At 45.5% G+C, this 70,476-nt stretch overlaps 4 protein-coding genes across 5 annotated transcripts in view; all 4 read right to left on the reverse strand.

Annotated features, from left to right (window-relative positions):
* LOC149301771 (ADAMTS-like protein 4) overlaps positions 1-4,394 on the reverse strand; it is a 51,573-nt gene extending 47,179 nt beyond the window's left edge. The window contains exon 1 of the mRNA XM_089482799.1: positions 4,260-4,394. The gene's annotated coding sequence lies outside the window, so the exon portion shown is untranslated. The remainder of the gene's footprint in view (positions 1-4,259) is intronic.
* A 6,878-nt stretch (positions 4,395-11,272) lies between these two features.
* ECM1 (extracellular matrix protein 1) lies at positions 11,273-21,802 on the reverse strand. Its single transcript, XM_089483287.1, has 7 exons — positions 21,607-21,802; positions 17,532-17,651; positions 16,482-16,831; positions 15,002-15,415; positions 14,212-14,432; positions 13,395-13,482; positions 11,273-13,123 (listed from the first exon to the last, which is right to left on the reverse strand). Exons 1-7 carry the CDS (start codon positions 21,686-21,688, stop codon positions 12,926-12,928), a joined length of 1,473 nt encoding a protein of 490 aa, XP_089339413.1. The 5' UTR covers positions 21,689-21,802; the 3' UTR covers positions 11,273-12,925.
* A 146-nt stretch (positions 21,803-21,948) lies between these two features.
* On the reverse strand, positions 21,949-52,117 carry LOC149301773 (threonine--tRNA ligase 1, cytoplasmic-like). Its single transcript, XM_089483286.1, has 18 exons — positions 51,840-52,117; positions 49,891-50,081; positions 49,257-49,380; positions 48,448-48,572; positions 46,165-46,282; positions 42,383-42,447; positions 41,833-41,911; positions 40,782-41,027; positions 40,019-40,185; positions 38,778-38,940; positions 37,952-38,089; positions 36,597-36,674; positions 34,463-34,563; positions 32,880-32,984; positions 32,643-32,715; positions 32,090-32,204; positions 31,304-31,456; positions 21,949-22,206 (listed from the first exon to the last, which is right to left on the reverse strand). Exons 1-17 carry the CDS (start codon positions 51,900-51,902, stop codon positions 31,308-31,310), a joined length of 2,100 nt encoding a protein of 699 aa, XP_089339412.1. The 5' UTR covers positions 51,903-52,117; the 3' UTR covers positions 21,949-22,206; positions 31,304-31,307.
* Positions 52,118-59,625: 7,508 nt separating this feature from the next.
* RPRD2 (regulation of nuclear pre-mRNA domain containing 2) overlaps positions 59,626-70,476 on the reverse strand; it is a 20,340-nt gene continuing 9,489 nt past the window's right edge. The window contains exons 2-11 of one of the 2 annotated variants that reach the window (XM_089482764.1): positions 69,851-69,980; positions 69,405-69,505; positions 68,471-68,548; positions 66,857-66,909; positions 66,126-66,252; positions 65,638-65,813; positions 64,779-65,067; positions 63,840-64,127; positions 63,061-63,267; positions 59,626-62,465 (exon numbers count right to left, since the gene is read on the reverse strand). In XM_089482764.1, coding sequence (XP_089338890.1) covers positions 59,719-62,465; positions 63,061-63,267; positions 63,840-64,127; positions 64,779-65,067; positions 65,638-65,813; positions 66,126-66,252; positions 66,857-66,909; positions 68,471-68,548; positions 69,405-69,505; positions 69,851-69,980 — 4,196 coding nt within the window. In that variant the 3' untranslated portion in view covers positions 59,626-59,718. The remainder of the gene's footprint in view (positions 62,466-63,060; positions 63,268-63,839; positions 64,128-64,778; positions 65,068-65,637; positions 65,814-66,125; positions 66,253-66,856; positions 66,910-68,470; positions 68,549-69,404; positions 69,506-69,850; positions 69,981-70,476) is intronic. The other variant, XM_089482765.1, reaches the window with a different exon arrangement.

A 70,476-nucleotide genomic window follows, 5' to 3' on the forward strand; every position in this document is an offset into this window, starting at 1 on the left:
CCCTTCACCATTATGGTCACTCTCCTCCGGACACGCACTCCCCGAAAAAGTAATGTTTCCATTTAAATATTATGTAGTGCCTGGGATTTTGATAAGATAAATGGCCAGGAGGCATCTGGAAAAGACAATCCATCTTCTCTTTCTATTATGGCCAGAATAAGGGAGTTAGAAGGGTTCAAGGGCCACATAAACAGCATTGAGGGGCCGCATGTGGCCCACCATGACCCTCGCTGCAAAGAAGATCGAAGCACCCCTTGCCAAGGCAAAGGACGTGTTTTTAAATGTTGTTTTAAAAGCATCCCTAAGTCTTAACAAAACCCACCCCACCGATTAATCCCTCTCTGCACCACAATTAAATATTTGGGTTGAGTGGAGTTGGTTTTTGGAAGCAGAAGCCGGTGGTTATGGGCAAAGAGAAGGGGGCCGTTTTGGGTGCCGTCTGTTCCTGATACGTGGCTGGAAATGAAAATTCTGAGTTTCCGGATTATCTGTGGTGTGGGTCAGATTTTGGAAATTGTTGGTTGGAGAAAAACCCCTGAACCACCATGGCTTCAATGGTTAAGTCCACAGTTGGAGGCTTGGAGGAAACAGGTGGCTGGAGAGCAGAGCTGGGAGGACCTTCCTTTTGGGAGACTCCCAACATTTCAGAGATGAAAACTGGGATGCTTGTGGCCACAAAACATCAGAGTACGGTCCTTTTTTTTTGGGGGGGGGGGATATTAATGGGAAAGACCCTGCAAGCTAGTAAAGGCTGGGTCAGTTTGCTTTTGCCAAAGCCGACTGGGAAAAGATAGGTTCCAACCTCTCCTCCTGCTGCTGACTTAATGGAAGGCAAACTACTTTTCTTTTCTTTGTCATAGTTCTACTTTTCGTTTTCTTAATACAGTCAGCCCTCCATATCCACATTCAAGCATCCATGGCTTGAAAATATTCATATATATATATATATAATTCCAAATAGCAAACCTTGATTTTGCTATTTTGTATAAGGGACACCATTTTCCTAACCATGGTATTTAATGGGACTTGGGCATCCATGGATTTTGGTATTGACGGTGGGTCCTGGGACCAAACCCCAGCAGATAGCAAGGGACCACTGTATATTAAAACAACATGCACAATATATAGACATAACTTATTACATACACAACACATATTTACATCATCCGCAAAACCTAAATACAACAGACATACAAGCATTTAACTTCCAGCCTCGCAGGACCTGTTTGGAGGGCCATATCCCAGGAGCGTTTTAGGTGTGTATTCCTACACGGTCGAGGAATTAATTCATTAATTTTGCCCTCCTTTCCTACCTACCAAGTTAATTTGAGTGTAAACTATTTTTGCACTTTGAACTCGGTTTGCAGGGGCTGAAGTAAGCTGAACGTAAAGGAGGAAAAGTGGGAGGAAAAGGGAGAAACCAGGACATTTTAAAAGCAGCTGAGAAAGTGGGATGGAGAGGGTTAATGGGGATTGTCCCTACAAATTGGGGGGTGGCTGGAGGGGATAAGGCGATTATCCCAAATTTTTGGCAGGCAGGCATTGCAATTCCTCAACTTTCCACAAACTATAGGAGAGAGAGAAGTAAAGGAAGGAAGGAAGACAGACTGGAGCAACAACAAGGAGAAAATGAACCCGCCGATAATAACATTAGCTGGAATCCTGTTATCAGCTGCTTAGATAAATATACTTAACTCATGTAAGTAACAGAGCCAGCTTGGTGGTTTGAGCGTCAGACTACGACTCTGGGTTCAAATCCCCCCTTGGCTACGAAACCCACTGCCAAGGGGACCTTGGGCAAGTCACATTCTCTCAGCCTCAGGACAATGCAAAAGCCATTCTGAACAAATTCTGCCAAGAAGAAGACCCTAGGAAACCTGTTTCCCCAGGCTAAGCAAGGTGACACTTATGTGTTTGGCCATAATCCCCAGTTACTGGTCCATGCCAATCCCCAAGCATTGGCTGGTGTGGGCTGGGATGATAGGAGATGTATTTTCATTATAACCACTTCTTCTTACACCAATTTAACACTGGTTCCCAGTCCTCCTCCCATTTTCCTAATGAATCGTCAGTCTATCCATATCCATAATCTTTTTTGTAAGCCATTCATCAATTGTCGGTCACTCACAATCCTTCCATTTTTGTGTGAACACCATTCCTGCAGCCGTTGCTAAACACAACATACATTTGCAGTTTTAAAAAGCGTTAAATGGGTCCAGGTTAAGGCGATCGGGTCAGATAAGTCGGAAACCAATTTTAGGCACACAACGAGAACAACAGTTGTAAAGAAATTTAAAATGCAATGCATGCCAACTCTGCTTGGAGAATCCTGACCCAGATGAAGAACTCCCTTCTCTCCTGAAATCCACTTTCTCGCATTCACACACTGAACCACACATATATAGATCTGTGACTCATTCTCTCCCTATTTCCTTTGCAAAGGGGCAGGAAACCAAAAGGCACTAATATTAGACCCAAAGTACGCAGAATATTTCGATGGGTGGGTGACTCAACGCCACCAGGATAACCGTCCCTTGGTTTTATCAGTCCGTTTTATCAGCCTTTGCTTCCTTGCAACCCTGATCTGGCTAAATCTCGGAGGGATTCAGCAACAGAAAACTTAAAGACTACCTTCTCCGAAAATACAGCGTGTCCTTGTTATACTATTCCAAGACCTCCGTGGATAACACATCCCTGTCCCGAAATCTGATCATCCAACCTTTTTGCCTTTGTCCCGATCAGTTTCCACCTCAGTTAAAAGTTTCCCCCAGTAAAATTTAAAAAGCTGTTTGTTTTGCAAGGCTGGAAAACATCTTACAATGGAAGAAAAATAAGAATTTGATAACTTAAACAAACCCAGCATAGCGACATTATAACATTCGCAATAAAACTCTGCGTGCTTTGATCTCCTGCTCTTTGCTAATGCATCCATTTTGCAAAGTGACATTGCAAGGAGTTGCTTCTATTCCAAGCGGTGTCTTTGTATCTATTGATCCTTTAGGACTAAAGCCAGGATATATAGCTGGGAAACACACACATGTATATACACAAACAGAGGATTTGTATGGTGGAAAGCGATAAAAGGACTGTTTAATGTAACATCAAGTTTCCCAAAGCTGTGTATTACCAGGGAGGCCTGGAAAAAAAGAGTCCTTGTGTTATGGTCGCTAGTTTTATTTCCTTTAAAATGTTTGCATTATGAATCGTTCTCACTACATTTTCCTTTAGTGTGTTTAGTGTGTCACTGTTGTAAACTGTATGGGGTCCCATGTAGGACCCTAGTTTAGTGTGTTGCATTTTCTTTTAGTGTGCTTAGTGTGTTACTCTGTTGTCAAATGTCTGGGTTCCCATCTGAGTCCCAAGTTTAATGTGTTGCATTTAGTGTGTAGCATTTAGTGCGTATAGTGTGTTACTGTGCTATAAACTGTCTAGGGTCCCATCTGACACCCAAGTTTAGTTTGCTGCATTTCGTGTGTGTGTTGCATTTTATTTCAGTGTGTTACTGTGTTGTAAACTGTGGTCCCATCTGAGACCCAAGTTTGGTGTGTTGCATTCAGTGTGCTGCAAATTTCTTTTAGTGCTTATAGTACGTTACTGTACTGTAAACCATCTCGGGTCCCATCTGAGAGCCAGGTTCAGTGTGTTGCATTTAGTGTGTTTAGTGTGTTACTGTGCAGTAAACTCTCTCGAGTCCCATCTGAGACCCAAGTTTAGTATGTTGCATTTCCTTTTAGTGTGTTTAGTGTGTTTACTGTGCTATAAACTGTCTGAGGTCCCATTTGGGATCCAAGTTCAGTGTATTACATTTAGTGTGCTGCATTTCCTTTTAGTGTGTTCAGTGTGTTACTATGCTGTAACACAATGAACACACCATCTGGGCTCCTATCTGAGACCCAGGTTTAGTGTGCTGCATTTAGCATGGTGCCTTTCGTTTTAGTGTGTTTCGTGTGTTGCTGTGCTGTAAACCATCTTGGGATCCCATCTGAGACCCAGGTTCAGTGCGTTACAGTTCCTTTTAGTGTGTTCAGTGTGTTGTAAACCATCTTAGGTCCCATCTGGGGAGAAAGGAAGGCCATAAATTGGGGAAGGGAACTGCTGGCTGCCCTTGACTGACCACCCTTTCGCCCAGAAGTGCCCCTCAAAGTGCCAGCAGCGATTGCGCCGGAGGACTTATCCCGTTTGTAGGTCATCCACCACTTAGCTTTCTAAAGATAGAGCTGGCAAGGGAAGCCAGAGAGGACCCAAGAGAGCTATGTTACCTTGGAGGGAAGGGAAGGTCAAAGGGAGATCTGAGGCTGCAAAGGAGAAGGCGAGACAACGGGGACGATGGGTTTGATGGGATCGGCCGGATCCATGACCCGTCCTCATGCGATCTTAGGTTTTCTCTCTCAGGTAGCTTGAGTCCTTGCTGGTTGCCTGAAAGAGGTTAGGAGGCCAACAGGTCAGGCAGGATTGGGGCATTTCTCTATGAAATGTTAATAGAGGGCAGAGAGCCAACGTGGCACAATACTATGACTCTGGAGACCAGGGGGCGAATCCCTGCTCAGCCATGAAACCCACTGAGTGACCATGAGTAAGTCACACTCTCTCAGCCTCAAAGGCAAACCTCCTCTGAACAAATCTGGCCAAGAAAACCCCATGCAAGGGTTGCATTAAGCTGGAAACGACGTTAAGGCACACAACACAAATGTCTCCTGCAAACCTCAGTTCCCCATTAATGACAACACAATACAGAATTAATACAACTTGACACCGCTTTTTCATGGCTCCCATCCTATAGAATCCTGGGATTTGTAGTTTGTGGTGGCACCAGAGAAAGCGGAGAAATATCTCACCAAGCTACAGATCCCATAGGAAGCAGCATCAAGCAGCATTAATTCTGCAGTGCAGAGGCAGCCACAACACAAAAAACTATTGTAAAACTAAATCCCATTAAAGCGCCACTAATTTAAAACAACAGAAAGTCACTTGAAAACACCTCAAGCACGTTCTATGGAAAAAAACCCTTTACTTAAATTTTAATAAGGCTTATTGTCTTAAAAATAAATGACGATCTGCCAACTCCAAATAATCTTTCTCTGCTGGTACAACCAGGACTTTGATGCTCAGGCCATGGATTTGGACAGAAACGGGTTCCTTCTTGTCTTTGTCCACCACAAAATGGAGGTGGGATTAAACCTGCGGACCCTGAAGAGGGACATGGATCCAAAAAGGGGGATTCAGGGCATTTTAAGGACCATTTATAGGGCCATTCTTTCCCAACCGTTTAGACGTAAATCAATGTTTGCCCTCTCTTCTGCATGCGCTGCACAGAGCCCTGCAAACCATTTGCCCTCCCGGCGTGTGCCATGGCCTTTTCACACGTGGGCCACGTTCGGCTCCCATTTTGGCCCAGCTTGAGCCCTTGGCTTCCCGGCTGTTTTCTTGTAACTTTACCCCTTGGCACCGAAAACCGTCCGCTTCCAGATCTGGCACCAGAAGAGGAGTGAAAAGAGCAAAAAAGGGAGCTTTCAGGCCCCTCGGCATTTCCCTCCCGGCTCCGTCCATGTGCAAACGTTTAGCCAAAGCCACGGTGGGGGGAAACACAGAGAGAAAATCAGAAACCTAGGCCCTGGGATCGGATTCTGCTCCGCTTGACAGGTCGCCTTGTTTTGGAAAGCAGCCCTGAAGAGAGCAACAAAACCACACTTAGATCCTCCAAACATTTTGCAGACTTATATCCTCTTAATGCTTTACAAACTTAGACCCTCTGAACATTTTGCAGATGAAAAGCTGTGAAAGCAAGGTGACCAGGCATCTTCCTTTTCCAGGACATTTCCTACACTTCACCCTTCTAGTCAAGGAGGACATTCTCCAATTCCAGCAGAACTAAGAAGCAGGCATTTATATTTATATATCAGGGTTTCCAGCTTTTGTGTTTGCAACGTCCTACATCTTTCTTGAAGGCGCTTCGTTCTGTCCTCCTTTGCAGTGAGGACACTGGGATACCCTGTAAACATCACCGTTTCCGAAGAGAGCTTAGCCAGAGGTCTATGAATGGTTGCATTCAAAGATATAGTCTGTGGAATCACTACATAGAGAGGTCTTGAAGCAGCTTTGAGACTCATCGAAAGAACCGCCCAGATTGGTTCGCCACAGGGCGGTATATAAATAAAATTTTATTATTATTATTATTATTATTATTATTATTATTATAAGAAAGAAGTTGGCAGCAGGGGCTTTCCTACTAAAGGCTCCTTCCTCAGGTGCCTTGACATTAATGCATCTGAAAGTAGACCAGTGTTTAGTCCTCCAGGTGTTTTGGACTTCAACTCCCAGAATCTCGAGCCACTTTGGCCAAGAGTCAGGAATTCTGGGAGCTGAAGTCCAAAATATCTGGAGGACCAAAGTTTGGGAACCAACTGAAGCAGACTTAAGATTAGGAAAGCTCATGCTGCCAACTTCTTTCTTTCCGTTGGTTACTGTTATTATTATTGGATCTAAGTGCATCTGAGGAAGTAGGCTTAAGTCTAGGAAAGCTGATGCTGCCAACTTCTTTCTTTCCGTTAGTCTCAAAGGTGCCACAAAATCTCTCTACATGTTAATGGTTGCGTTTGCCATGCAAGCTCAATATTTTTACAATGTAGTTGCACCCAAGGACTTGCTTTGGACTTAAGTGCATTGGATGAATGGCAAGGCTGGCAAAGGATGGCCCACATTTGACCCTTGGGTCCTCAAAGGGTTGCCCTGAATCCTCCGAAAGTCCTCAGATCCCTTTAAAATGTATATTTAAATGCAAATCTTGGTGGTTTTTTGCTCCCTCAAATGGCCCAAAAGCCATTGCAAAAACCAGCCAGGATCAAACCTGGCAAGGATGTCATAAATGACACATCAATTAAAAGTGCTTTTAAAAATATACCATCACGATGTGCCAAGCCCGCTCCTTGACCCAAGCGGGCGTTTTGCATGCCTCTGAGAGAGAACTGGAACCCAGTCGGACGAAACGTCCGCAGCTGCCTGGCACTGAAACTGGACGCAGCAACCGGCCAGAGCAAAACAACAAAAAGCAAATAAGAGCTTTTCCTGTTTGGAAATTAAAATAGAAGCCTTAGCTAAAGGGCTGTTCCCCGGTTAAGGCAAAATGGGGTGATTATTCCTTCTCATTTACTAAGGGAGATGGGATAAAGGGGGGTTTAATGGGGTGAATTGCTGCTAGCCACAAAATGGATGCAGAGCAGAGTGGAGGGTGAGCCCTGGGGCCACAGCAAGCAAAACAAGCATATTTGCAAATTTGGTAGCAAGAGGATGCTTTAGTGGCTGAGCTGGATTACACACACACACACACACACACACACACACACACACCCCTGGAGAATTTGGACCCATCTCTCCTGCCTGGAGATGACCCACAAAAAATGGAGATTCCGGGCCAAGCCCTGAGATCAAACTTTTGGAAACTTTTGGCTCAACGTCTCCGTTGCTCAAAGAGTGGAGGACAAAGCTTTTTCTTTAACACACACACATCAGGCCAGAAACGTTGGTCTGCAGCAACCGTTGTCGGAGACGCTTGACCTTCCCAAAAAAACCACAGGCATGTCTAGTTCCGGCCTGCCTTTGTTTCCAAAAATCCCCCAACAATGATGCATGAGAAATTCCACATCACAGCCTCCTTGGCAAGCCATGAAAGGCCCGAAGATGCACCTGGCGCAGGTGGCCACTGACCTTGCGGCGGCCTTGCCAACTTCTTGGCTTGGAGCTGAAATGTTAGTTCACCCTCTCTTTGTCTTTCTGCCTTTTTGAGATGGTGAAGAGAGAAAGAATAGGAAGGCAAGGATGTTTGGAAGAGGTGCATGTTTTGCATGAAACCCAGCCAGGGTTGTGATGCTGTGGCAGAAAGGGCCAAGCTGGTTCATTCCTCCTTGCAATTCCCAACAAGCCAAAGTGAATGGCTAATACACTGTAAAGCTTAGCATTATAAAGCGGCAGAGAAGTGTTATTGCTATAAATGTTTTCTTGAGGGTGGGACTGAGAAAGTTACTTTGGGGTGAATATAGTGTCTGCTGATGTTTAGGGGATTCTGGGTGCTGTGTAAATGTTGGTGGGTGTACATACGATTTGTAACATGTATAGGATTGTACGACTGACATTGTACAAAATTGCATTTCATAAGAAATTTTAAATTAAAGAAAAAATGCCGGTGGGTAGGGATCCCACGAAAATAGGTTTGAGTCTCTCAGTCCAGAATTTACAGTATATGAGTCATTTTCTTGTTACTGTTTGCAAAAAGGGCTTATCTTTTGGGGGGACAGATGCAAAATTTGGATGCAACTGTCAAAATTTATGCATTCTGCAATGCATTGCACTGTCTGGGGATTCTGTGTAGGGTCATCCAAAACAGTCCCTTTCTGATGAACCCCCTTTCTCCCAAAGTTGGCACCCAGAAGAGAGGGGTCAAACGTGGCCATGCCCTGGGCATTGTTTGGGTCCTGTGATCTTAGTCCTGGCTTTTCAAAGTCCCTCTTGCTTTCCTTTCCCCGGCAAAGGGGAGGGTGGGATATTTTTGGAAAGAGGAGGACATGTTTCGACAGGACTGTTGTTCAAAGGGTCACTTGGCTGTTTGCATGGGACTCTTGCCCGCTTTGCCCAGCCTTGGTACGCCGCCAGGGCCCTTCGGCGAGTGTTTGCTTTAAACCCAGCCATCCTTATAAAATTCCCCCATCCCTCCTCTTTCCATCCCTATTCCCAAGCTGGAAGAAACTAATAGGACTTTATGGGGTCAGAAGGAAAGCGGAGTTGCCCACCTTGTGGGCATTACCAGGGCATGACATGGGCAACTTTGGAAGGCATTGCAATGTCCGGGAGAGTGTTTGTGAATATTTCGAGGGGGGAATAAAATGGACAGGTTGCTTATCACACAAATATGGGTTAGACTGATCAGCTTGGGTCAATGGAGGAGAGAGTGCCATGCCACACAAGAAAGGCACATTGACCCCAAACAGAATGGCCATTTGTGAGGCCATGCCCAAGGGCATGCAAACATAGGATCAAAGAGTCCCGCTAATATGGCGGCTCTGAGACGTAGTGGAAACAGTCACCAATGGAGGTGAAACATGGTCACAGACTTGCCATATAACTGTGTGTTGCACAGACTGTAGGTAGACCCTAATGGTCCATAATAAATAGCAGGTGTAAACTAAGGTAAAAAGTGAGCCAACGAGGCGGACGCCATTTTAAAAAATTATCCTCAGGAATAAAAAGAGACTTTGCCAAGTGCGCCAGTGAGGTGGGCGCCATTTTAAAATTTCCCTCAGGAGAACAAAGGGACTTTGCCAATTGACAGCAGCCATTTTATTCAAAAAATTTACCTCAGAAAAATAAAAGGCCTTCCGAAATGCGAAGGCAAGGCCAACTACCATTAAAACAGCTTTACCACAGGATTTAAATTCACATTTAAGTATGCGATTCCCTTAGAAATCTCAGCGCTTCTTTTAAAATATGTTTTAAAAAATGGCCACCGAAATGCAGATCGGTTCTATCAAATAGAAATTTAAAGGTCTGACAGGAAAATGGATTTCCAAAGGGCTCCTTAAAATGCTGCTGCTTCAGCAGATAAAGGCAACAGAAGGTTTAGGCGGGAAACTGGCCAATGAGGACATAATGCCTCTAAATGCGCTAAGAAGGTTCCGGAGCTGACTGCGCAGGCGCAGATAACCCCATTTGTGTGTATTCACACAGACCACATAGAAGAAACACACACACACACACACACGTGCCTTGTCATTTCGGATGGCTTGAGCCAAACCATGTCTAGCTTTGGAGATGCCTCATCCGCAGGGCTACCATGGGTTGCAATTGACTCCAGTTAACAATTAATAAATGAGAATGAATAAATCCTCTAATTTCACCTTGATCTAAGAATAGCCACTTTATATAAGATTTCCCTCTTGCAGGGAAGATATCTCATCTCCCTTTTAAAAGGGCAAACTATGAGCAACTATGGTTGGTACATAATGCCAGGTTTTGGTCCAAAAAATCTCAGGATTTGGGATGAGAGAGGAAGCATAAAATATCTGAGGCAGATGTCTTTTGTCATTCTCAAGTCTTTCAAGAGCAGGAGATGTGGGAGGAAAAAGGGGACAAAGCACCGCCGAAAAACCCAATGGCTCCTTGCCTATCTGGAGTGATCTGTCAAAGATGGACGGAGCCAAGAAAACTTTGGTCATATTTAGGAAAACATCCAAAAAGCGGCTAGGTTTAGGGCCTTGCGAATGATGGCCGAAATGCTGACCATGAACTGCCCCCTGGCGGTTAAATGGATTCATTCATTGGAGCAATGTACATAAAGACACCAAAAATGTCTCATCTTAGATGCTAAGAAGGGTTAGTCCTGGTTAGCCCTTGGATGGGAGACCGCCAGGGAGTGCCATGCACTGGAGGCTCTATTTCAGAGGAAGGAACAGGCAAAAGCCACCTCTGAGGCTCCCTTGCCTAAGAAAACCCTACAAAATTCATGGGTTTGCTGTTAAGTTCATAAGAGAATTTATGGCCAAGTCTGGAAAAAGATAGAAAAATAGGATGGCAGAAGGAACAGCTTAAAAGCTAGAGAAATGGTGTAAATAATAGTGGTGCATGGAAAATTTTGGTGACAATAATCCTCAAGAAAGAGGAGTAAAGGATCAAAATATAAGTTAGAGATAAAGAGTATTTGTAATATATCATCACACTAAGAATAAAAGCTTTGATGATTAGCATTCGAAAGGAAATGTTATATAAATTAGATATATTAATATAAATTAGAGATTAAGGGTATTTATAATGTATAATCATATTAGGAATAGAAGCTTCGATGATTATTCTTTGAAAGAAAATGTTAAGTATAATATAGAGATAAAGGGTATGGCACATGAAACATATTATAACGCCGGTGATCACCCAGCTTCAGGAAGATACGTATTTTTGGCTAGTTTATTGTATCTCCTGCTAGTTTATTATATCTCCAAAAACCCCAGTTTGCACCCATCACATCCCCAAAACCCTTTCCACCATTTAAGTGGCCAACCACCAACCCTGGCTTTAGGCGACATCTTTTTTGAGAGCCTTTCTGGATTTAAAAACAGTAAATGAATATAAATCAATTTCTTCCTGCCTTTGTCCCTCAATGTCGAAAGTTAAAATGTGTTACTTAAAATACGGATGTGTTTATGCATGCACTTTGCTTTCTGATCAATGCAACAAGGTGTGGGGTGTGATATGGGTTTTTCCCCCCCAAAGAAAGAATCCAGACCAAGATGGGTTAGTTTTCCTCAAAAGTGGTTTATTGTTAGAAAGCGTTTTGCTTCCGACAAAGATTTTGACTAAGCGCACTTCGGAGTACCACAGCATCAATGCGGAGTGTGCAATGGAGGTCAAAATGCAAGAGAAAGACAAATGGCAGAACAAAATGCCTCTCAACAGAGCTTTCTCCTGCCAAGCGTCGCCACGTACAACATTTGGGCAAGTTAATAACTTCTTCCTCCGCACCCCTTCTTTCATTTTGAGGTGTTTGCAGGCATCTCCACTAAGCTCAGCTGAAAAGATGCTCAGAAGAAACAAATATTCTTCCTTTCCTTCAGGTTTTGGGTTTCTTCCTCCGATCGCTCCTTCAAAAGCAAGGCATTAATACCCATTTGGAGAGCAGCCTTCTGTGTTTTGCTTCAACACAGATCCAAATGGAGACACTCCTCTTTGGACAATGGAATACAGAATAAAGCACACTGTCCCAATTTGGTGGAGATATTCCGGACTAATCTTCTGCCTTCCCACTTTTTCAGCCGCTTATAAAATGTCCCGGTTCCTCTTACTTCTTCCCCTTTCATCTTCAGCTTACTTAATGTGCTGCAAACTGAGTTCAAAATGCAAAAGCAGTTTCCTTTCCATTCAGAGATGGGAGGATCAGAGTATCTCCCTTCCCAGGAGGCTCAAGCAAAAACAAACTGCTGCACTTTCCCCTCACTTCTCTATTCTTGTGCATTAACAACTTTTGCCACCTGGATCACACTGGATGCACATGTCCTTGTTTTCATCCGTGAAACGTTGGAAGGCATGGTGCAGAGCTCCAGGGAACACATGCTCCCAAAGATCTTGCGGAGATCAGGAGGCATCCCAGTTTGGAGGGAAGGCAATGAATCCTCCCAGTTGGCAAAAGTGTTGCAACTGGGAGAGATATCTAATGGCAAGAAAAAAAAACTATCTCCTCCTCCTTTGCTTCTTTCCATCCATCCTAAAAATATTTCCGTGTGGAAGCAAAACCAGAGCGCTTCCTTTCCGACAGCGGAAAGGAAGGAAGGGTTATATACTAGAACAGGGCTGGGCCTTGTGGGGCATGTAGGGCATGGCCCTGGGCCCTGCATTTTTCCTCACCCGGAGGTTGAATAAACCCCACAAAATCGTCACGAACAATTTTGCAGGGTGGTGCAATGTTATTTTGAGGATCTCCCGATCCTAAAACAACCAAGAACACCTCCATCCCAGAAAAACCCAAAAGGTGACAGTAATGGACACACTTTCACTTCTGGTGGCCTCAAATGGGGTGGGTCTAGAACCTTGTCTCAGGTTTTGGACAACCCTTGTTCTAACTAATTCCAAATGTCCTGACTATTTTAACGGATCTAAACTGTTCTGATTCGAACTGATCTAACTAATTCTAACTGTTCTACAGCTAATCTCAGACATGCCTTATCTGCAGCTACTATTGATGAAGATAAAGTGCAATGAAAGGATTTATTTTTTCAAGGTCCTCTTTGAGTGGCAATGCAGAGAGCTTAATGCCCCTTCTAGAAGTCTGGGAGGTCTTGGGCCAAGAAGGGACCTAACGCATTCCCTATATAGGGAAAGGGAGCTCTCTGGAAATGGAAAGACAGGCCAGGAGGTGGGAAGAACGAGGTGGGTTTTAGCTTTTTAGCGGCAATTATTCCGTCGGGACTGTTACGGCGGGCTCTGTCGGCACGGCGGTAGCTTGTTCAACGCTGGCCAGAGCCACGTTGCTCAGGTAGTTGGAGTTGAAGCAGCTTTCACGAACCTCATTTTCCTCTTTGGCGCAACAGCTTTCGGGGTCTTTCCAGCTCTTTCTCTGAGCGCCGCAAAGATTGGCGATAAACTGGGTTTTCTAGGGAGGAAAGCAAAGACCGTGTAAGCTTTTGTAGAAGAGGGGATAAGGAACTTTTAATCCAATCTCGTGGCTTCTAGGCAGAAGATGAGTGCAGAGCAGAAGGAAGGGTGAGCCCTGGCACCACAACGACTGCAAGGGGTTTGAGAGTCTTTTCAAGCTGCATGCAGCAAGAAATCAACAGATCCTTGCAAACTTGAAAATCCTAGAGATTTGCACCCAGCCCTTTCCTCTTAGTTGGAGTTGAGCCCAGCTTCAACTAGTTACTCACCTCTTCCTTGGCACAGTCAATTCTCTCGCTGCCTTGCAGTTGGCAACAGGGTTCTGTGATGTTCTGGATGAGAGCAGGGATCTGTCTCCTGGAGAAAGAGAAACCTTATTTATAATCATCAACACTATTGCCATTGCAAGAGCAAAACAAAAAGACATTCCAACCAAGGACAGAGTTTGGAAGGAATGCATTAAAAATAATGCAGTTACCTATCATGAACCCTTTCTTTTTGCAAAAATAGTGCAATGAATTTACATTTTAAGTAGGGTTCAGGATTGTTCCAGGCCCAAAGCTGTCTAGGCCAAAACGTAAAACCTAGTGATGGCTTCTGGTGAGGTCATTAAACATTGTGAATTACATCACAAACACAGTCATGATTTTGTGCAAAACTGATAAGATGGGGAGATGGAAAGAGAGCAAGTGATTTAGGAGAGAATGGAAATGGATGGGAGGAGTGTATCTTTGTGGATGAACCACAAGAGGGAGACACAGACCCAGAAACCAAATCAATCTGAAGCTTCTCATTAAATGGAATAGTATTTCAGACCAACAACTTTTTTTGGGTGTGTGTGTCTGTGGGTTGTGTGGCTCCTTTCAAGCCAACCGTCTGTACCAGGAATGCCATGCAGAACTATCATTTCCTCACCTGTCCCACCCAACTGGAATAATGGTAATTATTATAAGGACAACGCATATCCACACAGTGGAATTTCAAGTCTGCGGATGACTACATCTATCCTGGGAAATATAACTTCCCCCAATTCTTGGGTTTTGTCATTATGTGACAGTGGTCAGCCCCAGAAGGGGAGCGACTTACCCCTTGCTCAGAAGTGTGAACTGGCCGCAGAGTGAGTCCAGGAGGGGCGAAGTGATGTCCGCCAGGCTGACCGACTTGATCTCCTTGTCGTAGGCCGGGTACGGGGCCAGGTTGTTAAAGCAGCTGAATCGGGCATCCATTTCACCCTCTTTGCAGCACATGTGGGGCCTGGTCTTCACCGAGAACTCTTGCCTGCAGTACTGAGTGAGGGCTTTTTCCCACTGGAGAGAGAAAAGCCAATAATAATCAATAATAATAATAATGGTAATGGCCATAGGTAAGGCCACAATAACAGCAGTGCAGAAAACATACAGGTGTAGCCATGCTGGCCAATACAGCAAATCCAATAGCATCAAAAATCCACCAAACAGTCATACCTTTATTGGCCAACCAAAGAGCACAATACACACACTTGCATGGAGCTTCAAAAGCTTGCAACATGTATATTGTGCATTTTGGCCAGTAAAGGTATCACTGATTAGTGGATTCCTGACACAAAATGAAAGATAATGCAAAAACCATCCAGCAAATAATCCCCTTATTTCACCTTGATTTGGTGAAATTAGCTAAGACTTCTGCCTTTATTTCCACACAGAAAAATAGAGGGGTGTTTGTGTGAGACAGACAATGAGCAGCTATGCTTGCTTCTCAATGCTTAAACAGACCCCTAGGTCTATCTGGAGGCTAGAAACCTTTGGGCCTTGGCCAATCCATAACCGGCAACCCTAAGCATGTGCGTAGGAGCCATGGCGCCGTGCCTCTCCAGAAGTCCCGGCTGGGCCAAACTCACCCCTTTGCGGGCGCACCCAATGTCCTCCTTCCGGCAACACTTTTTGAACTCCTTCTCCACACGATTCAGGGCCTTGGCTTGGCGCACGAACCATCCAAAATGTGACAGCGGGAGGCTGGTTGCCGCCAAGACAGAATTCCGGAATTTGCGCAGCTGGCAAATGTTCTTCATGTTTTCCTTGGTGGGCTGTCCGGGAGGGAAGGAGATCTTCAGGTTCTTCTCCTCATTGTAGCCGGAGGGAATCTTGGACGGCTCCTCCTCCGGAAAGGTCTGGTTCTTGAAGTCGTAATCCAGGAAAGTGGCCTCTTTGACGAAGCAGCGCTCCCGATGGAGACCCCTCAGCTTGCAACAGTGGTACGGCCTCGTCTTTATAGAGAATTCAGTGTCGCAGAACTTCTCCAAGACATCTGACCACTGAAGTGGAGTTGGGAAAGATGAAGGATCAATGGCAGAGGGGAGAAAAGGACCGGCATGGGGGTCCACAGGTGTGTGTGGCTCCTAAGGATTGTTTTTGTACCCTCCAGGATCCAGATTGTCCACTTTCTGGCTCAAAATTGGGAGATTAATTGCTTCTCCTGGCATATTCCAGAAGTGGCAATTCACCTTTTTAATTTGTTGGCACCATTTAATATTTTAAAAAGTAGACTGTTTCTCAAAATGAGAATTTTTGGGCAATATGTCTGATCCCCTTGGAGGGTCCAGGGGCACAAAACCGGCCCCCAGACCCATCACAATTGCCTACTCTCAAATAGTAACATTGTTGTGGCTGCTGTTGTTTTTAAATCTGAGACCAAATTTAAGATGTTGTGAAGAAGAGCCAACAGAACTGACGATAGTGGCTGTGGATTGCATATGCAGTGGGACTCTATGTGCCACGGAACCGCCACATAATTTTGCCCCCAGACTTCTGGAGTTAAAAGACAGGGATGCCACCTCCAGGTCAACTTCTGAGAGGTCGCTGGTGCTTCCCAAAATCCCCGTTGGGTGGGTTCCACCACAATCCGTGGCCTCAGAGGCGTGGAACTCCTTTTGTGCTTCCTCCAACTTTGAATAAAATGAGGCCTCCTGTACTTTGGACACATTATCTGTTCCTTTGCTGGGCCTTTGCAGGACACTGTGATGGAGGAGTAGCTGCCCATTTGTACATACCTGGAGTGAGTCCACACTGCACAACTAAAGCAGTTTGATCCCGCTTTAACTGTGTTGGAAATTATATCAAGCTGGTCAATATACTGACTCCTTGGGAAAACTTTGCATATTTCAGCTACCAATCAATTAAGCCTTGCAAAATCTTAGCAAGTTGGTGCTTTCCTTGCTGAGCTAGGGATTTGAAACCAGCCCTTTTACCTGCAGCTGAGGTAAAGGTAGGGAACCGGCACTCTTATCTCCTGACGCATGAAAAATGGAGACTCCAGAACAGACTCTGAGACCTGAAAACCCTATATAGGGACCCCACACCAAATAGGTAGAGCCAACTTACCACTGTGGCGCAGCAGGATAGTTTCTCCTCATCGTCCTCCATCTGACAGCACTCGGAAACCCCGGCTTCCAGGTTGTTGAGGGCATCTCCTTGGCGGGAAAGATGGCTGTAGCTGGTCTGGGGCAAGTTCCACGGCCCGTAAGAGAGCTTCTTCCGCCCTTGGTTGCAGATGTTGCCGATGTTTCTGGTCGTGGGGCGGGCAGGGGGGAATTCATCCAGTCTGTAGCGGGGGGCTACCCGGGTGCAGAGCAGACCGTTGAAGCACCCACTAGGCCGCCTTGCCCTGGGGCCAATCGGGTCCGACAGACTGACCTGGGGCTCCCCATGGATCAGGACGGGGAGGTCAAGACCTACGCAAGAACAAGACACAAGGAAACCTCCATTAACAAAGACCAAAACACAGGGAAACCTCCATTAGCAAAGTCTGCATTGTTCTGGGGTAGGACTTCTTTCATGGAAAACTTGGTACCAGTGGCAGAAATACCATGGAAAGAATAGTTCCTGGGTAGGACCTCTTTAATAGAATTAATAGATTAATCTCAGTGGTTTTCTTCCACTTGCAAGAAAGCCTTTGAAAACAACACCATTTTCCAACACTATTTACAATTCAGGGCTTATTCTGTGCAAAACTTGCACTTAAGGTTTTTTGCACAGAAAATAGCATTTTCCATGCAGGAAGCAGCATTTTCTACATAGAAAAATAACATTTCAATGTAGAAATATTAATCCCTGGGTAGAAAATGTTGTTTTATTTGCAGATGTTTCTATGCAAATAAACTGTGTGCTAAATCGATGCAGAATATATCCTCCATTATAGCATTTCCTGCAGAGGAATTAATATTCCTGGGTTGAAATGTTATTTTCCATGCAGTAAATACTGTACTGTTTCCGGTTCTGCACAAAACAAGTCCTGAACTGTCAAGATTCTTGTCAGTCCATGATTATTTTTATCAGGATTTCTCCACGCTTGAAATACATGTTTTTCAGCCATTCTCCGGCACTTTCTCCAGCAGGATCCCAGAGTCAATCCAGGTCTCTCTCACTGCTCACCTTCTCCCAAGTCGATTTCTTTCTGGAAGAGAAACTCCAGTGGGATCTCATCTGGAGCGATTTGCTGTTGGAGGACGTCGTCGTCGAAGGGTTGAAGAGGTGGCTTCTCAGCCTCATCTCCTGAAGGGACAGAAAAACAGGATTCAACCAAGAAATACCAGCAAGTCATTCCAAAATACCATTAACTTCCAGTATCTGAAACATCATCTTTGGAGCATTTTTCAATTCCAGACCTGCAGATGCCCATTCACACTATACAATTATAGTGTGATGATTTAGCTTTAACTGCCATGGTTCCATCCTATAAAATCCTAGGATATGTAGTTTAGAGAAGGGCATTTAGCCAGAGAGCTCTAGTGCCTCCCCAAACTATAGATCAGAGGTTTTCAAACAGGGACAGGAGTCACATATTCCTTGAAATGTTGTTGTACTTCAACTTCCATCAAGGACAATAGGCTTTCCAGGCTAGTAAGGTTTTCAAACAGGGATGGGAATCGTGTGTTCCTTGAAATGTTGTTGGACTTCAACTCCCATCATCCCTGACCCCTGTCTATCGAGGCTAGTAGGGTTTTCAAGCAGAGATGTGAATCGCATGTTTCCTTGTAACACTGTTGGACTTCAACTCCCATTATCCCTGACCCCTGGCTATCCAGGCTAGGGGGCTTCTGGGAGCTGCAATGCTAAACCCACAGAGGGTTGCACAATTCCTATACGTTTTCAAGTGTTGCGATTGTCCCGGATTAGTTTAAGAAAAGATTTCCTAGGCTGTGCCGCACACATCCTGGAGCTCTGCTGATACGAAGCATATCTGAAGTCATTTGCTAAAAATCAAACCAAACAAGCCCTGTTTGGAGATGACAAGATGTCAGTTTGTGGGGATGGAGGGGGGGGGATTAAAACCCATTGCAGCCGTCCTTGCAAGCAGGAGTTACAGTTAATCGCTTCTTAATCGGTTTCAAGTATTTCCTCCCTCGGTTACACAGCCAGCTGGCATGCATACAGAACAGCAAACAGGAAAATCTGGCCCAGCTTCCTTGGCAAGGAGGAATTGAGGCGAGAGAGTATTTCATACTTCATCACACGGAGGTGCAAATTAGCAATGGCAATTAAGGCTGGCATTTCTGACCCTTTCTGGGAGAGTTTCCTGGGTACTGGTTATCTATTCCTAAGTATGGAAACATCCTCTACATCTGCTAACTGTCCCATTTTGGCAGGAAAAAGCTAGTTTTTTCTGCCTTCCCACTTTTTTGCAGCTGCGTTTAAAACGTCCCGCTTTCTCTCTCTTCCTCCACTTTGGTCCTCAGCTTACGCCAACTGATGCAAACTGAAATGTGAAAGGAGTTTGCCCTCCATTAACTCAGCAGAGAGGCAAGGAAAAGGCAGAAGCATGCCCTTCCCAGTTAAGTAAAGCAAAAGCAAACTGCTGCCGCCTCTCCTGGCTTGCTTCTTCCTCCCCTTTCATCATGTTTGCAATCTTTGACCACACTCTGAGGTTGCTTGGCCACATGCGTCCTGGTTTCCGTCTGCAAAATCTTGGAGGGTATGGGTAAATATTGACCCAGAGACAAAAGAGACCCAAGAGGAGCTGCTCACCGTGAAATCTCTGGCTGGGCTATGCATTCCTGCATGCTCCTTTTGCAAAACCAGGAACGCTTTCTTCCCACAGTCAACAGAGGTGGCCTTGCAAAAATCAGTTTATTTAGGGGTTACGTAACCCTTGCTTTTGCCCCATGCAACAAGGAAACAGCAGAAGGGGTGGCTTAATAACCCGTTTTATATTTTAAAATTCAAAAATTTGGGACTGTCTGGATGGCCCTCGTGATCCCTTCCAGCTCTATGAGTCTAGAATGCCAGCAAATCTCCTGCAAATCTTGGGTGCATGGCTTTCCCGGTTAGGATTACCAAATTCCAGGGCCTTCTAAGTTTGCAAAAACTAGAAGGCCCTGAAACGTGGTAATTTTGCAAATCTTCTCCAGGCATAGATTTTTGTAGGTTTCTGGGATATGTGGCCATGTTCTAGAAGATGCTGGTGAAACGTCAGGAATAAACTCTTCTAGAACATGGCCACATAGCCCGAAAAACCCACCAAAAGCTATGGATGCCGGCCGTGAAAGCCTTCGACTTCACCTCTTCAGGCAATTTTGCAAACCAGCTCTCATTTTGCAAGGCTTCACTTGCCTGAGCAAGGTACTCCCTTTTCCATTCTTCTCTGCTGAGTTAATGGAGTGCAAACTCCTTTTGCCCTTGGAGCTCAGCTTTCGGCAATTGAAGGAAGCTGTGGACCAAGGAGGAGGAGGAGGAGAAAGAAACCAGGACATTTCAAAAACTGGGAAAAGTGGGATGGCAAAGGGTTAAAAAGTGGGATGGCAGAGGTCCAGCTCAGCTTGCAAGGCTTCACCGATTCCTTGCAACCATTTCCAAAGACTTTCCAGGGGTATCTATGTATTTATTTAGCTTTCTCCTTTGCGGCCCTTGTGGGTGCCAGGACTCACCCTGCAATCTGCTTTCCTTCTGACTAAAAGCAATGAGCCTGAAATGTTTCTTATCCTGTCCCCATAAGTAAGTGATAAGGAGGAATCCCTTCGTTTCATCTTGATCTGGGAACAGACTCTTTAGCTAAGATGTCTCTCTTAATTTCCAAACAAAGCTGCTTTATGTTCTGCATCCCTTTCTTCATCCAGAGTTTGCTTTCCGAGCGAAAGTTTATCCAGCCCCACCTGAAACTATGTTAAAACCCTTTCTAGGTTAAAACCGATTACATTAGAAATGTTGGCTGTTTTGCAACATTTTTCAAAACTCCTTGAATGGTTTCCTTTTCTAGGGAAATTAAGATGCTTTGGAAGATGTTGCAAAATCGCTTGGCTGAAATGAAACAAAATGGAAACACGCACACAATGCTTCTGGGTGGCATGCAAAACAAAAACACACACACAAACACACAAAGTGAGTCACAAGATCTCGGAGCGAGCTCATTTTTCAAATGCACCAACCCAAGAGAAAAAAACAAAGTTTGCAGAAGTTGCCATTTAGTCCTGTACTAAACGGTGCTAAAACATCTGACAAGGCAGGATTTTATTAACCCACATATTTTTAATCTTTGGCCAGTAGAATGAAATGCTGCTGAGGCTTGGAGGAAATAGGATAAATATATAAATAACAGGATTTTAGATTTCAAGGAGAGGGATTGAAGATAGACTTGTGCTGTTTGGAACAACTGTTTAACAAATGGAGGGATGGTTCAGGAAGGTTAGGCAAACCATGAAGGAATTTGGGGAGCACAAAAGTAGATTTGGTGCATGTGCAAAATATGCATCTCTTGAACCCATCAAGCTGGGGGTAGAGGGGGAAAGCGGGAGGAAAACAGAGAAGTTGGGGCATTTTTGAAGCGGCTGAGAAAGTGGGAAGGCAGAGGATTAACCATGCAAAACTGGGGGATACTGCCAAATCAGGATAGCTGGAAGATATGCAACTGAAGTAAGCTGGGAACAAAAGGAGGAAAGCAGGAGGAAGAGAGAGAAACCAGGATATTTTAAAAGCAGCCGAGGACCAAGACACACTACAGATATAGTCCAGTTTGAGACTATTTTAACTGCCCTGGCTCAGTGCTAGGGAATCCTGGGAACTGTCGTATTGTGAGACATGGTGCCACAACAAACTACAATGCCCAGGATTCCCTAGCACTGAACCGGGGGAGTTAAAGCGATCTCGAACTGAATCATTTCTATAATGTGTTCTGGACCTGAGAATATGGGAATGCAGAGGATGAATTGGGACTGACTCTGCCAAACCAGGTCCGTCGAAGGGTTTTGGATGGAAGTCAGCTAAAGAGAAAGGGGGAAAGCAGGAGAGAAAAGCCAGGGCATTTTAACAGCATCTGAGAAAGTGGGATGGCAAAGGATTAACCAGGATTATCGTTGCAAAATCTGACCAATTGGGGGATATGTTTCCATTGTATTCACTTAATAATACAATTGATTTCTATCCCGCCTCTCTGTGCAACACAACCGGGGATTGCGTTAAAATACACAATCCTGTATCCCAATAACCCGCCAACAGTTTACAGATGAAAACTTACCTTTGGGAGCCAGGGTGGCCGCCTTGGCCAGGGCTAGCCACAAAGCCAGGAGGAGACCCAGGAGCATCATCTTCTGAGCCATTTGGAGACGGAGAGGTTGCTGCGCCAGCTGGGATTCGAGGGACAACTTTTCCTTTCTTCCTTCAGGGCTTTGTCCTCCGTCTGCCTCCCTCTCTGACTGCTGAAGCCGTCTGCTTCCAGCTCTTTTATAAGACGGTCTCAGGCGCTCAGACTTTGGCGGCTAAAAATGAGTCACGGTCCGTCTGACGTGGGACGCCACGCCTTGAGCATGAGCAAAAAGGGACACACACACACCGCACCACCCCAAAACCACAAGATGAAGAAGGAGAAACAAAAAGCAGAGTCATTATTCTCTTCTCAAGAAGTACACAGAGCGACTGGTTTAGAGAGCTGTCAGGAACAAATGGAAGGGAAAACATGAAGAAAAAAAACAAGTAAAGAATGCTGCTTCTTATGAATCACAGGCAAAGCACTCGGTCTTGTTCCAACCAGATGGAAGGCAAACAATTTATTCTTGTAATCGGTCTGCATTTGGTTATATTAACTGCTTTTCCTCTTTTCTTGCAACGGCTCATCTTTCTATGGAATCATGAATAATAATAACAGTAATAAAATATATTTCTATTCCACCTCTTCAATAAGATCGAGGCGGCTTCCATCAATAAAAACATAGAACACAATAAAGTAAATACCATCATCTCCCCTTCCTTGAAACAAATCCACCTAATTACAATACAACCAACATTGTAAAATACAATTAAAATCATTTAAAACCATCCTAACGGAAGCAAGACATCTTAAGGCATCCATTAGGGCAGTCCATGAACTATGAACTATTATGAATGATGAACTATTTATGCATTATGAGCCCCATTAAAGAGTCGCCATAAACCAGAGATGACTTTACAGCACGCAATGTATTCAGAATTGTTCCCGCCACTCCAAAAAACATGTTTTGACCCCAAGGTACAACAATTTGATAGGTTTCAAATGTTTTAAAGAAGGCTAACAGAAGTGGCTTTTTGAATGAATGGATGGATTGAGGATGCTGGGAGTCGTCATTCAAAAAACAAAAAGGGAACCCTCCCAAATTCTGGTTTGAAACGCACAGAAAAATTTAAAAGATTTAGATAACTGTTCAATTCTCTGCAATGCTGTTTTTTAAAAACCCGAAATAAAGCGACCAAAAACAAACCTCACATTGGTGGCAGAATGAAAAGGAGACGCAAAGATTTTGCAATTCAACGAAACATCGAATTCTATTTTTGTTGTAAACTTCACTTCCTCTAACAACTGAAAGATCCAGAAGACAATGATGTTAAGAAGGAAAGCAAATATTATTGTGGTTATCTTACTTTTCTAGTAGAGAATTACTTCTCCTTTGTTGCTATGATCAGATTTCGGCTCAGACAAACAAAGAGGAGAACTCTGGCTGGTATCTTTAAATCTCAGACAAGATGTTAGATCTTTAATTCAACGTTGAAAGGTATGCATCTTTGCATTGTTTCTGACTTATGGTGACCGTAAGGGGACCCTATCCTGAGGTTTTCTTAGCAAGATTTGTCCAGAGGAGGCTTGCCATTGCCTTTTCCGGAGGCTGAGAGAGTGAGGCTTCTTGCCCAAAGTAACTCAGTGGGCTCCATGGCTGAACTGGGATTCGAACCCTGATCTGCAGAGTCATAGTCCAACACTCAAACCGTGACACCATGCTGGCTCTCTATAGTTGTGAGTATGGCTTCATAACCTTCAACGGCAGGATCCGTGGCCTGTATTTAGTCTTTAAAACAACACAGGACTCTGGCGTTCCTTGCAGCAACAGATTTGCGTCTGGATACGCCTTTGGAAACTATTACAGGGCATTTCTGAAGTGTCAAAAGAAATTCCCAGAGGCTGCAATTCCTAATATTTTTTGTAAGATCTTCTCTGGCCCAAGTACAAAAACACGTTCACGGAAGCCCTGTTTTGCATTTAAAAAACCCCTTGCAGAGCGTCAGCAAGGTATTAGTCCTCAAACACAGCCTTTAAAAACAAGCAAAAGCCGGTGAAAATTGGTGGATGGAAATCCCCAAAAAGCAAAGCAACGCAAAGCAGGCTTCAGGGAGTGATGCACATACTTTGGTCCTCCAGATATTTGGGACTTTGGGGAGGTGGAGTTGAAAACAGCCAGAGGACCAAAGTTTGGGACCCAGTGACTTAAGTTGCAGAAAGAGAATGATTAGAACACAGAGCATACTGCAGACACATGTTGGTTAACTTTTGTACAAGTCCAGTTAATGAACAGTGCGATCAACACCACAATATTGTTTGTTGTGCTGCCGAGTTGACATTTTGCACTGTCGCGGATCTTGGACACACACACAGATTTTTGGAAACGTCATCCTTTCCGTCCGACCCGCAAGAGTTGCAACCTTCCCCAACCGTCTTGCATGCGTCCTGTTCACCCTAAGCATCTTCCAACCCACCATCAATTTCATCATGGAGTGTGCTGTTGTGTGCATGCCGGAAGCATGCTTGCAGGCAGTGGCTTTTGCGGGTGGGAAGTCATGGACCTGGGTGCAATGGGTCAGCGTTGTCACGGGGAAGGATGGGACGGACGGATGGACGGACAAATGGCCACCTCGTGAGACAGATTTTGGTTGTGGTTCGTTGCTGTTATCAATTCTTCAAGTCACTCCTGACTTATGGCAACCCTGTCATGGGGTTTTCTTGGCAGGGGTTTCCCATGGCCATCCTCTGAGGCTGAGAGAGTGGGACTTGCCCAGGATCACCCAGTGGGTTTCAATGTCTGAGTGTGGATTCGAACTCTGGCCTCCTAATCTAAATCACTATACCATCTTGGCTCTTCTTGGTTGTGTCTGTTGTTGTTGTGTGCATTCAAGTAGCTTCCAAATTATGGAGACCCTAAGGCCAACCTTGTTTGTTGTTGTTCTGTGTCTTCAAGTCATTTCTAAATTGTGGAGACCCTAATGCCATTGTTGTGTTTCTTCAAGTAATTCCAATTTATAGAGATCCTAAAGCCAACCTCGTTGTTGTTGTTGTGTGTCTACTAGTAATTCCAACTTCTGGAAACCCTAAAGCCAACCCTCGGAGTGTAGTGGAGTCTCCTTCCTTGGAGGTCTTTAAACAAAGGCTGGATGGCCATCTGTCAATGGGGATGGTTTGATTGAGAGTTCCTGCATGGCAGATTGGGGTTGGATTGGATGGCCCTTGCGGTCTCTTCAAACTCTACGATTCCATGATTCTTCTTGTTGTTGTTTGCTTTTGTGTGCCTTCAAGCCATTCCGACTTATGGAGACCCTTAAGCCAACCTTGTAGTAGTAGTAGTAGTAGTAGTAGTAGCAGTTGTGTGCCTTCAAATCGTTTCTGACTTACAGAGACCCTAAGGCCAATCTTCTTGTTGTGTGCCTTCAAGTTGTATTCAACTAAGGTGATCCTATCCTGGGCTTTTCTTGGCAAGATTTGTCCAGAGGCCATTGCCTTCCTCTGAGGCTGACAAAGTGTGACTTGCCCAAAGTCACTCAGTGGGCTCCATAGCCGAGATGGGATTCGAACCCTGGTCTGCAGAGTCACACTCCAACCCTCAAACCACTACACTGCACTGTCTAACCAGCATCAAAACAAATCCATCATCACCAAAAACGGTGCATAACATCTTTATCCCGCAGGGGGCATCCTGGAGATGTTTTGACGCGAGGCGCCAAGCTGTCTAACTGGGAAGATGCCTCAGCCAAAGTGGGTTGAACCGAGGGCCAAGTCCTTGAGGGCTAGAAACCTGACATATTTGGAGGGCAAACAGGGATTAGCCTTGACAGCCACTTAAGACTCCGAAACGCACAACTCTCTTGTCTGAAACAGAGAGAACACAAACAGGATCTGGCGCTAAGCCCCAAAGACAGCAATAAATATTGAAGTTGTTCAGGTGTGACTTTTTGTCTGTTGAACTACTGCTAAAACATACACGCAACTGTGCATCTTAAGGGCGAAACGTGCAAAATTTCGAAAGGACCCCCATGTTGCCTTTTTGTCGTTGCATGACTTCAAACCTTTTCGGACTTATGGAAACCATAAAGTGAAGATTTAACCTTTTGGATTTTGGACTCATTTTGGAGCTCTCTAATAAAGGTGGCTAAATGCCTCACAAAAGCTACATATCACATTTAAAACTGGATTATTTCCGCATATAGATGCAAGATGCATATAGATGTCAGAAGACGAGGTTGAATGTTGCACCAGACGCATGCAAAGGATGCTCTCCAACACTCCTCCTGCTTTGGTTTCCGGGATTTTGTGTTGCTTTTTTAGATGATGGGAGATTATTTTGCGTTGCTAATCTGAGTTTTACTCAATATTAGTCAGCGAGGTTTATTGGATCCTTCCTCTTGTAGAAAACCTCCAGCAAGTTTCACCTCTCCAAAAGGAAAGGAATGTTTACAGGAAGCAGTGAGCGGTAACCAAGGGGAAACCGTCGCCTTTCGAAAGAAGCCACTCTCCAAAGAAAGTGTGTGGCAATGTTGTTGTTGCTGCTGCTGTAGGGTTTCCTCGGATAAAACAAGCAGCCGGGGCGGATCTGGAACAAAAGGCCTCCCTGTCCCTCCGAGGGGTTTCTTGGACGTCATGCAAAACAAAACATAAAACGAAATGAGCAAACATTTGGGAGCACACCCCAAACTCTCACTGCCATCGCATTGTTTGGGGACAAGGAAGCATCTTGGGTTTGAAGCATCACCTTTCAAAGATGTCTCACCTTCCAACAAAATGACAAAAGTGATGCCAGTTTAGCAACCGTCACTTAATTGGGGACAAAAAACGATGCCAGTTTAGCAACCATCAAGTGTAAACGGTCACTTAATCGGGGACAAATTGGGAACACCCAGAACAGGCACGTTCCTTTAAAGACAGGCACAAAGCAGCCTTTATCCTTATCTTTGACCAATTCTACGTGCAGCTCCTTTGTTTCCTTGTTCCTCCAATTCTTGCTCAAGATGGGAGATGATTTTGGAAACCATGAACATCGATTGCCATGAGTTAGGTACCGGCGGATGCCTTTTGGGACATCAGTGTCACGTCCAACACGGTCTACTTGAGTCCAAAGCGGCCCTCTGAGGTTGCCTTTGTGGCCCTCGGCTCCTTTCGGACGCCGCAGCATCCCCCCTTTCCCCCCAGAATATGCCAACCTCAAAGGCACTGCAAAGTGTGGGACATTGCAAAACAAAAGTGAAAAACACTCATATAAAAATATAAATGCACATCTCTTAGTTTTGCTCAAATGGAGGATACTTTGGAATTCCTGCTCCTGGACAGAAGGCGGAAATATAGGACATGTGAAGAGAAAAGGACGATGTCTAATTAAAATAAATGAAAACCAAACAGTGGGATTGGTTCAACCGAAACGGCCAAAAAGGGCAATTTCCTTTTTATAATAGGTTGAGGGGCCCTTCCATGGGCTTTGGCAAATTGTTAACCCAAAACTAACAATAAACCAATGAACAATAAAGCAATGGCAAATCCTCTCTGAAGGAATCACGCCAAGTCAACTCCATGATAGGTTGGCCTTTGGGTCGCCATAAGTCGAAAATGACTCGAAGGCGCACACAACAACAAGAAGACCAACAACATGCACCCCATGAAATGGGCACCTTGCAAAAGCAGACACCTCAGATCATACTATTCAGTTTAGCATGCCTTTATCCCAAGGGCCCTGCTCACTGGGCCTCCCCAGTATATTAGCTCTGCTGAGTAATGGTTGCAATTTTTTGTCTCTTTGAGACCTGGGGAAAAAAGTGGGTGGAGATGCAATGGCTGCCAGAGACTCAGTTGCACAATGAAGCCACAACAAGTGGCAGTCGCACCAGAGACAGGCGAGAAAGTTGCACAAGGCCTGACAAAGTCATCCTTTACTCACATGGAGGATGGATGGGTGAAGGGAAGAGAGGAGGAGGAGGGTGTTGCAAAAGACAAGGCATGTGGTCACAAGCTCTCCAGAAACTTAACATTTCCTTCAATAATGGCAGTGATGGTTGGAACGAATCCCCTGCAATCCCACATTTGGAGCTGCCTCAGTTTCTCTCTCCGGCTCCCACTTTCCCCTTTTTGTTCTCTGCAAACTTTGCCGCAAACTGAATTCACAGCACAAAACTCAAAGCTAGTAAAATGTGGGCCAGACAATGCTACTGTTAAAGGGATTTGTAGTTGGCTGACCGGCCGAATCTGAAGGTGCTCAGCCACGGCTCCTCTTCTTCATCCTGGAGAGAAGTGACCAGTGGAGTGTCCAGTGGGGTTCTGTCCTGGGATCAATGCTATTCAGCATCCATAGCCATGACTTGGATGAAGGAATAGAGGATATGCTTATCAAATCTGCAGATGATATAAAATGAGGAGTAATAGCTAATACTCCAGAGGACAGGATCAAATGTCAAAATGAATAGATTAGAAATCTGGGCCAAAGCTAACAAAATGAATTTCAACATGGAGAAATGTGAGGTACTGGACTTAGGCAGAAAAGATGAAATGCATAGATATAAGATCTCTTCTATCATTCTATGAATTTGCACTCCATTAACTGCAGCCTCTCCTGGCCACCATGAATAACTTTTGCCATCTTGAATATATGCTGATGTTTCTTGGCTGCACGTGTCTTGGTTTTCGTTTGCGAAATATGGCAGAGGGCACAGCGCCGGAAGTGAACCTTCCTTGGAGTATTTCTATTTTGGATACACTCATGGTTGAACATTGCATTTGCACCAGGTTTGGGCACTGCGTCAGGCTTTTTGCTGGACGCTAAGCACACAGGCTCCGTTTTAAGAGCTCTTAGTCACCGGAGACACAAGTGGACCTGAATCCTTCCAAACAGGTTTTTCCAAAGCCGACCCACTGAGAGATCAGGACCTCTGAACCCCTTTCCCACTTTTAACAAGCTCAAGGAAACGAGAGTCTGCGCTGACCGTAAGAAGTACGCTCGCGGTCTGGAGTTTTTCCGGATGACTCCTCTTCCGCCGGCTTTGTGATCCAAAAGAAAGCAATTCCGGTGAGACAGCAGGAAAGAAAGAAATGTGGAGAAAGAGCAACCCAGTAATTGCAACTTAGTTATCCAAAAGACGAGAGGCACTCTGACCATGTGCAGAAACACCTTGCCCTGGAGTCATTTGCTCCGGAGCCAAATTGTTGCATTCAGAATTATTGCATCTCCCAGTCTAATCTTTTCTGGGCTATGTATCATGGCCACATCTCTGAGCCACAAAAACGCCACTTGCTTTAAGATTTGGTGGCAGCCTCTCAGTCCCAAATGCATTAGATATGAGACAAACAACATGCGCTTTAGAGAGCTTGAAAGGCTTTTTAAAGACATGGTCACAATATGCACTGGTATGCTTTTGTTGATGGAGAAAACACACCTTTGAGACACAAAGCCATAAATAAAGTTGCACCTAAATAACAACAACAATGTTGAATGTGCCAAAGAGTTTGGGGATTTTGGGCATAATCCAGGGAAATTATTGAGAGAAATGCTGAGTTCCCGAAACCATTTGAACACATACGTACATTTCCAGGTAGAAGGAAAAATCTGCCAACACAACCCTGCACAATCTCACACGCAACACAAACCTTCACTAATAATCTCACATACAAAAGGATCTGGTTGTACCTTTGAGAGAAACGGAGAAAAAAATCTTTGGAGTTGGCCATACAGCAAAGTATAACGACATCCAAAATCCACAGAATAGCAATACCAAAAAGATATTTGCAGCTTGAGTTTTTGTAGACTCAGTCTTTCTCAACCATACACTGCTGTGTATCAACTAATACAACAACATCAACCAATTTGCTGTTTTCGTCTGCATGCCAATAATCCAGCTCTGCCTTTGACTACTACAAAGATCTCCCAAGTTGTCATAAATTACAGACAGGATAAAAAATCCAGGTGGGATCTGACAGAAAAGCCACAGAATCAGGGTCGGATTCTCATGTATTATTGGCTCGCAACTCCTACACAATAAAGGAACCGGGATACGATGAGTAATTTCCGACTCACAGGGAAGGGGGAACCTGATTTCTTTTTGCTCCAGGTAGTACCTAGCTGCTTTCCTCAAACAGGTTGCTATGAATCACTTATGGGAGTCTGCATGCAAATCCACCCCTTGCGGTGCCAGTTTTGGATCTGGCTGACAGAAAGACCTAAATGGCTCAGGGAGTCCATCCGATTTGACCAGCTGTATCCCCCCGCATCAGCCTGTTCCAGCCATGGGACCCTTGGGGAATATCTTCTCTTGGGATTTTCTTGGGTTAAGAGTGTGTGAATTGCTCAAGATCACTCCATGGGTTTCCATGGCCAAGCAGGGAATCGAACCCTAATCTCTAGGGTTGTAGTCTGACGTTCAAACCACTACACCACACTGGGTCTCTCATAATGAGTATACACACAATAATGATATATTATTGTGATTTTGTGCTTTAAAGTCATTACGGCAAACCTAAGGCAAACCTATCACGACCTGCCCTAGGTCATCCAAGGGGTTTCCATGGCTGAGCAGGGATTTGAACCCTGGTCTCCAGACTCGTACTGACACTCAAACCACTACACCACGTTCTTCCCATGTTCTTTCTGTTCTGGGAATCATAGTTTCTGTTAAAGAAGTCATGCCAGGTAACACACTGGCTTTGCAAACTGACGCATGCTGTACTATTGTATTTTAAGCCACAAGCCTGTGTCCTGGTTTCAGGAGAAAAGGACAAATTACAAATAAAGATCATTATCAAGGAAGGGAAATGACAGAAAACCATGAGCCACTATCCTACCCAGTGATCTTGGAGGCAAAATTGTGTTTTTTAAAACATTTTTATCTATAGTGTTTTATTTGTTGTCTGTTCATTCATCGCTTTCATTCATCGCTGGGAAGCGATAGAGATACAGTGAGCCCTTGGTTTTGGTTCCAGGATCCTCCCTGGATACCAAAATCTGTGGATGTTCAAGTCCCGTTAAATACAATTACACAGTGAAAAGGTATCCCTGATATAAAATGCCAAAATCAAAGCTTGCTTTTGGAAATGCGGTGTTATATTTTTAAGCTGTTGATGGTGGAATCTGTGGATGTAGAGTCCATGAATAGAGAGGACCAGCTGTATATCTCAAGTAAATAAATAAAATGGAGTTTGTGCCGCAGCTAAACACTCTTTCCTTCACCTCTGCAATGAACTGAAGAAAGAATATTTTCATAACAAGCCAATGAAGAGGTGAGAACGGTGAGAACGAGAGACAATCCCAGAAGCCAGCAGACAAGTGAGAAGTGGTCTCTTTCAAAGAAAAGTCACCGCTCCTGGAAATGTGGGGTCCCAAAGCCTTCTTTTGCATCAAATGCCAGCCCAAGTCTTTGCACTAAACACTATTCCACCATTCAGCCCATCCCAAAATGTTTGGGGAAATTAGGTGAACTGTCTGGACAACGGTTCAGACCTACACAGCATGTTCAAACAAGACCCCCAGATTCTCAATTTTGGCAGATGCTCCTTAGCATTGACACCGTGAGGACTAGGATCTTGACATGTTGCGTGAAAGGTGGCAGGGAGGCAACCTGAGGCACCTGTACTCCTTGCAATCCAGGGAATGGTGAAACCACCAGCCATTGCTTTGTTTTGTCGTTGCCCTGGGCAGGTGACCTGTGAGGGGCTAGGAATCGGCTACCTCTTCAGAAGAGCTCCTCCGCATTTCTGGCCCGAGCGTCACGGAGTTCCTGGAGCCGGCGCAAGGCCTCACCCAAATCTCGCTCACCATGCTGGTGAGCATTGCGGCTACGGATGTTCGCGGTGCGGTTGGACATCTCTTTCCGTCCGACGACTGAATGAGAAACAAGAAGAGAGGAAGGATAAAAAAGGAGTCTGCATAACCAGTTGGCTTACACATTTCCAAAGAGAAAATAGAACAGGTCCATATTGGAAAGACTGTATTTTCCCAAACAAGGGAAAGGTTGGGATAATAAGAGAGTGAGGAAAATTCATCCCTGGGCCACATGGAGTTGCCCATCACTGCTCAACGGTCTCCCATAGGAATGCTGTAAAACCCTGGAGAGATAGACTGGCACCAGTGGATGCCAACCACTGGATTGTGCCTTCTGGGTGTTTTTCAGTCCTTCCTTTCAGCCCAATTAGTTGGGGCTGATGGAGGTTGCAGTCCAGAACACCTACAAGGTATAAGGTGATGGAAGGTAGGATCAAAGCCCAGTGGTTCTCAACCTTTGGTCCTCTAGGTATTTTGAACTTCCAACTTCCAAAAGTCACAGGCCAGCTAAGTCAGAGTTTTTGGAAAGTGGAAGTCCAAAAACACCCGAAGGAGAAAAGGCAGAGAATCTCAGATGCAGATGAGCCTGAGTGCGAAACAGAGCAAAGACAGGAAAAGAAGAATTGGGCAGGACCAGGCAGAAGGAGGCAGTCCCACCCTTTTCATCTTCCATCAAAGTAGAGACTGGCTTACCAAACTGGAAGTTGTACTGGGCCAGCTGGGCTTTCCGGATTTTACGATTGAGTGTCGAACCTGGGTCCAAATCCACATCAGTTGTGAATCCTGCCTGATGGAATATCTGGTGGACCTGAAATGCCCCAGAGAGAGAAAGAGAGGGATTCAGGAGTGAGGCCAAGCCCATTAAACAACAGCTAGGTCACCAAAGTCTGAAGCAAGGGCTCAGCCATGAGGACCATCCTTGGCTCAGGCTGATCAGCCCACAGGGACAGCTTTGCTGGCAGAACCAAAGTGTGTGATCTGTTAACCTTTTAACATCTAGATATGGTTTGTATACTTTAAAGATTTGTGATTCTTACCGGCAGATGGATACGTCACTGTGTTTTGCAAATGGGGTGTGATGTTCCCCACTCTTTCTAGAGCCCATCAGCCAGCTCTCCAGAATTTCAGATGAGAGTTTTCCCTCCAACTTCATGTGGAGCGGCTGGAAATCAAACCTGGGACCTCTAGCATGCAAAGCCATCCTCTACTACAGAGCAATGGCTCTTATAACCTCTGTCTCTCTTACCTCATGGGCATAGTCTTCTGCGTCTAGTCCAACTGGGATCACCATGATTTGGAACGGGGACAACCAGAATGGCCTGCAGAGCGAATGGTGAGAGGACACCCTCAATATGGCTTGATGCTTAGTTTCACAATCCCCATACCCCAATATTCCCCCTCCCCATAAAGAATTAACAGAAATTCTGTGTGGCTTCAACTATTAATGTGTTAAGCCAGAACATCTGGATTGTCTCCTACTCACCACTTGCCTCCATAGTTCTCTGCCAAGACTGCCATCATCCTCTCCACGGAGCCCAGCACCGCACGGTGGATCATCACAGGTCTCTCCAGCATGCCGCCATCTTTGCTACATTGGGTGCAAGGGATGGGGGAAGCATAGAGAACATCAGATTACCAAGGAAGATATACATTCCTGTAGAATGGGAGGAGAGAGCAACAATAAGTCTGCTTTTTGCCTTTGAGGAAGCCCAGTTCTGAGCTCAAAAACTCGAATCGACTTATCCACAGGTCAATGTAAGGACTGTACTTTAACTCATCTTTCTATCTATCTATCTATCTATCTATCTATCTATCTAGTGAAAAGCAACAGTTTAATCTGCCCTGGAAGCAATGACCCCCTCTACTCTCTCATTCATCCAGCCTTTAGTATGAGCACAAATAGTTATGCCTGCTGGAATTTTGGCACTGTTTCCCTTTGCTTCCTTCATTACATCCTTCATTACATGTCCCCAAGTTTTACCCTCAACTTATCCATGGGGTCATATCAAAATCCACAATTTGGGCCCCAAAACTTGCCCTCGACTTATATGTGAGCTCAACTTATAGTCGAGGTTATGTGGTGTTTGCATAACCTGGTCTGCTTCTATGGGAGGTGGGGAGAAGTACTTTGATGCTTATTTGGGCACTCCGTCCTTTTTCCCAACTTGAGGTTCCACCAAGGCCTTTCCAACAAGCGTTTCCTTGCCACCATGAGGACTGGAAACAAGTTTTTATTTGACTGTCTAGTGGCAAATCAAGTATCTCATTTGTAGATTGGACAGCTGCTAATGTACAATAAGTATCCTTCTAAGAGCAAGGGTATACCTGTTCAAAAAGAGCCTTCTGCTTTTGCCACCCCAAAATCAGCAGCAGCAGCCCAGTCAGTGCTATAAAGATTTCGAACAAGGCTCCCACCACCACCACATTTCCATCTAACCCAGAAAAACCATACATCTTGTAAGCAGACGCCTTCCTCGACAGTTCCTCTTTCCCTGTCCTGTGGCCAAGGGATGGTGAAAGAGCCCCTTACGAAAAGAAGGGAAGGCAGCCAAAGGAGAACCTCCAAAGCCCAAGGCCCGTCACTAGCCATCTCTGACGGCATCGCCCTGGGGCTTTTTGTGGTAGTGTGCTCTTTTTCAGTAAAAGATTACACACCACCTAGGTGTTTGTATGCCATAGTTCTGTTATGGCAACGTGCCGTCTTAGGAGTAGCACTCTTCCTCATTCCTTGGGCCACAGAGCTTGCGCCAAGGTGTCCAAGAAGCCAACAAGGGTTGGAAGAGGAACGTTATCATGTTTTCTTTGGGGAAGGGTGTTTTAGGCCCGAGAGACCTTTTACCCCATGATAGGTTTGCCCATAAGTCAGAAACGACTTGAAGGCACACAACAACATCAACAACAACAGGACTTATAACTGAGGATCAGTGCATGGGGAAACAGAGTGAAGTTGCTTGATCAGAGATGCATAGCCTTCCCTGACCCTTGGATGTGACAGACTTCAACTCCCATCATCCCCACAACCTGCGCAGCCGCCCTTGGCCTCCAATGGCTCTGAACAGAACGCACCTCGTGTAAGAGAGGTCAAAGCGAAGGGGCATCTGGAAGTCCAGCTGAATGGTGGCACATTGGTGGTACCGTCCCAAAGCGTCTTTGATCTGAATATCAACCTGGGAGGTGAAGATGGAGAACACTGTCACAAACAACAGCCTCTTGACCACCATTTTCTTCCCCCTTCTCCAGTTGCACTGAATTTCTTTCCTCCAAAATAGAGAAATCATAGAATCATAGCGATAGAAGAGACCCCCCAAAAGCCATTCATCTTCTGCTTAAAACCTCCAAAGAAAGAGACCTCACCAGCCACTGAGACAGCATCTTCCACTGTCCATTTCAGCTTTAAGTTCCTGGACAGCAGACCCTTCTGGTAAAGCATCCTCTGCACTAGCATTATGTTTCACCTTTGAATGTCTTCCTTCAGAACTTCCTAAGAAACTAACCTTCCTTCACTGCACCCTCCAGTTTTCAGTCCTATCTGTGTCACCACTAAGGTAATACCACAACCTGGTCAGAATCCTCCATCATTGAAATGTAAAGAATTTGGCAAGCTGTGCACATCTGCATGTTATTACCAACCATGTGTGGAATTGCCAAGCTAGTCCGCATCTGTGAATTTGTTTTTCTGCACAAAGGACTTGATCAGGAAGGTTCCCTCATCTCCCCCGACAGATGTAAAGCCCTGTGTTGAGCTGCGTACGGATCTGTTGGCCTGTCATGTTCCCCAATTCCCAATTTTACCAATGGAGGAGAGGGCCTTTGAATTCTACCTCCCTCTGCCTTCACACAAAGCCTCCACCATTATGGAGCTGAGACAGCTTTTGAGTAACCAGAGGCATTGGCACACATACAGGCAGCAGGATTAACACATAACCAAACGGGGGGAAGAATCATAGTATCTTGAGAGTTTGAAGGGACCCCAAGAGACCCCTACTCCAAATGCATTCTGCCATGTAGGAATACGCAACTCAAGCACTCCCAAGTGATGCCCATCCAGCCTCTGCTTAAAGGCCTCCAAAGGAGGAGACTCCAAATCCACCCTCAAACAGCTCATGCAACCAGAAAATTCTTCCTAACGTTTAGGTGGAATCTCTTTCCTTGCAATTTGAACCCACTGGTTTGTGTTCTTAAGCAAGGGATACCAAGGCAGTGCGTACAACGCTGCAGCAAAACCCACAGACCTCAATGCTACTTAATTTGTTGCTCATTAAGAAGCATTCATACTAAGAGGGAAATTCTCAGGCTGCAATGCAGCCCTAGGCAGGTGCCTGGCCTCGTTTCTGCCGCCTTCAAACTTTTAACACCTGGCTCAACCGGATTAGGCTAATCTTGTGGCCAACACAGTTCTTGCTCCTTCGACCTGGAAAAAAAAATCCAGGGATGGAGAGGTTGGGGTATAACTGTCAAAACCAAGGCCTTACGGCTGAGAGAAGTACAGTATCCCAGAAAGATAGAATCACATTGTTGGAAGGGACCCCAAGGGCCATATAGTCCAACCCCATAAGGTAATGCAAGAATACACATCTAATGCCCATCCAACTTCTGTTTAAAGACCCCCAAAGAAGGTCAGTCTGCCATCCTCTACTCTTGAAGAGATTATCAGAAGGTTCCTCCTAATGTCTAGTGGAATCTCCTTTTCCTGTCATTTGAATCCATTGGTCTGTGTTCTTGTCTCTGGAGCAGCAGAATTCAAGCTTGCTCCATCTTCTATATATCTGTTTAGATATTTAAAGGATTTCCTACCTCAAGCAAGGAACCATGCTTAAGATGATAGACAAAGCTGGAAACTGCCAGGCCATGTGGGCATATCCGTCTTTTTTAATCAAACCCCTCCTGAGATCTCAATCTAGATCCCTGGGATTCCCCCAGATAATCATGCCCTATATTCCCATGATGCCATAGTTCACTAGTTTCCAGCTTCTGAGTGCTTCTCCCAAACGTGTTACTGGTGTTAGATCTTTAAAAGTGAAAATACACTGGTTATTATGGCCCTCCTAGAATGTGTCCCTCGATTTGAATCCAGCCCTCAGGTGGAAAGAGGGTCGACTGTGCATCTTCCAACTCTGCCACTCCAATAGGGTTTTTCTATCATTGCTCTGAGTAAACTACCCACAATTTGAGAGAAAACTACCCACAATTCCATGCAAACCTTTGGGCCGTAGAAGGCGCCATCCCCGGGGTTGAGTTCCCAAGGCTGGCCGAAGTCCTGGAGGCTCTTTTCCAGCAGCTGAAAGACAAGAGGAGGAGGTCATCAGTCCCCCAAGGCACCTTGTCGAGGCGGCCGCTTCGGGGTGGAGTGACTGGCAGTCAATATTTGACTTCCCCGTCCCCCTCCTCACAAACCCCTGGCAAAAAGAAGCCAAGAAGGACCCAAATGTGTTTACTGAGCAAACAGGCCCTTCCTTAGGAATGTTGAACTCACAAAGACGTTAATCCTCTCCCTCCTTTCACGGTTGAGGAAGAAATCAAATACTTTGTGGCCGGAGAGGAGGAGAGTTTAGAGTACTTTCGGGTGGGGGGGGGGGACTTGCTGGTATCAGTTTGTACAAGCCAACAAAGGTTTCATTAATTCTCTAATCCAGCCTCCTCTCTAAGATAGCGGTCCCCAAACTGATCACAGAAGAGTAGGATTGTAGAGTTGGAAGAGATCCCCAAGGATCATGATGTCCAACCCTCCACCTGTGCAGGAATTCACCTCTAAATTACAACTTGTAGTAATATTAATAAATTTATATACCACCATTTCCCCCCAAAACTAGGCTACAATTTGGCTTTCAAATGATTAAAACCAGTATGCAGTATACAAAACTGCAGACTCAAGGTCCATGGTTTTGAATATCCAGAGGGGCAACCTCTGTTATTTTCAATGGGACACACCCCATGGATACTCACAGACACGCATCCCATTCAAGCCTATGGGGCTTGAATATAGGGTATCCGTCCCAGCAATTTCTCTGAAGATGCCAACCACAGATGCTGGCGAAACATCAGGAATAAACTCTTCTAGAACATGGCCACATAGTCTGAAAAACCCACAAAAGACTATGGACGCTGGCCACGAATGCCTTTGACTTCACAAAACCAACATAAATTTTAAAAATCTAAAAACATTACAGTGTGTGTGTACACACACACACACACACACACACACACACACAAATATACAGTGGGTCCTTGGCATTTGCTGGGGTTTGGTTCCATGATCCCCCTGCCCTCCACGGGTACCAAAATCTGTGGCTGCTCAAGTCCCATTAAATGCAATGGCACAGGAAAATGGAATATAAAATGGCAAAATCAATTGCTTTTTGAAATTTATAATTTTGGGGGGAATATTTTCAAGCTGTGGATGCTTGAATCCGTGGATAAAGACTCAGTGGATTCAAAGGGCTGAGTGTATAGAAAGCAATAAGGGTTTTGGGGAAGCAAATCTGACTGGAGTGAGAGTTGATAGAAATGTAGAACAGGTGCATTTTTAAAGGTGTGACCAAACGGTTGCAGCGTTACCTGTTCTGCTCGGTCCCAAAGATGAGGTTCCCCGAGAAATTTCTCAGGACGGGTGGAAAGATAGAAACGGAAGGTGAACCCAAAGACGGAGTAAACGGCTTGGAGGAAGTCTAGACAGCTTCGGATTTCTTCTTCCAGCTTAATTGGGGCGGAAGACAGAGGAAGACAATGTTGGTGGAGAGAAAAGATGGAGATGCAGAACTAACTTTTTTCCTAGGTATATCATTCCTCTCTAAGTTTCTTCTCAAAAGAAGCAATGAACCATTTCAGCTATTTTCTTCCTGATTTAAAAAAAAACCGTTTTATCTATTTTACTGATTGTATGTACAGCGCTGTGTAAAATCTACAGCGCTATATAAATAAAGCCTAATAATAATAATAATAATAATAATAATAGCAGCCCAGGATGCCCCCCCCCCAAAAAAAAATCAGGGTTTAGTGATACCCAGAAAACATTTTGATCACTTTTGGAATATTATTATTATTTATTAGTTTACTTTCTTATAAAGTACAATACAGAGACTCAAGGTGGCGAGCAAATATAAAACAATACAAAACATTAAAATACGTAAATATAAAAATTTTAAAAAATCAATGAAACAATTTTATAATTTAAAACACAATATATTAAAATACAAACCATTAAAACAATATTCTTTTCGTCCCTATTTCCTCCTTCTGAATTTCAAAGGTGGCTCGGTTATGCTGGATATAGTCACCGAAAGCTGCTGCCCAGATGGCATTTCCGAACAGAAGGAGGCAGGCATGTGGGCATCCTGTTTTCACATTCCCACCAGAGCAACTGTTTGTACCCACTCTCTCTCACCTGATCCATGGCGCAGAAGATGTGGGCATCGTCCTGCTGGAACCGGCGCACCCGCGTCAGCCCCGTCAGCGCTCCCGAGGGCTCATTTCGATGCAGGACGCCAAAGTCAGCCAGGCGGAGAGGCAACTCCCTCCACGATCGCGGACGATGGCCGAACATGAGGCTACATGAGACAGACAGCAATGAGGGCAATATTGGACAGGGAGACTTATAAAACATCTGCGGTATTGTACTGAAGCACACAATTTAACATTTTCTTACTGCATTTATATATATTTTTAAAAAACATGTTGCTAGTCCTCACAGTTGTAAGTCAGCCAAATATCTCTGGAAAGTTACTGTATATACTTGACTATAGGTTGACCTCACGTATACGTCAAGGGCAGGTTTTGGGTCCAAAATGATAGATTTTGATATGACCCAAGGGCGAGTCGAGGACAGGGGCATGTAACAAAGGATCTAAAGGATGAAGCCAATGCGATTTTAGGCTGCATCAATAGAAGTATAGTGTCTTGATCAAGGGAAGTAAAAGTGCCACTATATTCTGCTTTGGTCAGGCCCCACCTGGAATACTGTGTCCAGTTCTGGGCACCACAATTCAAAAAGGACATTGAGAAACTGGAGCCATGTGTCCAAAGGAGGGTGACTAAAACGGTGAAGGGTCTGCAAGCCATGAAGCCCTATGAGGAATGCCTTAGGGAGCTGGGGATGTTTAACCTGGAGAAGAGACGGTTAAGAGGTGATATGATAGCCCTGTTTAAATATTTGAAGGGATGTCATATTGAGGAGGGAGCAAGCTTGTTTTCTGCTGTCCCAGAGAAAAGGACACAATGGAGCAATGGATGCAAGCTCCAGGAAAAGAGATCCCAGCTCAACATTAGGAAGAATTTCTTGACAGTAAGAGTTGTTCGATGGTGGAAGAGGGCAGAGGAAGCTCCTGTCTTTCACCAGGGAATGGTTCCTTTTTAAAATAAGAGTTAAAGTATAGTATTGACATTGGTCCATTAATAAGTAGATCCAGGTTTTTGGGGTCAATTTGTAGACTAAAATTTCCTAGACTCATCCATGAGTATATACAGTGAGCAGGATAGGAAGGCTGAGAAAATGAACACGGACAAGAAGTGACCACATGGGACAACTCTTGTAGAAAGACCTCTCCAGCACCTAAAATGTCCTAGGCTCCCTTCAGATATATAAATCAAATCAAAATGAATAAATACATCCTCACACCAAAAACTCACCAGTGAGCAGGACAGTTCATAGGCTTGAGGGCAAATGTTTCGTCTTCAACCTTGAAGGAGAACATGTTCTCTTCGTAGTGCTGCCAGTGACCGGAGACTTCCCACAGTTTGGAGTTGAAAATATTCGGGGTGATAACCTCGGAAAAACCGCGCTTCAGGTATTCACTCTGGGGACGAGGAGGGAAGAGCAAATCCAAAATACAAGGAATAGGTCATGACTTTGGTGTGAGATCAAGTCAAGCAGAGGGAAAAAATTAGGCAGGCAATAGTCAGGTCTATGCAAAGACCATTAAAAAAAGGACTTATTGCTAAGATTATGACCTTTAAAGCTCTATACAGCTTGGGTCCAGACTCCCTTAAAGACCGTATCTCCCTATATGAACCTGTTTGAGTATTAAGCTCTTCAAAGGGCTTTTTCTTGGCCCCATCACTGTCCCAAGCCTGTCTTAAGGCAGGGTCTTTAGGGTGGCTGCTCTCAAGTTGGGGGGGACTCCCTTCTCTGGACCCTTTTCTGCTATCTTTCTCCTGGCGGGAGTCTGAACCCAAACTGTTTATCCAGTCCTTTGAATGACGACTGTCTAAGAAGGCATTTTCATTGGCCTTTGTGCATGCATGCGCCTTCACGCCAAGTGTCTGTTTATGGTGACCCCATGGATTTCACAGGGTTTTCCTAGGCAAGCAATCCTCAGATGTGGATTTGCCATGAAACAGAGCCCACAACAAAAAGATGGAGGGAACTGAAGCTCCGGAGACCAGGCCTCACCTTAATGAATTCGACGAGAGTGGTGTAGATGTGAGCCCCTTTGGGGAGGAAGAAGCAGCTCCCGGGGCTGAGTTCGTGGAAGAAAAAGAGCTCTTGGTCCCTCCCAATGCGGCGGTGGTCTCGCTGTGCGGCCTCTTCTTGGGCTTGTTCCCACTCTGCCAGCCGCCCAGGACTTGGGAAGGAGATGCCATAGATGCGCTGAAGGCTCTCTTGGGAAGGGTCTCCTTGCCAGTAAGCAGAGGCGTTCTGTAGTGACCGGAACAAGAAAAGGAGTGGACGCTCAGCACACTGGGCAACACAAACTGGACCTGATGCAACCCCCTTCAGGACGCTGCTCCTGCATCATGGGGATCTGCTTTGGGGACATCCTTTGTGTCCGACCAGTGAAGTCGCACAAAGATATGGGAGCAGGGCCTTCTCAGCCATGGCACCCTTTACCCTTGGAAGCCCAACTGGTACCAAACCTGGCTTCCCTTATGCACTAAGAAATAAACTGAATGTTTATTAATGCCTCTGGGCCTCGCTGATTTATCTCAAAGGCCACACACCAGGTTTCTAAAGTGTTTTCACTGTTTACAGTTTAAATAGAGAGCATGATGTACAGGTTTGAGAGTTGGACTACAACTCTGAAGACCAGGGTTCAAATCCCTGCTTGGCCATAGAAACCCACTGAGTGACCCTGGGCACATCACATTCTTTCAGCCTCAGGGGAAGGCAAGGCAAACACTATCTTAACAAATCTTGCAAAGAAAACTCCATGATATATTTGCTGTCAGGTTCCCATTAAGTCAGAAATGACTTGAAGGCAGACAGCAACTTGTTAATATGGTTGGACTTGAGTTAGACGTGATGCAACCCAGATCTGACCTCTGCAGTTGGACCTGATTTGGGCCCAACATCACCTCCAGAATGAGACCTGATATTGCCTAGAAATGACCCTTGTACTCTACTCTGGAAGTAGACTTAATGGGTCCAGGACTGATCCCTATACTCTGTTCTGGAGTCAAACCTACCATTGCACCCTTTTCCAAAACTCTGGAATCATACCCACCTTTAGGAGCTTCAGCGCTCGGATCTCTCCTGTATGCCGGACATGGGGCCCACGGCAGAGATCAATGGATGTCCCACACCTGAAGGCAAGAGGAAGAGGAAAGGACACAGAGATGACTCCGAGGAGGTAGCTAAACCGATTGATAGAAAGATGGTCTCTGCACATTTGCAAGCGCCATGCAATTAAACTCGGGAGGTCATTTCTTAATTTCATTCTTATATTGGCACTGTAGAAATAGTGCAGTTTGACACCCCTTGAAGTGCTGCAGTTCCATCTTATGGAATCCTGGGATTTGCAGTTTCACTGGGGATTTAGGCTTCTCTGCCAGAGTGACGGCGTCTCGCCAAACTACAAATCCCAGGATTCGGTTTGATAGAGCAGTGGAAGTTAAAGCGGTGCCAAACCTCATTATTTCTGCAGGGGACATTTATTCTTGCACATGCCAATGAAAAATGCCAAAAGCTGGATGAGATTTCCAAGGTTTTTTTTCTCCCAATTGTTAAGAATTGTGTTTCAACTGAGATCCAGGAGCACCTTGCGCCCTCCTCACCTGTAAACCGTGGCCGTCGGAGACTTCACTTTCTCCTTGATAATCCTCAGTTTGAATTTGTTGTGCTGGAGGGAGGCAAAGAAAGGTCAGAGTCGGAGTAGCTGGGAGTCAAATACTCATCCTTGAAGAACCAACTTGGAGATGTTTGGTTCTTCAAGTAAAGCCTTCTTCAACCCTGGTGCCTGGCAGAGATGTTGCGCAACCACTCCCATCATCCTTGGTTAGCTGGCCAGGGATGATGGAAGTACTAACCCAACACCTCTGGAGGGCACCAAAGGGCTCAGTCTACTCCTAAAATGGCCACCTAGATCTTTTTTCGGGGGGAAAGAGGTAGTAACATGTGCTAGCATCTTCTCAGAAATTGATCCCCCTCCTTGCTATAACTATGGATTATCCATGCTTTTCATTTATCCGGTTGATTTCGATCTCATTTTCCAACAAAAACTGGGACGCATGACAAGATTCAAAACCGAAAACCGATTTTGTTGAGAGGCAGCATGTGGAAGTATTGTGGCAATGGGATGCTAGGAGACCAGGGTTCGAATCTCCACTTGGCCATGGAAACGCTCGTGACTTTAGGTGAGTCACACTCTTTTAGCCTAAGAGGAAGGCAATGTCAAACTTCTCAGGAGGAAATCTGCCCAAGAAAAGCTTAGGACAGGTATGCCTTAGGGTTGGAGTAAGTTGGAAATGACTTGAAGACCTACAGCAACACTGCAAAGAGATCCCCAAAACCAGCACCTAAGTACAGTGGTGCTGTTAAAAGGAAGTTTAACAAATCATAACGTTACAATGCTGTCGAATTAAAAAGCAATTAAAAAAAGCAGCGCATGCCTCATTATGTTTCTATTCCTGTCTCCCTTGGGGCAATCTGACTGCACCGTGTTTTAATACTGATTTTATCTGCCGATGTTAATTTCAATGTCATTTAATGCTATCATCATTCTCCCAGGTTTGTAATTTGCCCCAAGAAGAAGGTGAATAGCTCCAAAAGGTAGGCTGGAAATCCATGAAGTAAACAAGGCAACTATTCAAGGTAGACTGCCTCTGAATGCAGAGGCTTCCTTTAGCCATCCAAGACAAAATAGCTCCTCTGCCTCCGGAAATTTCTTTTAACAGCCTTTCCTTGAAGACTGATATAAATAAATTATATTATTATTATTATGGTTTCCAAACCCGTGGCCCTGGCCACATCCTGAAAAAGTCACGGAAGCCATAAAACTAATTGCAGACCATTTGGCGGCCATTTCAGGGAGGAGAAGAAACAACAACGTAGGTCAGTCATCAAAACTAACACAAGCCTGAACAACCTGTTGTCAGATGTTTTAACCACAAAGACCACAAAGCCTCCCAGGCCAGGAAATGGCGTGATGCCAGCCGCCCGAATCTGCAAGGCTCCCATACCAGTCCTGCCAAAACAGGACAGGGAGTCCCATGATCCCTTCATCTCACAAATTCATTCGGACAAAACAATGACAACACCTTCTCCAAAGTCTGAGAGGACTTCTACAACTAGGGCATGACTATGGTTGCCTTTCCGCATGTGGCTGGGCTGCAATTCCCAGCATTCTTTGCCAACCAGAGCTAATGGGACCTGCAGTCCAATGACAGAGTAAAGGTCTGGCTATACTTGTCCTACATTTTTCTGGATATCTGGAGGGATTAACCACGTAACGCTCCTTTTCATGTGTGTTTTCAAGGCACCCCACCAACCTGTGTTGTAAATTGTTCGCTGCTTACTTTGCTTTATTGTATATTAATTAGTATTATTTTAGAAACATTGGCCTGTTACAGACAGCCAAAATAAAGCTGCTTCGAGTCACAGTGGAGGTATGGTGTTTCATTGATGCATGCATCCTAAGAGTCCAGACGCCACACCAAAGCCATGCTCCAGTCCTTAGGGCTGGAGCGTGGCTTTGGTGCGACTTCTGGATTCTTGAGGCGCATGCATCATTGAAACACCATACCTCCACTGTGACTTGAAGCAGCTTTATTTTGGCTGTCTGTAACAGGCCATTGAATGTTGTTGTATTAGATTGTACGCCGCTTGGCAGGTTTCAATTCTTTATTTTGCACCCTTACTATGTAAAGCACTGTGCAAACTTTACAGCGCTCTATAAATAAATGTTAATAATAATAATAATAATAATAATAATAATAATAATAATAAATCTCTGAAGATGCCAAACCCACAGATGCTGGCGAAATGTCAGGAATAAAGTCTTCTAGAACATGGCCACATACACCGAAAAACTCACAAAAACACTATTCCCCAACGTTTCCCTATGGGCAAGTATTCCCCAATGATTCTCTATGGGCAAGTATGGGTTTTCTATGGGCAAATATTCTCCTATGTTTCCCTATGGGCAAGTATTCCCCAATGATACTCTATGGGCAAGTATGGGTTCTCTATGGGCAAGTATTCTCCTATGTTTCCCTATGGGCAAGTATTCCCCAATGATTCTCTATGGGGAAGTATAGGTTCTCTTTGAACCAGTAATCTCCTATGTTATCCTATGGGCAAGTATTCCCCACTGATTCCCTATGGGCAAGTATGGTTTCCGTAGGAGCAAGTATTCCTCAATGATTCTCTATAGCAGCAATTCCCAAACTCTGGTCTTCCAGGTGTTTTGGAGTTCAGCTCCCAGAAGTCTCAGCCATCTTGGCCAATTATCTGGAATTCTGGGAGGTGAAGTCCAAAACACCTGGAAGACCAGAGTTTGGGAATCACTGCTCTATAGTGAAGTATTCCCCAATGTTTTCCTATGGGCAAGTATGGATTCTCTATGGGCAAATATTCCCCAATTATTCTCTACGGGCAAGTATTCTCCTATGTTTCCCTATGGGCAAATATGGGTTCTCTATGGGCAAGTATTCCCCACTATTATTCTATGGACAAGTATTCCCCAATGATTCTCTATGGGCAAGTAAGGGTTCTCTATGGGCAAGTATTCCCCAATGCATTCTCCGAAGATGCCAAAGCCAGACATGCTGGTGAAACATCAGGAATAAACTCTTCTAGAACATGGCCCCATAGCCCGAAAAAACCACAAAAACACTATTCCCCAATGTTACCCTATGGACAAGCGTTCCCCAATATTTCCCTGTGGGCAAGTATGGGTTCTCTATGGGCAAGTATTCTCCTATGTTTCCCTATGGGCAAATATGGGTTCTCTATGGGCAAGTATTCCCCACTATTATTCTATGGACAAGTATTCCCCAATGATACTCTATGGCAGTGGTGGTGAACCTTTTAGAGGCCGAGTGCCCAAACTGCAACCCAAAACCCACTTATTTATTGCAAAGTGCCATATCCCTCTGGCTTTCTAGTAACAAACTCTGGCAAATTCGGTGCTGGGGTGACGGCACATGTGCCCACAGAGAAGGCTCTGAGTGCCACCTCTGGCATGCCATCACTGCTCTATGGGCAAGTATGGGTTCTTTATGGGCAAGTATTTCCCAATGCATTCTCTGAAGATGCCAAAGCCACAGATGTGGTGAAACGTCAGGAATAAACTCTTCCAGAACATGGCCATATAGTCCGAAAAACCCACAAAAATCTGTGGATGCCGGCCATGAAAGCTTTCCACTTCACATAATAATAAATTGTTTTTCAAAACAGATGAGCCTTTCCAAGCAAGCGTACTGAGCATCTAACACGGACGCTGAGGGTCCACAGCCGTCTGTCCCAACCTGACGTCCCCCGAAGGTATTGGACTACAATCCCCATCATCCCCAGTCGGCCGGGGGGCAACAGGCCTTGAAGCTTGACCATTTCATACCTTAAAAAGCTGCATCAGATCCTCCTGGGAGACCTCCAGCCTCTCAAAGGGACTCTGCTCTGCAACGATGGACCGGCAGATCTCTTGCAAAGCTGGCAGGTCTTTGCTGGACACGGTCCTGGAAAGCGAGGAGGAAAACGCTTGGTGAAAGTAAAGCCGTTAAAGGTTAAAAGCAAAAAACAGGTACAGCAAATTGCTATATAATAAATGCCCGGGCTTTTTTAGCTACTACAGCCATACATTTTTATTTAAAATGATTTTGTCTATCGAAATCGATTGACCATGGAGATCCATATGAACAAATTATTCGCCAAATCTAGAAGGGCAACTATCATATAATCTCCTCGCAGTCATTCTGATAATAGACAACCAATTCTTTTTGTTAAAGCCATATATTTAGTGCATTCCTAAATCCTTCCAGAAACATGGCTCAAATGTTTTATCCTTCACATTTGTATGTACTCATGCATTTATATGATATGTTTGACTATAACGTTTATACGATGTGCTGGAATATAAATGTTCCTAGCTGGATGTAAGGTAATTTTTGTAAACATTTTATTATTTTATGCCGTACTAAATCCATTCAAAAGCAAAAGACAAAAAAGGTAGACGACACCCAATTACAAACAATACATAACCTACTGGTATAACTGGTCTCCATCTTCGATTGTCTGGCCTGTTCACCAGTACTGAAACGTCAGCGCTACTACTATGAGTTTCTTTTAGGGGTTTCCTACTACACATTGTGGCCAGAAAGAGGTTTAAAGATTTCTTTAATTTTAATTTTTTGGTCGGTGTGCCACAAACGGTAAGAGATCTGACAATAGCTCCCTGCTTCGGTGTAAGCATTGCCATCTTGGCTATATCTGGAATGGAGAACCGAGACTGCTATTATCATATATATGGATCATAGAATCATAGAGTTGCAAGAGACTGCAAGGGCCATCCAGCCCAACCCCATTCTGCCATGCAGGAAATCTAAATCAAAGCACCCCCAATAGATGGCCATCCAGCCTCTGTTGAAGGAGACTCCACTATGCTCAGAGGAAGGAGTCTGTTTCACTGTCGAACAGCCCTTACTGTCAGGAAGTTCCTCCTAATGTTGAGCTGGAATCTCTTTTCCTGAAGCTTGCATCCATTGTTCCGTGTTCTAATCACTGGAGCAACAGAAAACAAGCTTGCTCCCTCCTCAATATTTCATCCCTTCAAATATTTATACAAGGCTATCATATCCCCTCTTAACCTTCTCTTTTCCTGGCTAAACATCCCCAGCTCCCTAAGTTGTTCCTCATAAGACATAGTTTCCAGACCCTTCACCATTTTAGTCTCCCTCCTTTGGACACATGGCTCCAGTTTCTCAATGTCCTTTTTGAATTGTGGTGCCCAGAACTGGACACAGTATTCCAGGTGGGGCCTGACCAAAGCAGAATACAGTGGCACTTTTACTTCCCTTAATCTAGACACTATACTTCTACTGATCTTTGTCATTTCCTCTTCTTTCAAAACCGTTTCCCAATTTCTCCAGTTTAAGCAGCCGGCTGTGAGTACCTTTTTCTTTCCTTAACCAAGTTAGTAGGGACATCTTGTGGCTAGAAAAGATGCAACACACACTTCTTGTGGTTGTGTGCCTTCAAATCATTTCTGACTTAACCAGATCCAAACAATGCATTTTAAACGTGGATTGTTTTGATGCGTATCTTATTTGCCCTTTTAAATTGATATGCATTTTAGGTAAAAGGTTTGCTTTTGCCTAACAAGAGAGAGCAGATGATGGGGAAGGGAGTAACACTAACTGGTAATGACAACTTCAGACAGTAATGCGATAGGATAGATAACCTTAATCGATACGTTAATATGCTCTTAGGAACGTATTGATTCGGGTTTGCCCAAGGTCTCCCAGTGAGTTTCCATGGCTGAGTGGAAGGCGACTTAAAACCCTTGCTTCCAGAGTTGGAGTCCAATGCTGAAACCGCTGCACCACACTGTCTCTCTCTATAAACATATTGTTAAATGAGAAACACTTGGAACCCAGGTATGTGTCCAGATATGGATGCAGCTTCAAAAAAACGACAAGAGATGGAATAAAGCCAACATTGGCACCAATGAGTCATTCCACAAAAGGGGTGCCCCTGTGAAGAAGGCCCTGCTCCCACATCCTTTTCTCTCACTGATTGGAGACAAAGGAAGGTCCTCCCAGCAGATCTTAAAACTTCAGAGTGAGTGTACACAGTGACAGATGCTCCTAATCCTAATCCACATCCCTCGCGCTCCCAATCTTACCTCTCCTCGTCCAGATGCATGTCGTAGAAGAAGCCGGTCTCAGTGCTAGGGCCGTGGCACAGGAGGGCCCCATAGAAACGCTCGGCGGCAGCCCCAAGAACATGGGCGCTGGAATGCCAGAAGAGCTGGGGAAGAGACAGAGGAAGAGGGGGACACAGTGAAGTTGATCTGGTTCCCTCAAAGCAAGCCCCCTCTACATGCATTTTGGGGAGAGTCTCAATCACATTAAACACATTAAAAACAACACATAAAGATGCAGCACATTGCAAAAGGCTCATTTTGCTAAAGATTTAATTCTCAAAGGCCTATAGGAATAAAAAGATGGGGGTGGAAAGCTAGAAGGCACCAGGCTGGCCTCTCTTGGAAGCAGGTTGCAGAGACTGGGGGCAGCCACCAGCAGATGTACTAGCGAGGGACAGAATCACAATAGCAATAGCAAATACATTTCTATACCCACTTATCAATGCACTTAAGCACTCCCTAAGTGGTTTGCAACTGTAAGCTAATTGCCCCCAACAAGCTGGGTACCCATTTTAGCAACCTATGGAAGGATGCAAGCCTGAGTCGAGCTTGAGCCCTTTCACTGGTATTGAACTCGCAACCTTATGGTTTTGAATGAGTGGCTGCAGGACAGGCATTGAACCACTGTGCCACCAGCACTCCTGCAATGAATGAAGAATGAAGTGCCTCCGCAGAAGACCTCAAGGCATGGCATGGATAAGTAAAATAAACAAATGGATCAATATATAAATATAAGTAAAATAAATAAGGGGATAATAACAAAGAACTGAGCCTAATCCAATACTGACCGCTTGGCCGGCCAGGGAATCAAAGTCCACAAATTCCAAGATGGCGTCTCCTTCGAGGGGGCGGTCCAGGTCATAGAGGGTCCCATTCACCCGCGCCGCCAAAGCCCCCTTGGCCAGACTCCGGCTGCAAAGATAAGAGAGTTGTAAGTTACTAACCCTGTTTCGCAACTGCTGCCAGTTCCTCTCCCACCTGGACACCTCTTTTGCCCACTAAAACCCCTCGAGGAGCAACCATGCTGGAAAGGGGCGAGTGCAGAACGGACGTCAAAAACCCACCTGATCCTTATGGATGAGAGGCGTGTAGGAAAGGTAGCAGGGAACAAGTTTTATAATAATAATAATAAAAATAATAAAACTTTTATTTATATCCCGCTTTTTGTTTAAACAATAATAATAATTTAAAGTACAACCTTAAAACGATACAACAATATATACAATATCCACCCCCACTTAAAAAATGATTAAGCAGTACTAAGATTAAAGTTACCCGCATTAAAATCCAAAAATACAATAACGGTGGGCAGAATCGTCACGTAGGTATATGGCACATATGGCATATATAGGGGAGAGGGGTCTTTTTACATTTGACCATAGAGTTGCAAAAGATATTTAAATTAAGAAACAGAAAAGCCACCTGATCTGCAAGGCAGCCTGAAACGGAGTGGTTTTCCAGGCCTCCCCTTCTAGTTTCTTGTCCCCCGGCAGCAAAATTTGGATCGGGCGTCTCTGGTTTTGGGCCCGCGCCGCGCGACGTTCCTCAGCGGCCACTTTGAGCTGTTCGTAAAATGCCAGGCGTTCAGCGATGTGGGAAGGAAGAACCCTTGCCTGAGAAATAAATAAACAAAATATCATTATTATTAATAATTTAATTTAATTTTTTTATATCCTGCCTTTTATCTCAATTTAGGGACGTAATAGGATAAGAAGACAATTGTTTTCAGGAAAAGGGAGATTTTAAAAAGGATAGAAGAATGCAGCAAAAGTATTGCTCTTTATAGAAAAACAGTATCAAAATTAATTTATTATTATTTTTATTAGTTTATTATTATTATTAATTTTAATTACAGCATCATAGAATCACAGAATTAGATGATTCTATATTTAAATAATAATAATAATAATAATAGCATCAAAAGTATTGATTTTTTTGGAAAGGCAGTATATAAATAAATTTATTATTATTAATTTTTATTATTATTTATTATTTTAATTATAGAATCATTGAATTCTATTATTCTGTATTTAAAAATTAATAATAATAATAATAATAATAATAGAAAAAGTATTGATCTTTCTGGAAAAGCAGTATATAAATAAATTTATTATTATTAATTTATTATTATTAATGGTAATAATTTTAATTATACAATCATAGAATTCTATGATTCTGTATTTAAAAATTAATAATAATAATAGCAAAAGTATTGATCTTTTTGGAAAGGCGGTATATAAATAATTTTATTATGATTAATAATTTATTATTATTATTATTATTATTATTATTATTATTATTGGAGCAAAGTCTGGAAGCCGAAACCTATTTGCTTACAGAGTTAAAGTTGGTTTTTTAAAATGTTTATTACATTAAAATAATGCGTAGTAATAAAGAAACATTAAATGTCTCATTCTCACAAACAGAAACATTATTATTGTTAATTATTAATATTATTATGCTTTATTTATACAGTGAAGCAAAGCCTCTAGATTGGTAAAAAGCAAGCAAATGAAAAAGCAAAAGCAAAATATACCTTCATTGAAATAGAAACCAATTAAACAGCAATTAAATATATCCCTGAAAAAAGCGAGGATTAGCAATAGCAAGTACCTGAATAGGTTCTCTTTGAGGACTACAATTCCCAGAATCCCCCCTCTCCCCTCAGTTAAGAGTCTCTCCCCCAGACAAAGTTACTTTTTTTGGAAGGGACTACAGAATTTCCCCAGAGACAGCTTCTCCAACTGGACAAAGGGGATTCTGGGAATTGCAGTCCTCCCTCCAAGGCTAACCTTTGCCAAGTGGGGATAATGGGAGCTCAAGTCCCTCCCACAAAGGGAACTTCCCCCCCCCATTGGCTAAAGAGAGGATTCTGGGAGATGCAGTCTCTCCTCTTATCAAAGTAACTTTTCCTAACTGGTGGGTGGGGATTCTGGGAACTAAAGTCCTCCCACCAAACTGAGCAGTGGGGGCTTTCTAGGAGCCCCAGTCTCTCCCACAAAGGGGACTTCTTTAATTGGTTGAGGGGGATTCTGGGAGTTGCAGTCCATCCCCAGAGACAAGCGTGGGATATATATATATATATACACACACGTATATATATGTAATTCTCTCCAAGTGGCTAAGGTGGCTTTCCCAAAAGGTTTGGAGGGGATTATGGGACCTGCAGCCCCTCCTCCAACTGGCTGTGAGGGGATTCTGGGAGATGCAATACCTCCCACAAAATGGATGGAGCCTGGGAGCTGCAGTCCCTCTCCCAAAAGTGACTCCTTCTATCTCCCCTCACTGGCTGGAGGAGGATTCTGGGAGTTGTAGTCCCTCTCCCCCAGTGAGCCCGCTCCAAATAAAGGGGGGAAGCAGAGCCCACCGACCCCACAGTAGGCCCTCTTCCCCGCCCAGGCCTTCCTCCTGCTCCAGGGCCAAAGGAGCCGCATCTTTCCCTGAGACACGCGTCAGGAGCTGCGTTCCCACGTGACACAAGAGAAACAGCGCTTCCTCACAGAGCCCCGCCCGCGGGAAAGGAGGGGTGGGCGTGGCCCGCGAACGTTCGAAGGCCGCTGATTGGCCGCTCGGCTGGACCAATGGGGGCGCTCGGTGCTTACCGGAAGGAAGGGAAGAAAGCAGAGACGGACGGTCCCGCTCTCTTTCTCTTCCCCCGGGAACCAGGACCCGCGAAGGGAGGTTCCGGGCTGCGTCGCCAAAGAAGGGAGAAACAAACCGAGCGAGCCAGTTATCACTATCAAAGTCTCATTCAAAGCACCGCTGGGGCTGCCAACTCCACAAAAGCAGCTGCCTCCATGGCTGCCAACTGACCAGGAACAACCTTGCTCCTCTGCCTTTAAAACTGGGTGGCGTTGGGGAGCAGCCAACTGACCAGGAACAGCCCACCAGCTGTTCTTTTTAATGTTTAATAGCCAACTGACCCCAAACAGGGGTGCTCCTGAGCCATTAGCAGAATGCATGGCTGCCAACTGACCAGAAACAGGCCTGCTGCTCTGCCTTTAAAGCATGCTGACTGCAATGCAGTCAACTGTCCAACACACAGGCCTAGTACCAGCAAAACACTACCTCAAAAGAAAAAAATAAAGGAGGGATGAGGTCCCTTACATCTACACTGCAGAATTAATCCAGTTTGGCACCGCTTTAACCACCATGGGGCTCAATGCTAAGGAAGTCTGGGTTTTGTAGTTCTGTGAGTAAACAAACATGTACGAAAAGCAAACCGACAGGGAGACGCCTCCAACTAAAGCCTTAAAGCCCTTTCCTTGAAAGCAAACATTTTCAAGGTAGCAACCTGCGCACACTGATATGAAATATGCATGATTCTGGGCATTAAACCATGGTGCAACAAACACACAAAAGGCAGAATTCCTCCCTCCTTCCCTCCTTTGGGAGTTAAAGGCATCCTACATCTGTTCAACTGAAGCCAATGCAACTTATGGAATACCCTTTCATTAAATATACTTTTAGGGACCCTAAATTGAACATCATTCCTCACTGGAGTCAATGGTAAGTCAATACGTTGCCACATCCCATTGATTCAATGCACCGAGAACCCAAAAAGTTGGAAAGGGATCCCAAAGGCTAACCAACTCCTGGCCTATGCAGGAATGCTTAAATTCTCTAGTTGAAACTAACTGGATTCAGGCTGTGGCTTTTTTATGCATTTTATCCATCGCTCAATGAATCTTGTACACAAGGACAAGGGTCAATCTATCAAAATGTTGTAAGAATACGTAGTCTCTGAAACCACTAGCCATTGAGTTTTTAATTTGACAGAGCAGTAGATGAAGCTGCTAAGTTGTCTTCTAAATAGCAGTTTTGGGGCAATTTGTCCCCAGGATGACTTGATAATTCTAATCAATGCAAAACTCTGAACAGTGCTCTGCCTTTTGGGGTTGTTGCGTGACTGAAAAGCTTGCTAAGTTCTTGACCTTACAGACTTTTGGAAGTCTGACCGTATCGCTATATACTAGAGAGCAAGTTGAACAAGACTGGGAACGGCAGCCCTCCAGATGCGGCCGAAGTGCCACAACTGCCAGCATTCCTGAACACTGGCTAAGGCAGATGGGTGTTGCAACAGCTACGAAAGGCTGGAAAGGGTAGCATAAGCTTTCCATAGACTTGGGCCTCAGGCGGTTGTTGAAAAAGCAAGGTTTGCCCGTGACCAAAAGAGACAATACACTCTTGCGCTACTCTCACAATGAGGATCACTTAAAGACAGATTGCCCCCCGCTCCACATTTGCTCCAAAACCTTAATCAAGCAGTTAGTAAGTTTAATGGCAAGGCAAAAGCATCCTTCACAAAACAAATGCCATCCCACCCACCACAGCCAGCCTGGTTCCAGTTCTCCAATCCTCCCACACTTTTCCATGGCTCTTTTGCACACCCCCATCGATTCCCCAAAGCCCCCCTCTGCTCTTTTTGCCTTGACTAATTTACCTAGGTCTTCGTACTTCTCGCCTGAGCCCTTTGACCCCTACTTTCTCTTAGGGCAAGGTGGGCAAGCACCGAGGGCCAGAGAGTCCATCTTGCCATCCCCCCCAAACCTCAGCCTGGCCAAGAGTTACAAGAAGTGATAGTTCCCCAACAACCGGCATCCGTTCTCAGTTGTGTTTGCTTGTCCTTTTTGCTGCCCAGGGTGCGGGGTGGCATTTTAGGGCCAAATGCATCCCCCACCATGTTCTAATTTCTACAATGACAATGAATAAGACAAGGTATGTTGGTAAATTCAAGAAAGTAGGGTTTGACTAAATGCAATGGTAATTCAGTAACGGCAAGACTTCCTCAGAAGATGGATGGCTCTCCATTGGAGGTTTCCAAACAGACATAGGAAGGTGGATTTTAGCTATGGATCCTCCAGGGAATTAGAAAAGACGACCCTTGGAAGGTACGCTGCAGTAAGTTAACTGTTCATCCAAAGTCTACTCAGCCAGTGACTTCAGTTCTGGGGAGAAAATTAACCTAAGCCATAGACAAATCTGGAGCAGCCAGTTCTTGCCTTGCTCCCCAAGTGATTTCCCAGAGCAGAATAAAGCAGTACAAGCCATGGTTCCTTAAGGTTGTAAGCTGTTCCCCGTTTACATAGGTTAAAGCAAACAAAAAAGCCCAATGGGGTTTCCTTTCAAACTGAGCCTGGAGAAAAGCTCCATAGCTGCGGCTATGCAGTCTTATCGTAACTCTCAAATTACAAAATGGAGGCGATAGAAAACGAAGCTGACCAGGGATGCAATGAATCACAATTTGTGGAGAGAGGGCTCTGCTCCTTGTGATGTTAAGACCCTGAGAATAGGAAAAAACTATTCAAGATGAATAATAAATCGATTTCAATTAACAGATGCACAAAGGAGCACATCGTAAAATAACTTTTGTGGTCTTTCTGCCTCAATGGAAAATACCCCCCACGCTTTCCCCACCAAGAATGGAAGACGCATGCTTTAAAGCAGTGTTGGAAAACTACTTTAGAAGTCCAGAGACGGTAACTTCAGAACAGGAATGTTTCCAGCTCTACATCCAAACTTTCTCGGTTCATATTCAATGTTCGGACTTAGGCCTCACTCCATGTTTTTTAACATTCGGTTTGCCCCAGCAAAGACCTGCTCCTTGCAGACGAAAAGCGACTTATAAGCCCCCTCCAATCCAGAGTTTTAAGAACTCACCTGCTCTCCTATAATGTGTCATTAAAAGCTTTAACATAAAAAAACCAAAAAGGGAAAAGTAAATCAGGCGGGGGAAAGGGGGAAAAAGAAACCTGGCCACAGTTAAGGATAAATATGGAACCAAAACAATCTCAGCTCAGAATTAAATGTATTATGACCAGTCTGACCCCCCCACAAACAGAGTCCACCAACCCTCACCTAACCTGCCCTCGCAGGTTGGGATGGAGGATGTCTTCTCTGAAAGTGCATGACCTGGGAATGCAGAAAGACTTGTCTCCCCGTCTCCGAGAAATGGAGGCCACACCAAGTCAAGAACACTTTATTAGTATACAATACAAAAATATGGGGAGGAGGAGGAAGAGGGAGGAGGAAGGGGATGAACCTCGAAGGTTTACTGCTTCGCTTCCATTTTGCCTTGAAGCTCCTGAAACAAATATGCACCACAGTCAACACTTCCTCAGCAGCTCCTGTCTTCTGGTCTTTGACATGGGGCTCTTCCATCCGCTGCAGCGTTTCTTCCCCCCGACATCCAACACGGCGCATCATCCGCCCCACGGCTTTGCTGCAGACGGAGAAAGCGCCGGTTCGGGATCGCAGGGCCAGGAAGGGATGGAGGCTGCTCTCCTGCCACAGCCGCCCCAACCTGCTAAGCACCTACGGGACACTTAACAGAGGGCTTATATTTACAAGAAGATTTATCAAAACAATCGAACTAGTGCTTTTTTATTAAAGGTGATAATGTACAATTCAGAGGTGGTCTGGCGGCGTACCCCCCCGTTCTGTCCCGCAACCCCAAAACACACCGTGTTCTCGCAAATCCTGCCTATCGCAAGGAAAAAACACTTGAAATGAAAACAAACCAGAGATCCAACTCTTTTTAAACAGTCACAAATATTTTTTTTTTGTTGTCATTGTTTTAAAAAGCACATCAATGTATTTACAGGGTTGTCAAAATGGCTGCCCGCCACGCCGTCTGCGCAAACTAAGCCAGGTCTGTGTGGCGTTTTGCTGGCATTACGTGGAGGTGGTTTCCTTCCCGCCCGCCCCACCTGCGCTTCCCAGGGCAAAGAGGCCGCTCTGTAAGCATGCTATGAGCCCCAAAGGAATACAAGGAGGACATTGTGTTCTTCTCTCCCTGCTGGATGCTATTCTTTTCCCCCTGGGAAGGTCGAAATGGAGATCTAGAAGGGGAAGCATTCAAGGGGCACACATGCCCATGCCGCCCAAGAGGGAAGACGTTTTCAAGCAAACCCAATTCAGCATTTAGTGATAATTGTATTTGCTGCCCGAAAGCACAGCTGGGAAAGAAGGGTTGGATCACCCTGAGCCCTGCCTCTAGGCTCCCAAAACCCAGCCTCTGCTTCCCTCTCTTCCAAAGGCCTGCCTTTCATACGAGACACTTAACGCTTCCTTAAAAAATACAGGTTTTTATTTCAAATTTTCTTTTCTCACTTAGCAGGTGAAATGCAAAAGTAACACAAAAAGAAAGGGGTTAGGAGGGTGGGGGGAAACACACCTAAACAGGAAAAAAAATCCGTCCTGCTCAACAACCTGTTTTGTTTTGCTATGTTATAATCTTACTTTTTTTATATATATATACACACATTATGTACATCGCTGCCACGTTTAACTGCAAACATTTCAAAGTAAAAGCACAAAATCAGGAAGTTAAAGGGAGGGGAGAGATAGAGAGAGTCATGGAGATTCACCATTAAAATAGATCGCCTTTTTACAAGTTACGTTCCTTTCTGGTACTTTCCCTCTGGCAGCTAGGAAGCTGTTTGCTATGGGATCTGGAAAACTGGGGTTTGCAGGAGGAATGTGCTTCCGTTCTCTGCAGAGATTGTTCTTAAAATTAAAAGAAAAGGCCAAAAACGATATGGCCGCGGAGGGGGGCAAAGAGAGACAGAGAGAGCAGCAGAAAGAAGGAATTTTCACATTTCTTTTTTATCCTAAAAAGGAAACAGACAAACCAACCGAACAACCTTTGCTTGCTTAACACTAGTTTCCATCTTTTGTGTCCAGAAATTTCCCCGCTAACAACCTGCGCTAGGAGGATCCAAGAACCAGGCAGATTAACCAAGCACCTTCCATATGACTTCAACATCCAAGAGAGGCAGCCATTCTGCTCCCTTTCCCATCCCCAGCCGGTGTCTGAAGGTGAAACGCATTTTCACGAGTTGCAGAAACCATGCGGTGAAGACAAACAGTTTTTAAGAGTGGTGTGAGCTAGTTAGTATTAGCGTCTTGTGTGTGGCCTGGAGCATTTTCTTTACGACAACTAGGCCTAGGCAGATGCGTGTTACAAGTAAGACTGGATAACTGGATGGACCCAGACACACTTAAAGTATCCCGGGAATTTTAGTTTACTGAAGGAGAATTCACACCAGAGTCTCACCAGCCAGGACTTAGGAAGGATACCTGGGGAGAGAGCGCTATGTGACAGTGAAGTCTCCTTAGGACAGAACTTTAAAAAAACAAGCTTTTCATCTCCAATTGTCAATTGGAACGGTCACACATACCGCAGTGACACTGTCTGCCGACTCTTTCTCCAGCTGCACTGGGACTACAAAGGCTGGGGAGGATGGGAGATGTAGTCCAACCCATCTGGAGGGCACCATGCTGGGGAAGGCTGGCCTAGGAGCGGAAGCCCCTTTTGTATAAACCAGAATCTACAATGCCTTGGAGCCAATCCCTCTCCCAGCCCTTTCCCAAATTATGAACCAGGTTTGCTCATTCGCCGAAACGAAAAGCAGCAGAGAAGTCCAGAACTATACTATTTGGGGAATGCGGACCTAGCTCTGTGCAACTTGGGAAAAGCAAAAGAAAATGGCAGTTTAAAAAGACCCACCCCGAATATATCTAAAAGGTCTGTCCGACATACTTTTAAATTAAAAAAGCGGTGCGCATACAAGAGCTAAAGTTAGCCTGACGGATGTACACCACAGGAGAAAAGTCTGGCCACTGTTTTTGATTTTAAAAAAGTAACTTCTTGTTTGTCATAGATGAGATAGAACACATTAAGGGATTTCCAGTTTTTAAACCCACAGCGAAGAGCAAATGGTAGAAGTGGAAAGAGGGGGAAAGAGACCAGGCTGGGTGGATGTGTGGGTGAGAGAGAGGGAGGGAGAAATCTGTTTGGGGATATTCACCTCTTGAGGACACTGGGTACGTGCTGCTTTTAGGAAAGGGCAGCTGAATCCAAAGGGCCTGAAGAGTGAACTTGTGGCACTAAGACTGGGGCATGCAAGATTGAAATGGATGCCCATGAAAGTAAAACTGTCCGAGATGAGAACTACTCATGCAGGAGCTGCGAGTGCCCAATTCAGGTTTTGGGGAAGTTTTTCTGACCAGCAATTCCTTTGTAAGTCCCTTGCATCTGTTCTCTCTTTTAAGGTCACAGGATGGCTGGATGCTTTGGAGAAGCAGACTTTAGCCCATGCCTTAGTCCTTTAGAAGCTGTTTGGTGACTGAGTGAATAGTGGTCAGCACCTAGGCTGCTTGTGGGACAAACCCAGCCCATCCATAACCACCATGCCTCCGTTTGGGGAAACAGCCCTTCATCTCTGGTAAGGCAACCCCTGGTTGGCTCTGAAAAGGAGGAATTGCAGAGAGAATAAGTCACTCTGCCCACAAGAGGTGCTTCCTTCGCCTCCTGTTTTCAAGATCAGACAAGCCAAACGCCTTGGCTGGCTACAAGGGATGGGGAAAGGCCATGCCAACCCTCCATGCCCTGCCCTGGAGTCACCAATCTATCAGTTTGACAAGTCAAGACCCAGGCTAAGGCAAGCCATTCTACCCTGGGCTTGGGGTCATTTCTTTACGAAGCCAAAGAAACAGGGCAAGGGGGATTAGGAGAGATGCAAAGGGCACATACCCCTTCCAATTTTACTTTTCCTGCGGTTGACTCAAGACTTGAGATGGACACAGTGGACAAAAGGCATCTGAGAAGAAAGAAGCAGCAGCACATCTGAAGGAGACGAAACAGGGGTCAAAAAAATAAGGGTTGGCAGATGCAGGGAGTTAGAACCGACAGCAGAATGAAAGGCAGAATGAAACTCCTGGACTTTTAAGCCTGTCTCAGCATCATTCCCTAACTCTGCCTGCCTTTCTAGGGGAGGCCCAAGTTGGCATACACAATTCCTTCAGTGTTTTATTAACTTACTCTTGCTACTTGGAAGCATTTTCTTTTACAGATCAATCTAGGAGGGTGTGTGTGTGTGTGTGTGTGTGTGTGTGTGTGTATTCTTCCCTCCTCTCCCCCAAAAGACCTCTCTTTTTCTTTCTTTTTCATCTTGTCCATTATAATTAGGTCAACAGATTTTTTAAAAAAGAAAAACACCCCACAAAATCAAAGCCAAAATCCAACAAATCAGAAGAATCTCCCTCCCCCCCAAAAAAAGAAAAGGGGGGGAAAGGGGATAGAACGAAACTGTAGTATATAACATACCTTAATCGGCAACAACAAAAAGTTGTGGGCCTCCCCCCCCAGTTTAGGGGAACCTTTTTTGTTTTGTTTTTCCTTTAAAAAAAAGGTGAAAGTGCCACTTCCACTGCTCTCTAGAAAGTTCTGGAACCCCTTCAATGCATTCAGTACCTGGGCGGGAAGAAGGGGCGTTTTGGTGAGAAGAAGGGGGGACCCCTGGCGAAAGGGGGCCGCGGCCTTTTTAAGCTGTTAAAGGGGTCTCTGTTTAGAAACAGCTCCCTGGGGCGGAAGTCGGGCCTCTGGTTCCTGACCCCCAGCCCGCCTCCTCGGTTGATGGGGTCCCGGTGAGACGGGAGCGAGGAGGCGATGGTAAGCGCCGTCCCCAGCGGATCCCTCGAGAGGGCAGCTAGCCCTACGCTGTCTTGGGCCCGGTTCAGGGACTGGCTGCTGTGGTCGCGCTGGGGCTGGGCTGCCCCTTGGTCCCGGGGCCCACCCGGCGGTGGGAGGTTAAAATGCTCTTTCACCGTTCCTTGGAGGACAACGGCCCCGTGCTCCGAAGCCAAGGGAGGAGGAGCCGGGAAGGGGAGGCTCAGGTCCCCCCCGGGGGGTGGAGGAGGGCTGGAGAAGGGAATGCTGCCATGTTCCACGGGGAGAGGAGGGGGTGGCTGGGTAGGGAAAGGGACGCCCCCGCTACGTTCGAGGGAAGGAGGTGGCCCCACGTGGGGTAAGGCCAAGGGGGCCGGGGAATTCTCCTTCGAGAACGGGCCGGCGTGATCCACTGACGGCATCCGTGGAGGGGGCACCGAGTGATCCCTAGGGAAAAGGGCGCTGAGATCCTTCGGCGGGAGAGGCTGAGGCCCGGCGGGGGGCGGCCCAATTGGATCCCTCGGGAAAGAAGCCCCGCGCTCTAAGGGAGGGGGCGGCACGTGGCGGTCGAAGGTGGCGCCAAAGCCACCGGCTCGGAAGCTGTTGACATTCTCCTGGAAGGAGGGCACCCGGTCTTTGTACTGGTTCTGAAAGGAAGACACGATGCCACCAACGCCACCACTGCCGGTACCCATGCTGGGCATTTCTGTGGCGCTCGAAGGGCCGTTATCAAAGGTACTCCCCGGAGTGGTTAGATCAAACCACCCGGCTCGGTTGGTCTCTCTCCCGTGCCCCCGGTTCCCCTTCCCCAGAACTCTGATGGACTCCACGGTCTGGATGGGTTCCCCCGACATACCCCTGCTGGAGGCGTTGTGGTAACCCAGCGTTTCTATGGGGGCTCCCTTCTCCTCGGTGCTATCTGGCAAGTCTAGGCAGGACGAAGACACCCTGGTCTCGATGCGGTAGTGCTCCTCTTGCTGCTTCTGCTGGTCTCCTCCTGCGGAAATCCCTGTGGGTCCGAGGCCGGCGACATCGCTGGGACCTCCTTTGGAGCCAACCTGGCCAAAATGCTTGTTCTCATCAGAGGGCTTGCGGGAGGCATTTTTAAGCATGTTCTTGAACTCAATGGTCGAAGTGGCCGAGATGGAAGCCCCAGGGGGCTTATCCACATTGGGCGTTGTGAGCCGGCTGGCTGGGGTCACGAGGGCATTTTGAGGGGAGAAGAGTGACCTGTGTGGAGCCAAATGAGGAGAATCTGGATACTGCTTCTGGGACAGGCCAGAGAGTGCCATGGACTTGGACAAGCTGTTGTGATTGGAATCTGGTGGGAAAAAGACATCATTCTTGCTCGGTGTGGGAGATGCATCTGGCCCAGAGTCATTTCCTTGCAAACTGTAGTTGCTGTACATTCCCGAAGGGGACAATGGGTCACAGCTTTCACTCTGGTCATGAAGAGATCTCATGGTTTGGGGGAAGGCAGACTTCAGGCCAAAGCCTGAGGCTCTCTGGCTGTAACTTGACATAACTGGCTGGTACTCTGAAGTGTCAGAGAGCTTATTGGGTTTCAGGATGGATTTGGCTGGCTGTTTGTCTAAGTTCACCAGAGCAGACGGTGGGGGGCCAGAGTAGTCAAAGTCACGGTAATCTTCGTCCTCCTGGAAGGAGGTGTCTGGGTAGAATTTCTCCTGCGGGGAATCCATTAAGGAGGATGGTAATTCAATGCCGTCTGAAGGCTGCTTGTACAAGCCAACTGGAGAATCCCGACTTAGGCCAAAAGACCTGTACACTGAATTAGAAAGTTCTTGGGGATAGCTGTCATCATCTTGGCTCTGAAGGGGTGACCTAGTGCTGCTTGGAGTCGAAGAGCCAGGGCTGATAATCTTGGAGAGCAGCGACATGGTGTCAACGTTGCTGGAGGAGGGCTTGTCCATCATCTCATCTTGAGTCGGTGTTCCACTCCGTTCATCACGCACAGGGGTCCCATCTATGCTGTCCATCGAGGTGCTTGTGGGCCCCCCACGGCTGAAATCTGATGAAGAAGAATGGCTTTCAGGCGGAACGCTGGACCCCAAACTGCTCAGAATTGGGATGTTCAGATTTAAGCCACTGAAGCCTGGGTTCCCCTTTAAGAAGTTGTGTATCTTCATTTCTAGACTAGGTGAAGTGGGCTCCGACTCCAGCTTCGTCTCCGAGATCTCGGAAGACTGATTTGTTGGGTGCTCAACCGGCCGTAGGGCAGGGCTGTTGGCCTGGGCACTGGCAAACCCAAGAGAATTGGTTGGTGGCTTAAAACTGGGACCTGAGAGTCCAGCACTGGGTCCAGCAGGAATCTTGTTGACAGATGTGGAAGAAACCTCAGCAGAAGAAGAGGAATTTGGGGAATATCCAAATGCCTGGGGCATGAAAGACGGGGTGTTGGATGAAACACTGCGACCTTTTGCTGCAGGAGCTGTTGTGTTGGCAGGTGACGGAGAAGTACTCTGGGATGCCATCTCGCTGGGCTGGGCTGTATTTCCAGCCACACTCTGAAGAAATGAGGACAAACCTGCAATGGAAGACAAGTATTGTAATCAGTCATCAAGAGGCAAAAGCAACCACATCCCCAAAACAATGACCCTTTCAGCTGACAAGCATCCAGCCTCCTCTGTTTGTGAATCAAGCTAAGCTATACAACAGTCGCTATCAATTATTCTTATCAGTGCATCCTCTTGCCCTTGCAAGGGCCAAGAATAGTTTGGGGAAGATTCCTGCCCACTGCCAGCTCAACCTCAAACTTCAACACCACCAAATCTGTTCCCCTCAAAGAGACTTACCAGTACCTGCAGGGCAAATGCCTCTTCCCAAGCATCTCAAAATCCTAGTTCTATATCTCCACAGAACATCACATTAATCAATTGATATCAGGCATGTTTTAAGCTTTAGGCTCTTTTGCAGGGGAGTGCCAGATTCATAGCCCAACACTCAAACAGCTACATCACACTTAAACTCCTGGGCTAAGCCTGCGACTTTCTAATAGGTAAGGTGCTCTCTACCAAGACTAGCACAGGGCTCTGTCAGCATAAATGAACACCAGACACCATCATTCTCCTCCCGCACAAGCATACAGGCACCCTCACCAGAAGGGCTGACCAGTAACATACCTTGCAATCCTGGGGTGGCCTGGGCCTGGCTCTTGGACAGCACAGACAGGATGCTCTCTGGCGTGATGTCCACCTTGGAGAGGATGTTTGCCAAAGGGTTTGCTGGAGGTGTGGGCAGAGGGCCCGAGGCTGGGGCCTTCAAGCCACTCATCAGACTTATTGGGCTTGTTGGTGTCCCAGGAGAAGGTCTCGAGGCAGGACTCACGCCTGGGCGATGAGAGAGGAGAAAAAATGTCATAAATTAGAAATGCAGCAGGAGTGTTGGATGTAATAGTGGCATTTGCTACTTCACTGGAGGCCTCATTCTGAACCAAGGACACAAGGTAGCAGAAAATCTGACAGGGTAGTACAAAATCAGACTTGATTTCTGGAACTTCAATTTTGCTGTTTTATATAAGCAACACCATTTTACTGTGCCATTATATTTAAGGGGACTTGAGCACCTACAGATTTTGGTATTCATGGGGGGTGGGGGTGGAATCAAATTCCAGCAGATACAAAGGGCCCGCTGTAGTTTGGCCATCAAAATAGAAACCATAAGCAAAGTGGAGGCTGGTGACAGAAAAAAGTCATTCCTGGACATATTTTGGAAGAAGATTTCAAGTGGTGTCTAGAAAGTTCAAGATGCAAGCCTATGAGTCCCCAGTGCCCACCCAGGAGTCAATGGGCTTCACAGTGGCCAACAACACTTCTGGGGCCAAGCAACAAGTCGACACCAGGACTTCATGCACAACAAAGAGGCCCGGACACTGGTTGCAAAAAAGCCTGAAATCACTTACCTGTGTTCTTCATCACAGAAGTCAAACTACTAAGGATGGAGCTAATCTTGGCCAAATCCACGTTGGCCAGGTTTGGCAAGGCCAGTGCCGGCGACTGAGGAAGCGGAGGCACCGGATTCGTCGACTTGGGAGTTACGGGGGTTGGAGCCAGTGGTGCAGCCGCCACAGGCGCTGGGGCTGTCGCTGCTACTGCAGCAACCATTGCTGCAGGAGGTGTCTTTGGGATGCTCTCGGCCATCTTTGCCGGGCCTGGTGTTGGAGTAGCTGGTTTCTCCTTTCTCTCTTCAACTGAGGCAAAAGGGAAGCGGGAAGGCAGAGGAAGGCAGAGCTTAGTAGCCGATCTACACAACCAGACCCTACTCTAGGCAGCGGAATGCCTAGGAATGTTGCAGCTCCTTCTCTGCACGTCTTGGACATGTACGCTTGTTTATTTAATCTGTATCCCACATTTCATCCAAGGGGGTATACAATGCAAACTAAAACAAAATGCAGTCTGAACAATGTATTAATAGAAAAATGTAACAAACCATTATGCCATCCAATTAAACCATTAATTTAACAGCTTAACACATTCAAAGCACAGTACAGATTGAAAAAAGCAACACACTTCATGGAATAAAATCCTTCTGCTGCAGTAACAGAGGAATCTGTCACTGGTTTGCACCTGGAGATGGGAACACAGCCAGGATGCTGTGGATCAGGATGCCGAGAAAACAGAGTTCGAGTTCCTGTTTAGCCATGAAAAACGCTCTGGGGGACTTGCACACAAAGCACACTTTCTCAGCGTCAGCGGAAGGCCATGGTGACCAACCTCCTCTGAATAAGAACTCTGGCCAGGCAAACTCCATGACAGGCTCAGTCTAGGCTCATCCTAAGTAAGAAAGGACTTGAAGGAACACAACAACAACTATCCACCTCTTTTTTCCTCTTAAAGCATACCGATAATCTTTGGGGCATCCTCCTCCACATCTGATAGCTCCATATCCTCCACATCACGATTGTCAGTTGCAGGCTCTGGAGATGGAGACTTTGCCTTCTCAGCTTCTCTTGGCGCTGGAGAGTTCTCCTCATCCCCCATTCCTGGGAAGGGAGACTCCGAGCCTGTTGGGGATGGAGCATCCATGCTAGGGGAAGGGACCGGCGACTCTTCGGGGTCTGGAAGTGTTGCTTTCAGCTGATCCAGTTTCTTCTTCAGGTTGTTCACTCTGTTGGCAAATGTTTTGTAGGCCTGAGCAAGAAAAGCAAATTGGGGGTTGGAGGAGAGAGAGAAAGAGTGAGCGGTGTCTGAAACAGAGAACCATCCTCTCATATTTAATAATAATAATAACAACAACAACAACAACAACAACAACAACAACAACAACAATAGGATTTATTTATATGCCACCCAATCACTGGGAATCCGGTGGGCTTACAACAGAGGGGATAATAGACGGTTCCCTACCCTCAGGCTTACAATCTAAAAAGACACAACACAAAAGGAGAAAGGAATGGTGGAGCGATTTAATATTTAAGTGCTTAAGAAGGGCTGTTCTGGATCAGGTCAGAGGTCTTCCAAAGAAGAATGAGGATTCTCCCCCCTGCAAGCATCAAAATTGCCCCCAATACTTCTATGGGGTTGTGTGGCACCACAAAGGCAAATTGGTAGCTGCAGGAAGACTAACCAGCTGCTCTGCAATTCTGCATCTCCAGATGGGAATTTTCCAACTAACAGTTGGGAGGGAATTGCTGTAAAGCAAATGCACATGGTGTTGGGTTAAGAACACCAACTCCATGGATGGTTTATGGAGGGACTCACATTTGCCACCACCTTGACTTCTTTGTATTGTGCTTCGTAGAATATCCCTGCGTTCTCGAGCACCTCTGTCAAAGAAGGCCCATTTTTCACTTGCTTGTCCAGGCTGTTGACAAACTCTTCCAGCTTGGCACTTGCCTCCTCAAACTCCTTGGAGAATTTCTTGCCCCCTGTCTTGTCTGAAAGGAAAAGGGGAAAATATAGATTTAGCTCAGTTAACACAGTCAGTTTTCCTAGGCATTCCTTCTTTAACAGAACATTCAGTACCAGTGGCAGAAACAACATGGAATGAACAGGGACAGGTTCTTATAGGTCCATGCTTTTTTTTTAACATGCTGGGTTAGGAGCTGGTGAGGCACCCCCACAATTCCAAAGCTGCTAAAAAAGCATCCAGCTAGTCAGATGTCAAGGAGGAAAAGGGTATCTGTGTAACCATAAAAGGACTGTGTTAAAAGGTGGTTCTTTGTCAGATGCCTTCTGACCACGCATACCTTTCAAGCATTTCAAGGTCTCGGTGCTGCAGACGTCCACCCGCATGGTGGCAAGCTGCTTCTCCTTCAGCTCGATCTGGTCCTCGGAACGCTTATAGAACAGGAGTTCGTCGACGAGGGACTGTGGCTGGGGAGGAGAGAGAAACAGACTCAGCAAACATGGCTGGCTCAGCTCACTCCGCCAGACACAAGCTAACCGTTTGCACCATTCAGCATTTTGGGAGGCAAGTAAGGTGGGGCTGGAGAAGAGCACAACATAAAACACCTAAAAATAACACAAAGCAGGATGTGACCCAACATCAGTTCCTGCTGACGTTTTGAAAGGGACTGCAGAGGAAAACAGAGGCATTTGGGGGTTGCATGGGGTTCTGGGTGCTTGTGGATAGGGGCATTTTCCTATGTTTATAGGGCACAAATTGTCCAAAACCTACACATAAAATTATTTTACACAGTGGGTAGCTTCACAGGGTCCATATACTTAATGAAAGTTAAATCTACCTCTGAGCTGGCATGCCTGACAAGTGTCCTGGGGAGGATTGGATCCCTAGTGATGGGAATCCTTCATTCCTCAGCTCTGTTCCTGCTGGCCCCAGAGTTTGACTCCTGCAACCACTGGAGGGCCATATGGGTCCCATCCCTGGTTCAGAAGGAGGGCTTCACCTGGTTTGCCAAACCCAACTCTAACATCCAGTTTGAGAGCCAGGTGCCGACCACTCTCTTTCAGGACTTACTCGGAATTCCGCCACAATCTTGGACTTCAGGACTGCTTTCGGATTTGTTGAGGCTGCAGGAAGGAAGGACCGAGAACATTAGGAGGATGCCTGAGGTAAAATATACATGCATGCATGCCCCCTGTGTCTCATCCATGCAGAGACCTGGCATGGCAGGCATTCTGCCAGAGAAGGGGCATGGAGGCCTCACCCATCTGTGATTCTCTCGCTAACCAGGCTGGTAACGGAAAGTGTGCCCTCATGCAGTACGGGTTTGCTGTGATCCCCCACCAGGAAGCCATGTTCTCCCCCATCAAGCTTAACATGGACATTTTGTGCATGCAGACAGCCCAAGGTTGCTCCCTTTTCCAGGCAGCGCACCACCACCCATGCAACCTACCATGAGAGCTCAGGGGCCTCCTTGGCTCTCAGACAGCCCCCTTCTACAGAGGTTTACCTTTTGGAGCAGGGTTAGAGAAAGTGCAATCCATCCCCAGGGCTGTTTTTGTGATTCTCTGGGGCATGTGGGGGTCAATTTCTTTCCTCTCAGAAATATTTCTCCCCCCCAAATGCCCTCTGGTGGGTCAAAAGGGGCACTGTCCCTACATGTTTGCCCCCATTAACCCATTTTAGGCCTAGGAGAAGCATTTTTTTCTGAAACAGAAAATGAAAATGAAGTGACTTGTGGTGACTTCGTGTTGCTAAAAAAAATACAGATTCTCCTGTACCTAAACTAGGCTAGCTTCTAAAAAGAAGAGTGAAAATACCCTCCATCCCCTTGAGGGTGCTTAGGGGCATTCTGGAACAAAACGAAACATGTTTTGAGGCAGACACATGGTAGGAAGGGGTGTTGCTCAAGGAAAGGAAGACTGGTTTGCTGTGGTCAGCTCCCACCCACCTTCAGCTATGCTGGACTACATCCCACACCATCCCTGACCAGCATGGCTTCTTCTTGAGCCACAAGACAATGTATTCTGTTCAGGTCATGGGACAAATCGCCTGGCCATCAAGTCATTTCCCAGCTTCCTCGATGGCCATCTGGCCCAGAGTGACAGAAGCCTTTCCTGTCTGACTTGGCACTGTCTTCCCCTCTTGAGCCATTTGTGACTTTTTGACAGCGTCCATCACATGGCAAAGACGGTCCAGATAAGCTGTTCTCCCGAGAATGCCAAAGATAGCCTGTTATCTGTGTCATAGCTCTCTTTCTTTTTCTCTGTCTGCACTGAACATTTTTGTTTTAAAAAAGAACACACCGTTGGATTAGTCTAGTCTGCTGCAGATAGACACAAGTCCCTGGTTTCTTTCTTGCCAGGCTAATTCATGGGTTGGGCCACCATCTCTTCTGTCTTGTTATCCTAACGCCAGCTCCCCAAAAGGTTCTTCTTCTTGGCACTATCTAGCTTCTGCTCTTTCAAAATATTCTCAGGCCCACTGCATCCGTTTAAAGTGTGATTTAAAAATATATATATTGCACGATTCAGAAAAAAAAAACATTGCTAGCTGGAAGAGCCGGGGCCCTGGAGCTCTTAGGGCCTTGCATCTTTGGGGTGCAGGTGTTTGACACCCCTTCTCTGTTTCTCCAAGAGTTTTTCATGCATCAAGTTTAGACAGTTCCCGCATGGGGATTTTCCTTACTTTGAGATTTCTTCCATGACTTAGCTGGTTGTTTGCTCTGAGTTTCTTTCTGCTGCTTCTGAGTTTTGAAAGAGGTACCTGGAAAACATTTTTTTGTTTTTTCATTTTTGGTGCAGTCTGAGCTTAGGGGATATTCCCCTGAGAAGTGTCTTTCTCCCCCTCCACTGGCGACAAAGAGACTCATAAAAGCAAAATGGAGCTGACTGTTCAGAAACTTCCAGGACTGCCCTTCTACCTTCAGGATCCTGCTGTTTGGACTTTATATGATAAGGACGTGGTTGGCAATCTCAAGGAGCAGAGTTACAGCATCAATTGAGTTTGCAGGCAGTAGTTTAAAGCCACAGTGAATTGGCTGAAGAGAGCAGACAGGGAGACTTATGCCTACCTTAGGCTGACAGCTTAAGTGCCCTTCTCAGTCTCATTTCTGGGCATGTATAAAAAGAATGTGGCAGTTACACCTTGAGGACACCCCCAACCCTGCACTGTTGGTTCTGCTTTCTTAGCACACCTTGCCCAGGTGACTCTGAAGAGGTCCTGCCATGCAGAAAATCACCCATTTGCAGCTGTCAGATTGGGACACTAACCCAGCGCTGGCATTAAGAACAGTGGAGCACAATGTGCTACCTCCCACACCAGCATCCCCAACAGCATTCTCACGCTTATCACCCCATTTCCAGAATTTGAAAGCAGGATTTACTGTACTGCATTAACATCTGAGAGCAAACACATGAGTGTTAAATTCTGGACAAACCTGGGTTTGTCTGAACTAACTAACCCTTTAATATAATGTAGTAGTTTTAACTGATTTTATTATAAGCCACCCTGAGATATTCAGCTATAGGGTAGGATGTAAATATTTTAATCATCATCATCATCTTCATAATAATCTGCCTTCTCTCACATACACACAGAAGTATAAAATAAAAGGACTTACTTAAAGCTTCTTTTAGTAATGCAATGGTTTCCTCTGGATATACATTTCTGTCTTCCCAGATTTTGAAAATCCTTTCTATAGATTTGGAGACCGATGGATCTCTGTGAATAAGAGACATAAACTTAAGACACCTTTGGCTTTGTCCTTTCCTCTCTGCACTCACCAGATGCTGGAAATCAAGAGACATCTTTACTAGCCATCATGGGACATCTCCTGGTGGTGCCCCATCCAAGTACTAACCAGGCCTGACTCAACTCCACTTTTCAACACCAGACAAAATCAAGTAGGTTCAGAATGCTGTGCAGTATACGCACTCAAAGCCTGGAAAGGGGGCTACCCTCTCCCTGCTCAGCCCCCCTGAAAATGTTTTAGAGGCATTCACAGCAAAGGAAAGGAACTTCCATATAATGCCATGTGACAAATATAGTAAAAACCATCTGACTTACTTCACCAATGCGGCGGCTTCAGGGAGCACTTCGGCGAAGGTGTCGCGAAAGACGATGGCGTTTCTTCGTTTGCAGTTCTGTATGACGTCGTTGGCCAGGTAAAACAGGTTCAGTCGATGTGGAAAGGCGGCTAGAAAGAACAGAAGGTACCAGTCAAGGCACAGAATCCTGAACCACAAACTGGGAGGACCAATTTGACAGGCAGAGGTTCCCTCTCCCCTTTATAGAGGGGGAGTTAAGGTTCAGATGCAGACCTCAAGCAGGTTTTATGCTAACAACGAAGCTGCTAATCCTTTTCTAGGTTCAATTCTAGATCTCAACCATAATCCCAAAAAGGTCGAGTGCCCACAGCAAGACACCTTCCTGTGCTATTAACAAATATAGTAATGAAGATTTTCAAGACAGCTGCTTCTCAGGACACCCTTTCCTTGCAGAGGAGAACTTACTGGGCACGTGAGAATGGGCCTTATTCTGGATCACTCCCAAACTGTGAAGTACTCTTCCTTCAGAGTGGGGACACACTGGGCTTTCCAAATTGCAACCAGTGGTCTTAATACAGTTTTATTGCTTTCATGTGTTACTATATGTACGCTGGCTTGGGGTCAAGCACTGGACTGGGCTTCAGG

Source organism: Sceloporus occidentalis, unplaced genomic scaffold (genome assembly GCF_023333645.1).
Source record: "Sceloporus occidentalis isolate IW3139 unplaced genomic scaffold, rSceOcc1.0.p SCAF_20, whole genome shotgun sequence".
Taxonomy (NCBI): Eukaryota; Metazoa; Chordata; class Lepidosauria; order Squamata; family Phrynosomatidae; genus Sceloporus; species Sceloporus occidentalis.

Excerpts from the sequence above, each read along its gene's own strand:
- ECM1 (XM_089483287.1), bottom strand. The coding sequence starts at position 21,688 with ATGGCTCAGAAGATGATGCTCCTGGGTCTCCTCCTGGCTTTGTGGCTA. Across the intron at positions 15,416-16,481 it reads TATCCTGCTGCGCCACAGTG|TGGTCAGATGTCTTGGAGAA; the intron begins GTAAGTTGGCTC and ends ACTCCACTTCAG. Across the intron at positions 13,483-14,211 it reads TTCACACTTCTGAGCAAGGG|GAGACAGATCCCTGCTCTCA; the intron begins GTAAGTCGCTCC and ends CTCTTTCTCCAG.
- LOC149301773 (XM_089483286.1), bottom strand. The coding sequence starts at position 51,902 with ATGCGGCTCCTTTGGCCCTGGAGCAGGAGGAAGGCCTGGGCGGGGAAG. Across the intron at positions 41,028-41,832 it reads GAGCGCTGAAGCTCCTAAAG|AACGCCTCTGCTTACTGGCA; the intron begins GTGGGTATGATT and ends CGGTCACTACAG. Across the intron at positions 32,985-34,462 it reads TTTGACCTCTCTTACACGAG|CAAAGATGGCGGCATGCTGG; the intron begins GTGCGTTCTGTT and ends CACCCAATGTAG.